Source organism: Acomys minous (assembly GCF_964271855.1).
Source record: "Acomys minous genome assembly, chromosome: 4".
Taxonomy (NCBI): domain Eukaryota; kingdom Metazoa; phylum Chordata; class Mammalia; order Rodentia; family Muridae; genus Acomys; species Acomys minous.
The window spans coordinates 48,391,751-48,463,839 of NC_140486.1; the positions used below are offsets into that span (position 1 = coordinate 48,391,751).

The window sequence follows — 72,089 nt, forward strand, 5'->3', positions numbered from 1 at the left end:
CTATGTGTGCTACTAATAGATTTACAGTTAGGAATACCTTTTCCCCAGTAATTGAAAGACATTGTCTTTGATTCCGTTATTGAGGTTTAAAAGTCAGTTTTTAGTTTTACTGGTGCTCTCTTAGGAGAAACACATCATTCTGTAGTTACTTTAATACTTTTCCTGTCCTGGACCTTGTGTTGAGCAACTTTCCTGTGATATGTGTAAGTGTGATTTATTTCTTAAAGACTCTGATCAGGTTTCTCTGAACATCCTGATCACTCAAAGACTCACCGCTGGTAGAAATCACCAGTCATTATCTCTTCAAATATTGTTTAACCTTTCCTACACCCCAAATCTCCTCTCTTATTATGTACACCTGCAGGCCAGAAGAGGGCACCAGATCTCATTATAGATGGTTGTGAGCCACCATGTGGCTGCTGGGAATAGAACTCAGGACTTCTGGATGAGCAGGCAGAGCTCTGAACCTCTGAGCCATCTCTCCAGCCCATGCAATACCTTTAAAAAAAATTGACAGATGACTAAAATCTACATTTCAAGAAGAACTTAGTTTACCAGTAATTGTCCTTTTAACTGACCCTTGGCTTTTGTGGTTGTGGGGTAATTTGGGTAAAGTAAAACTGCCTCATTTCCAGTAGAATGATAGTAATGATTTAAAAATAAATAGTAGAATATAAAGAGTGCTTTTCAATTGCTCATTTTCTACCACCAGTACACAGAGCTTTGATATAGCCTCATCTACTTACGTGTAATGAGTTATAAATCAATCAGCTCTCCAAGCTTATTGAACACAACAGAATACTGTAACTACAAACCGATAAATATGCTACTGCTCCAATGAGTTAACAAAAAAAAATCTCATTATTAATCATTGTAACTGAAGGATACACTGAACAACAAAGTGAAAAGATATAATACCCAAAATAGTTTCTGTTGACTGACAAACTCTACCTAAAACCACCAAGTAACACAAAGTTTTTTTTAAAAAAAGGAAATCTACAAATAAACATAATCAAACAGAATATGCAAACTTCAAAAGACAATTCCTTATTTGAAAGGTGGGAGAAGCTTCTGGAAAACATACACAGATGCATTACACTATGCTTGGACTTCTTCATATGAGAGGGGAAAAGATAAGTGTGATGCCTCCAATAATTCAGCATTTCTAAAAGAAAGACAGGACATAACTCCAACGGTGACACTAATTATTAAACCAGACTATGTCCAAGAAGTGGTTTAATGGTTTTATTTAGTAAATGGCATGAGAAAGCACACATTTTCTCTTTAGCTTTTGTCAAATAAGAATTCAAATTTTTAACCATAGTATTTACAGAACATGCAAAGCCAAGTAAGGAGAACCACTAGCATGCATGAGGCTCACAAAGTGTCACAACCTCTGTGTATGTTCATACTCACTTAACTTTTATGACTTGGATACTCAGGACACTTAACGGGACAGTGAAAACAGTATAATGCTGCTTTCTACTCACACAGAAAGATCCAGGTGACATAAGTAACTTAAAATAATCTACCTTTGAAAATATGAAACTACATGAAAAGGGCAGGTACCACAAATATATACACAAATGCAAGTTTTCTTGAGAGCAGTAAAATGTCTCGGAAGATCATTAAGAGATTTACTAATAGAAAATTTTGTACTATTTGGGTTAATTATTCCTATGGGAGTATTAATCACCAAGATATATTCATATACAGAGAAAAATATGAAATATGCTTAGTACAACTAAAAGCCTAGTACTGCTCATACCAATAAAAAAGAAATTATTAGCGTTATTAAGGATATATGGAGGTAAGGTTAGTGGAGAATTTAATAGAAACAAAATCATGCCTTGAAAAAAAACCAATTGTACAACACTGTGGGATTTACATACTTAGCTGAATACAAAGCTATCCCTGCAGTGGGCATTTTCCTTAAGTTCTCTTCCTGTGTCCTGAACCAACAGGTTGGGGATCATGGGTTTGAGGAATTTAAACTCACCAGTCCCAGAGTCTCCTGTCAGACACACCTCATACTGGTAGCTCTGAGACAGGGTCCCAGTGCCGCTGACATCCACCAGGTGGCCTGGAAAGTGTCCCTCAGGCACAGAGCAGACGCCCAACGAAGCCGCCCTTGCCCTCCTGCACAGCCTCACCCCCACGAACAGCAACACAGACAACAAAAAGAGTGAAGACACAGATGCCAAGGCAATGACCAGGTATAGCGTGAGTACATCCTCATTGTCCTGCGAGGGGTCGCGCGCCACCTCTGGCAGAGGCAGGTAGGGCTGAGAGAAGCCATCCACCACTTGAATGTACAGCGTGATGCTGGCAGAGCGCGGAGGCTCGCCATTGTCCTTGACCAGCAGCAGCAGCCTGTGCTTGGGAGCATCGCGCTCACTCAGCAGCCTGGTGGTGCGCACCTCGCCATTGTGCGCCCACACGCTGAACAGCCCAGGTTCCGTGGCCTTCAGCAGCTGGAACGACAGCCAGGCGTTCTGGCCAGAGTCACTGTCCACAGCCACAACCTTGGTGACCAGGTAGCCGGGCTCTGCTACCCTGGGCAGCAGCTCTGTGCAGGGCTGAGAGGCGTTCTGCAGTGGGTAGAGCACAAAGGGCGCATTGTCGTTGTCATCCAGCACCAGCACGCGCACCAGCGCCTGGCTGCTGAGCGCGGGCGAACCTTGGTCTGCAGCGCCCACGTGGAATTCGAAGGCCTGCAGGGCCTCATAGTCCAGCGCCCTGAGTACGAACAGCTGCCCATTGTCTGGATTGATGGACACAAGCGAGTCGAGGGCCAGTTGCGGGTCTTGGGGTGGCAGCAGCGAGTAGGTGATGTGGGCATTTGAGCCAGAGTCCGAGTCTGTGGCTCTGATGGTGCCAATGTGCAGGGCAGGGCTGTTGTTCTCGCGGACAGACAGAGTGTAGGAGGTTTGGGTGAAAGCGGGGATGTTGTCATTGATGTCAGAGACCTGTACTGTTATGTTGCGCTGGACTGTGAGCCTCGGTGTGCCCAGGTCGGTGACCGTGATGGTGATGTTGTACTCAGCTCTGCTTTCTCTGTCCAGAGGTCTCTCTGTCACCAGAGTGTAAATGTTCTTGTAAGAGAGTTTTAGAATGAATGGCAGATGGTCTGAAATAGAACAAAGCATCTTTCCATTCTCTCCGGAATCTCTATCTCGTATTCGGATGATAGCAACCACAGTTTCTGGAGCATTTTCTGGGACTGAGCTGGTCAGTGAAGATATGGTCAGCTCCGGGGCATTGTCGTTCACGTCCACCACCTCTATCATCACAGAGCCCTTCCCAGAAAGGCCACCTCCATCTATGGCCTCGATTTCGACGTTGTAAGATTTAGTTTTTTCGAAATCCAATTTCTTTTTCAATCGCATTTCTCCCATAGTTTCATTTAGTGAGAAAGTTTGTTGGATTTCATCTGAGGCTTGGAACAAGCCATAGGAAACCCTCCCATAGTTGCCAGCATCTGCATCCCGTGCTGAGACTGTCAGGATTGGGGTGTCTAGGGGGCTGCTCTCCAGGACCTGCACCTTATAGGGGCTGTTCACAAATTCAGGAGCATTGTCATTGATGTCCATGATCAGGATTCTAACCATGGCTGTCCCTGACCTAGGTGGAGACCCACCATCCAGAGCCGTGAGGGTTAAGCTCAGCTCTGCCTGCTCCTCTCTGTCCAGGGCTCTGTCCTGAACCAACTCAGGGTATTTCTTGCCTTTGCTATTATTTCGAGTAAGGACATGAAAATGAGAGTTGGGGCTAACAGTGTATAGTTGGAGCCCGTTGCTGCCCACATCCAAATCCTGGGCTAATTTTAATGAAAACCGTGTGCCTGGCTGGCTGTTTTCCAGTATTTTCAAGAGTATTTCCCTATCTGGGAATTCTGGCGAGTGGTCATTTATATCCTGGATCAATAATTCTCCTTGAAAAAATTGCACTGGCTTGTCTATGAACACCTGAAAATGCAGCACACAGGGGTCCACAGAGGCACACAGCTCTTCCCGATCTAGTTTCTCCCCCAGAAACAAATCTCCAGTCTCAGGATCCAGAATCAATTGCTGTCTGTCATAGTCAGACACCACCCTTGCTGACCTGGCAGCCAGCTCCTCAGGTCTAAGGCCCAGGTCCTTGCCCAGATGGGCTACAAAGGAGCCACGTTCTGTTTCTTCCAGGATAGAGTACCGAGCAGGCACCATTAGAACCTGACCCCAAAACAGCATAAAAAGAAAATGAATCACTTGCCTGTTTGGGTGATTTCTCTCCTGCCTCTCCATGGTGGACACCCGAGGGCTTACATCCAATTGTTTAGCAGCCTCTGAATGGCTTCAGTGCTGAATTCTGATGCCGTGTTTGGAGGAATCCTTACTCAGTTGCCCTTAATCTTTATTCGTTTAGCATACCGCGCCCTAACACCCATTTAGAGCCGGTACTCCAGGCGATCTTTCCTGTTTTTAATTCTGTCTCGCAAACACAAAGGACCAGGAAGCTGTCAAGCGGTTGTTCACAACCTTAGCCTGCAGCGCCACCCTGCGTCCATATTGAGGAATTGACAATGTTTTCAAGTAGGAAACCTTTTGAAAATTTCCAAATGAACATGTAGAAATGCTTGAACTTTTTATGTTTATAAGTGATGTGCCTGCTTTAAATCACATAATTGATAAAGTTATTTCATTGTGGGTATGTGCCATAAGAAATTTAGGACGAAAAAGGGAAGTTGACTCAGTTTTCCCACATCATCAACTGGTGGGAATTGACAGTACTTTTGTGTTTTTGCATAATATAAGTAAGCTAAAACCTTAATTTTTAATTCTTTTTTTTCCTCTGAAAAAAATTTTAGTAATGCAAAAAAAATTCACATAATCTCTACCACATTATCCCAAAGAAGACATCATTTTCCCTCCTAAGGATAGCTTCTATTTTTCTATAGTGGTGTGAAAATGGTATAATTGTTGAATAAAAAACTCTGAGGCTTACAGTGTGAAATCAAAATAAGCCTAGATAGTGACGATGTAAATTATGACAGGTCCTGGGGAGGGAATTAAAGGATTCTAAGAAATAAAGCAACTGAAGCTTGACATGCTCCCAGGAGTTAATAAACTCACTCAAACTCACGCCCCTAAACATTTAGGGTGAGTCTTTTCTCCTCAGTTAAATATCTCAGGACACCGCCAAAGGTTTGCCTCATTAATCATGTAGGTGGTTTTATTTTTACTCCAATCAAGTTGACTAATCAATATTAAATATGATTTGTTTGCATCAAATTTTGTTTCATTTGTTTGTATGATCTCTTTAGTTAACTTGAGAAGATCTAGCCTCACCTGGGACAAGCACCTCTGGACATGTCTTTAGGAGACTTTCTCCATCAGTTTAACAGAGGTAGAAAGGCCTGCCCACTGTGGGTAGGCCTAATCCTTTGACAAGGATCCTGGACTATATAAATATGAAAAAGTTTGTTGAACACAAACATGCATTGTTCTCTGCTTCCTGACTGAAAGTGCAATGTGACCAGTTACTTCACGCTCCAGGACTCCCTTGCCATGGTTGCCTATGCTCCTGAACTGTGAGCTGAAATGAATCCTTTACCCACTGAGTTGCTGCGGTCAGGGTATTTTATCACCATAACAGAAAAAGCAACTAAAACATTTACTTTGTGGTACTGTATTTAGGTGCATACATGCTTAGTTGTTATATTTCTCCTACTAGAGTCTCCCTTTTATATATAATGACTCTCTTTAACATTGTTTTAATAATCTGTAAAATTTTGTAATTGACTTTACTATTCCTCAAATCTCTTGTTTACTGTCTATATGGCACATCTTTTTTCAGCAACATGTCTTTGAGTAATTATGGATATAGGTTCATGCATCTCTAATTTGTAAAAAATGAAATTTGTATTACATGGCACAAATAAGAAGAAATGGCTATAGATACATAGAAGTAGAAATGTTAAAGCATTAATAACCTGAACTGTACAAGATTCACAAAGACTAATGTGTTAATCTTAATAACTAGAGAAAATACTGGGAGAGTAACCACCCAAAGAAAAGTCCTTTTTGTGATATTGGAAATTAAACCTGATGCCATGAGCATGCTAAAGGAAGAGAAAGTGATGTGCAACAGAGTCCCAGTCCCAATCTTTGTTGGTTGAATGAGAATGACCCCAATAGTTCCATGTATTTGAATGCTTGGCCCCCAGTTGTCAGGACAGTGTAAATGCTTAGGGGTGACCTTGTTGGAACTGGTGTGTCACTGGAGGAAGTGAGCTTTGAGGTTTCAAAAGTCCATGCCATTCCCAGTTAGCCTCTTGCTCTTGGATCACGGTGTAAGCTTTCAGGAGCATTTCCTACCATCAGACATATTTCCTGCCATGGCGATCATGGACTGTCACCCTCTGAAACTGTAAGCCTCCAGGGAACTCTTTCTTCTTGATAGAGTTCTTCTCTATACAACTTTTTCTTCTTGCCTTGGTGATGATGTTTAATCATAGCAGTAGAAAACTAAGACATATTTCATTCAAAATGACCATATTATTTGAAGTTGTGGCTCTTTCTAGATTTAGTTTTAAGTCGTAGTCGATTTAATCTTTCTTAATGACACTGTTCTCTAATTCCAATTTGTGTATATTTTTGAATTACAAATACAGAGGCGAAATATGGATCAAAAGTCATTATCCAGGCAAGATTTTGAGCAATCTTAAATCATGTCAAATTGCAGTCGGAATGAACATTGACAGAAAGCTTAAAAAATTCCTCCTACGTCACCATAAATGTTGGAAATTGTTATTAGTAGCCAATAGGGCTTAAAAGAACTTGTTCTTACCACAGTATTTTAGAAAATATGATCCCATGGGTTTTTACTACAGCAGCTCAGAATTTACAAAGCAAAGTGGCATCTAACTATACACCTCACCAAATAACATGAAAAAGAATGTTCAGTAGTTTAAAATGACACATGTTTAATTTATTCTTGTTGTTTGAATATGCTTTTAACAACCCTGAAGACTGAAATCGTAAAAGTAATCCAATGGATTTATCCACGATTTTGCCTCTTTTTTCCAATATAAAAAAATGAAATCTTTAACCAGGCATCGTGGCACATGCCTTTAATCCCAGCATTCAGGAGGCAGAGGCAGGCAGATTTCTGTGAGATTGAGGCTAGCCTGGTCTACAAAGTGAGTCCAGGACAGCCAGGACTACAAGAGAAACTCCATTTTCAAAAAAAAATGAAACTTGAACATTAATTACTGCTGGTGTGGTGGTGTATGCCTTTAATCTCCATACTCAGGATGCAGAAGTATGTGTATCTCTGTGAGTCTGAGGCCAGCTCAGGCTACACAGTGAATTCCAGGACAGCCCAGGGCTAGTAGAGACCCACTCCCTGTCTCAAAAGAATATTAATAGCCAGTGTCAATGAAGAGATGGGTTAAACCTGTTGCTCATAAAAGGATTTCAAGTTATTGTATTTCTTAAAGAAAACATATTTCATTTGTACTTAACACTTTACTTAATTATAGAGGAAACTGTTTAAGATTACTGTAATAAATGGACAAAGCAAACCTGCTTATGCAAAATGCAGTTTTGTTTTGTTGAGGGACAGAGACTCACATAACCCAGATGGAGCTCAAACTGGCCATGGGATGCAGGCACTCAATCCCAGGGTATCGTGTATGCTAAGCACCAACTGCTCTATCCATCCAGCACACACCCTGTAATTTGACTCATCCATAAAGAAAAATGAAACCACATCTTTGCAGGAAAATAGATGGAACAACAGCCACACCCAAAGAAGATAGTAGAACATTTTCACTTCTAGGTAATATTTAGTAGCATTATGAAAGTAAAAGGGAAGGCTGAAGATTAGGGATGCAGATTACCTGCATGTAAGCAAACATCACAATGAGCCTACCACATTGCATAGTTAGCATACCTCTGAAAAATAAAGAAGAAAATACTATCAATAAATTCTGAAATTTTGGGGGGCGGATTCTACACTGCTTACCAAATACACTACATTAAATTAAATGAAATTTTAAAACTGTTTCAGTCATGACTAACAGGCTGAGTAGGAGAAAACATACACTAAGATTGCACTAGTAAGACAGGAGACAGTGGAAGCACTAATCAATGACATAAAAAGTAAAGCCACATAGAAATATAAAAAGTAATATTGGGGAAATATTACTGATTACCAGAAAAATGCCAACATTCAAGAAACTACTATTTTATCTTTGTCTTAATCCTTCTCTTAAGTGTCTTAAATGTTTTCTGTAATTTTAACTATTCAACATGTAAGTGTCTGGAATCAGACTGTTGGGAATTATGGGCTTTAGGAACTTGAAATCTGCAGTCCCAGAGTCCCCGGTGAGACACACCTCATATTGGTAGCTCTGGGACAGGGTCCCCGCGCCGCTGACGTCCACCAGGTGGCCAGAAAAGTGTCCCTCAGGCATAGAGTAGACACCCAAAGAGGCCTCCTTCGTCCTCCTGCACAGCCTCACCCCAACAAACAGCAGCACAGACAAGAGGAAGAGTGAAGACACAGATGCCAAGGCGATGACCAGGTACAGTGTGAGCGCATCCTCATCACGTGTAGAGTCGCTAGCGACCTCTGGCAGAGGCAAGTAAGGTTGAGAGAAGCCATCCACCACCAGCACATGCAGCGTGACGCTCGCTGAGCGCGGAGGTTCGCCATTGTCCCTGACCACTAGCAGCAGCTTGTGCTTAGGGGCATCTCGCTCGTTCAGCAATCTGGTGGTGCGCACCTCGCCATTGTGAGCCCACACACTGAACAGCCCAGGCTCCGTAGCCTTGAGCAGCTGGAACGACAGCCAGGCATTCTGGCCAGAGTCACTGTCCACAGCCACCACCTTGGTGACCAGGTAGCCAGGCTCCGCGGCCCTCGGTAGCAGCTCTGTGCAGGGCACAGAGGCGTTCTGCAGCGGGTACAGCACAAAGGGCTCATTGTCATTATCGTCCAAGACTAGCACGCGCACCAGCGCCTGGCTGCTGAGAGCAGGAGAGCCTCGGTCTGCGGCGCCCACGCGGAACTCAAAGGCTTGCAGAGCCTCATAGTCTAGTGCCCTGAGCGCGAACAGCTGCCCATTGTCAGCATTGATGGAGATGAGCGAGGTTAGGGCCAGCTGCGGGTCTTGGAGTGGCATGAGCGAGTAGGTGATGTGGGCATTGGAGCCAGAGTCTGAGTCTGTGGCACTGATGGTGCCTATGTGCAGGGCAGGGCTGTTGTTCTCGCGGACAAACAGGGTGTAGGAGGTTTGAGTGAAGGCGGGGGCGTTGTCGTTGATGTCAGATACCTGCACTGTTATGGTGTGCTGGGTTGTGAGCCTGGGTGTGCCCATGTCGGAGAGTGTGATGGTGATGTTGTACTCAGCTCTGCTCTCTCTGTCCAGTGGCCCTTCTGTCACTAAAGTAAAATAGTTCTCAAATGTGGACTTTAAAAGAAATGGAAGTTCATTCTGAATAGAACACACCATCTTTCCATTGTCCCCTGAATCTAGATCAAAAACACTGAAAACAGCAACTACAGTCTCTGGGAAGTTTTCCGGGATGGGGCTTGTGACCATGGAGATGGTCAACTCTGGGGCGTTGTCATTCACATCCAACACTGGACGGCCACAGTACATTTGCCTGAAAGGCCCCCTCCATCTGTGGCTGCGATTTCCACATTGTAGTATTGAGTTACCTCAAAATCCAACTCTTTGATCAGACGGATTTCTCCTGTGACTTCGTCAATAACAAATGGTTGAGAAGCTCCACCACCTTGAAACAGAGAGTAGGCTACATTCCCGTATATCCCAGCATCTGAGTCCCTGGCAGAGACCCTGACAATTAAGGCATTGAGGGGACTGTTCTCGGGAATCTGCACTTCGTATAGGGACTGCATAAACTGGGGGGCGTTATCATTGATGTCCACGACTTCAATGTGAACTGCAGTGGTCCCAGACCTGGGAGGGGTCCCGCCATCCAGAGCAGTGAGGGTTAAAGTGAGCTCAGGCTGCTCCTCTCTGTCCAGGGTTCTGTCCAGCACCAGCTCAGGGTATTTCCTGCCATCTGCTCGACTGTGAGTAACAACGTGGAAATGGAGGTTGGGGCTGACTGTGTAGTTCTGCACAGCATTGCTCCCTATGTCAGGGTCCTGAGCTGCCTTCAGAGGAAACACAGTCCCTGGCTGGGCACTCTCAGGGATTTTTAGGAGCATTTCCCTGTGAGGGAACTCCGGAGAATGGTCGTTTATATCCGTGAGCTCTAGGTCAATTTGGAAGAACTGCACAGGGTTTTCCAGTATGATCTGGAAGTGCAGCACACAGGGTTCTGTCTCCCCGCACAGCACCTCGCGGTCTAGTTTTTCCTTCAGGAGCAAATTCCCTGCCTCTGCATCCAGCTGCAAGAGCTCTTTGTTCCCTCTGTGATGGATTCTTGCACCTCTAGTGGCCAGTTCCCCAACCCTGAGCCCCAGATCTTCTGCGAGGTTAGCCAGCAAGTAGCCACTCTCCGTTTCTTCTAGCAAGGAATATCTAACTGCCTCAGAGCCAGACTGCCACAGTAACAACAATATAGCAAGAAAAACGACTTGCCTTTGCTGTGGTGGTTTTGCTGGTGCTGTCTCCATTGTTCACACTGGATCCAGAAGGTTCAGTATCTTTTAATTTGTTAGAATCCACCCATGTGTTTTGATGAAATAACAGAACTAAATTTCACTCACTGACTTGCTGTTGGAGCTATGCCTTCTCTAGAAATCTTGCCGCTAGATCCATCCTGAATGTCAGCTTCTTTTCAGGAGCAGTGTAAATTCTGATGGCCAGTAATGGCTACCAGAGCATCTGCAGAGCCCATTATTCATACGCTTAGCCTGCAGCGCCACCAAGCGTCCTTATTCACTACTGCATGTACCTTTTTCATTGTGTTCCGTTTACTCTCCCCTTGTTTAAATCCATTTATTTCACTTTTTAATTTTGTTTTAACAGCTGGTGTTCAAAGCGTTAGAGACATGCCTAAAAAGAAATACTAAAAGTAACCATTTTGAAGCTCCATTTCCAAAGAACATACAAATGTTTCGAAGTTATTGTGACTGCTGCCTTAAATTCGACTACTAACTCTCCTGACTTTTAAAAAATTATAATATTAATTTTATGACTTCAAGCTATAAACTTACTCTGTAAGTAAAAACATATGAGGGTCTAACCAACAAACATTCAACATGGCCAACAACCATCAATAACAAATTCAATGCTGTTGGTCTGGTGTGGACACTTAGAACAAGTATATATGAATTACAACAAAAGCATGGATGTTCTCATCTGCTTGTTACAATAAATAGGGTGCAAAGAAGCTGTTTTTTGAAGTTGGTTCTCCAGCAGAAACAAAATGGAACAAGACTTTAAAGAAATTTGAAATAGCAAGAATTCTTGGTAAGTAATATGTGCACTATGCAAAGCTAGTGAACTGCCCTGGGTTTACACCTCTGCCTTAATCACTTTGTTTGTTTGTTTGTGTGTGTTTGTGTGTTGTTGTTGTTGCTGCTGTTGCTTGATTTTTTGAGACAGTGTTTGTCTGTGTAGCTTTGTGTATCCTGGACTCACTTTGTAGACCAGGCTGGCTTTGAACTCACAGAGACCCACTTGCCTCTGCCTCCCAGAGTGCTGGGATTGTAGGCATAAGCCCCTGCATCTGGCTTGTCTTGATCATTTGGTGAGATAAGTCCCAGGCTTATTCTTCTTTCAAAAGACTTGTTTGTTTGCTTGCTTACTTGTTTGCTTGCTTGCTTGAGACAGGATTTTTCTCTGTAGCCCCAGCTGTCCTAGCTAGAACTCACTATGGATAACAAGCTAGCCTCAAACTCAGAAATCTGCCTGTCTTTGATGCTGAGTGCTGGGGATAAAAGACATGCATCGCACACCCTGCTGAATCTCTTTTGATGGTAGAACTGGAACTGTTCATGAATCTGATTCTGAAGGGGAAAGTATCAGTACAAGTAATAGAACCATCTGGCCTCTAGAGCTCTCACTGCTCGGGAAGGGGAGAGTCCAGCTTTGATTGGGGGAAGTGGTTTGTTATGGGGATCACATCTGGGACATCAATGCTTCCATCTTCTAGTCCCATGTGTATTGATGCAGGCATAGTGACAGTTTGTCTGTGGATTCATCTACTTCATTACTTCAGCTTTTCACATTCTTCCAGTTTTCTTGTATCGTGGGTTCCCCCCTGCCCCACCCCAGTCCACCAGAAACTGAAATTCGTTCTGATGCCTTCTTGTGAATTTTACCTATTTCTTTTTCTGCTTGTTTCTTTGTAAAAAGCCATGACACTTGCTTTGAGGCATATTATGGTCTTCTCGATGTTTTTTAATTTTTTGAATTCTCTCAGCAGCTTATTTGTGATGTGAAGCATCATGTTCGGCTTGGCACATGTGTACGAATTCTTGGTGCCTCTAAACAAGTTGGTTATGCAAATAGACAATCCATACTAGTTTAGCCTTTCCTTTAAATCACAGTCCGAGAGTGAGTTATACAGAATTTGGCACAGCAGCTCCTTTGTGAGCAGAACTGCCAAGGTTTCTTTTCTTGTGATGAGCTTATGAAGGAGATGTTTGGGAATGCTGACCCTATAAACAGGACAAGTCACAGTAGTGTCAGCTTTCAGGGTAGATATAAAGGGAGACACAGGAAGGTTTGCATCTAAAGAACCATAGAACATCTTTCCTACAAAACACTCCTTTAGTCTCTGCAGAAGTGCTTGGCTTTGTTTGAGAGTTGAATTTCCTGTCATTTTATTTTTCCCAACAACTTTGATGGAGACCTCTGACAAGGAACTTCTCCATTAACCTGTTCCCTTGCTTGGCAGGGAGAGTTTCTGATAACTTCTGCAGCATGTAGTTTGACAACAGCTTCCTTGGAGGTGGAAGACACAGGAGTTATGGGTGGCCACTCTAAAACTGCCTAAGGTGAATCCATGCAAGACCCAAGCTTTTTAATAGTTCATCTAGAAGGTGACTATTTCTCAAGTCTGGTTCTGTGCCTGCCACGCAACAGGTTCTTTTCTTTCTATCTAATGAATTACACAAAAAGTATTTCTTTTGGTGCTGATCAGGATTGATTAATTCTTCATAGGAAAATTTCATTTTTGAAGGATGTATGTGTTGGTAATATAATTCTACTTTTTTAAACATGGTGAGAAGAGACTATTGTCAATGGAGTTAGCAACTAAAATAAGTCAGCTGGAGATAAATAGTGATTAGTTAAACCACCCAAACTGACAAATTATCCCTCCCCCACAAAGATATAAAAGCAAAATTGTATGATGTAGATCTTCAGAATAAGAAAAACCTTGTTTTTGTTTTTTGTTTTGGATGTAAAGAATGCATACATAACACTGTAAGAATGCCAAGGGTGTAGGCTGGTGGACAGTGTTCCAGGGCACCATACAGAAGAACACTGGAGAGTGTCCTGAAACAATGAACATGCTATTTATACTTTCCAGTGAACAGATGTTCATTAAGTCAGAAGAGAAAGTATTGTTCTTATAACACATGAAAATGGAAACGGAGCATACCAAAACCCATACCAATATGTATCAATCAAATCAAAAATTTTAAATAAATAAATATGCATCCTGCATATTCGTACATTTATAATTTTAGGATTGTATAATGATTGTGAGAAATTACATGTTTTCAGAACAAAAGAACCAGACACTGTTGCTGGATCAGACCTAACAGGATTCATCCCTCTCAGCATGCTGGACATGGACATCCTGCATCCTTCATGTTCCAGCACCAAGTGCTTCAGTTGCTGTTCCTCATCAGAAGAGGACAGCTTCTAGAAAGTTTCAGATCCCCATTGGCCTAGCATTTCAGACTGTTCCACACAGGACTTCTGTTAAGCCTGGAATCCCTCAACACTTAGAAACTGGACCACAAATATTATTCCTGGCTTGTTTAACCATTCTCCCCAATTTTAGTTGGGCCCCTACAAAGGTATTATTTCCCCAAATCAGCCAGAAGAAACCTTAAGAGAACAATGCCCCATTTCCCTTAAGGAGGGCTGGGTACGTTTTTTTTGTTTTTGTTTTTGTTTTTTGGGTTTTTTTGTTTGTTTGTTTTTGCTCTTTTTGGGCTACAGATTATTATTTTCAGTGGGAGTTGGTTATAAGTTATTGTTGGCCTTATTCTGAGAGAAAATGTGGTTGGACTCAGGGATCTCTTTTCCTTTATCTTTCTTTCTTAGGTTTGGAGATAGGGGTTGAAAAGAAAGAAGGGGGAATATAGAAATATACAGGGATGATAGGACAAAAAGTAGATTAGTGAATCTACTCCTCAACTTAAGGCCTTAGTTGTTACTCACAAAGAAAGTTATTTTTAATTCATTGGTATAGATTTTTATATATTGAGGCAAAATAAGTTTAATTTGGAAACATTTGTATAGAATTCAAATATAAGATTAGTCTTTACACACATTATAGATATTTCTGCTTTAATATGAGGTATTGTACCCATACAACTAAAATATAATACAAGGTTTTCTTCCAAAACTTTGATAGTGTTATTGCAGGCAGTTTTGGATAGTTAAGTAATACAAGCTAATTGTTAGTTGATCAAATCATGGTCATGTCAATTACTAGCCTATTTTTATCACAAGAATATACATCCTAGGTTTAACAGATAGATATGATTCTATAGATAGAAAAAGTAAAATAGTTAGATAAGGTCTTCAAAAATATCAGAGACTTACAGAACCTAGCATTTAAAGATGTTTCTATTATTTTAAATATACTACGACAATAAGACAACACCTAGGCTACCTCAAAGAGGATGATGAGCATCAACAAACCTCCTTGTGTAGATGGCTTCAAATGTGGCAAACAAGCTACTGGGCAAAAGGTCCTCATTTCTGCCACAGACAGAATTCTGCATAAAAATGCAGAGCAGAGTCGACCACCAATCTCTGCTTAGACAGGGTAAGCAAGTCCTTCATAATTCCTACCTCACAAATATGTCTGTCAGATGTACTGGGCCAGAAGGCTGCAAATGATGCCCCAACATTATAGAGAGTTTTGGGTGACTGATCAAACAGCTAACGGTCTTCATCTTTCTTTCTTTCTTTCTTTCTTCCTTCCTTCCTTCCTTCCTTCCTTTCTTTCTTTCTTTTTCATTTTGGAAGCTGCTAACCTGTACTTCCGGCTTACTCATGTAATTCTACTTTTAAAATAACTTACAAGACCTTAAAGACGTTGCCTTTAGTTTCATGCTTTATGCTTAAAAACTAGCTGTCCATTTTGAATTATCTCTTTTAAAATAATTTATCATATTCATGTGGTTGCTTTAAGATTTTTTTTCTATTTGACTTGAAATCAAGCAACCTTCCTGTGACACACCTGGCTTGTTTTGTCTTTTATTTATTCTGACTGAGTTTCACTAAGCTTCTTAAACAGTGAATGAAGTTTACCAATTTAGTAATTGTTTCTCATTATCTCTTTCTAATTTGCTCCTCAATTCTAGGATTACAGTTGTAAGCATGTTGGAGGACTTCATATATCCCAAATGTTACTAATGTTCTTTTTATATCTTAATTATATTTTCTTTGTGTTTCTATCTGAATGTTTCATCTGGAGTCATCTTACATCCACTTTTCCTGCGTTTCTTATAGCTATTGTATTAAACAACTTAGTTCTATATCATGTGTCTTTTTCACCTACAGAACCTACAGTTTAATATTTCTATTTGATGATAAAATTTCCTTGTGTCTATCTTGTATATTGTTTTAATGCATTAGCCATATGTTTAAAAAGCTATTTGGCACATTCATTTCTAATATCTGGGTCTTTTAGATGATTTTTTTCAAGACAGGGTTTCTCTGTGAAGCACTAGCTGTCCTGAACTCACTTTGTAGATCAGACTAGCCTTGAACTCACAGAGATCTGCCTGCCTCTGCCTACCCAAATGCTGAGATCACTGGCATGTGCCACCATGCCATGTGTTTTTATTCTTGTTTTTCTTGATAGAATTTAGGTGTGTGTGTGTGTGTGTGTGTGTGTGTGTGTGTGTGTGTGTTTTCTTTGATGTGTGCCTTGAAATTTCTACAGAATGTTGTGTAATTCATAAAAGCCATCTAGGGTCATGATGCTAATTCATGGTAAGGGTATGCTAACTCAAGGTTAGGGTGTTAGCTTGACACCACCCTAATGCAAGCAGGCACTATACTTGGTTAAGGTTCTTTGCAGGCCTACCCAACTCTGCAATATTCCCAGTCGTGAACTTTTGTTGTGTTCTCCATATCCCCTTTCCACTGGAGGCTCAAAACTCTATTTGCTCAGCAAGTAAAACTTCACTCTGATTTTGAAGAATTTTCTCCCTAGGTTCTTTACTCTTGGTGTCTGCCATGAGTTTAGCTCTAAGCTCGAATCTTCCAGTCTGTCAGAGTTTACTGTTTTACCTTGTCTCTCTCAAGAGCCCGTTGCTTGTTTTCAGACTTAGCAAATTTGTCTGGGGCAACACAGACTGTCAGTTGGGCTCTTATATCCAAGGTCCTTTCTTCTCAGAAATCTTAGCCCGTACAGTTCTTAGAATATCATGGTCTTTCTGTTATTTTAGAAGGATACTTTCTGAGTTTTTATTTTTGTTTTTTGTTTGTTTGGTTTTTTTTGAGACAGGATTACTCTGTGTACCCTTGGCTATCTGGGACTCCCTTTGTAGACAGAGCTGGCCTTGAACTCAGAGATCCACCTGCTTCTTCCTCTCAAGTGCTGGGATTAAAGGCATGCGTCACTATGCCAGGCTTAATTTCTGGCTTTTAACCTGTAATTATAATTGCTTTTTTTGGTGTCAGATAAACGATCTAATATAGAAGGCTAATTCTACATATGTATGTATAATTTCTAACCTTACACATAAAATATGTGTATTGTGTGACTTTTGATAGTGCTAAGCAGAACAGATCTTAAAGTGATATGAACTTGCTGCCTTTGGTAGAATTTCTGCCCTAGAACAGCACATGTTAAACTCATCCCGTGTCTAAAAACAACATCAGTGAATTGCGAGAGACACACATGTAATAGAAGCATCTGAGGAAAAAAAGAAACATGTTAGCATATGTGCAATTATCAAGAAACCTAACCTCTATTCTCCACATTTGTTCAGTAACAACAAAATGACCTTTTCCCTAAAGTATATAGTATATGTAGGTTATTTGGGTCATGTTTACTACTACACTGTAGTAACAGAAATTTAAATTACTGGTTTAATTACATAAGCCTGTGGTGGCTCCTAGCTGGCCGGGAATGTTCCATGATTTTGAATACACGAAAGGGAAACGAATGGAGTGTTCCTTGGCATATATTTTCCCACTTTTGTTTATATTATTATACAAAATGGACTTGGGTAGCTAAATTAAAGTGAACTTGATTTTTCATGATGCTCAAGCATAATTAAGTTTATTTTAATTACCATGTCAAGTATATTTTGTTTATATAGCTGATAGCAATTGGAAAGCTGTTAATCTTGTTTACCATATTTGTGCTTCATTCTTCTCTGAGTTTTATATCTTTCTTGGGGTACTTTTAAAGTTGGGTCAAGATTAAAAACTGTTTCAAGAACAAATCAAGCAGCCGGGCATGGCAGCACAGGCCCTTAATCCCAGCACTCGGGAGGCAGAGGCAGGTGGATCTCTGTGAGTTTGAGGCCAGCCTGGTCTACAAAGAGAGTCTAGGAGAGCCAAGGCTACACAGAGAAACCCTGTCTCAAAAAAAAATAAAGAAGAAGAAGAAGAAGAAGAAGAATTAGAAATCAAACTATCATTAACTTCTCTTTTTGTTGTATTCTTGGAGGTAAAAGTAATGTATATGTTCTAAAACTCTAGGAGTATAATATACTGGATTTTAAAATAAACATTAGATTATAAAGAAAGTTTTTAAATGGCTCATTTTTTTCTGGCAAAAAAATTCAATGGCATCTCATAGTCAGAACTAAATAAATCTACTTGGAAATCACACAATAACTTCACCAGTATTGTTGAACATTACAGCAAACAGTCACTATTCAAACAAATATAGTTTCAGCATATTCATGTTCAAAATCATATCTATTTCACACAAAGCTTTCCTTAATATAAAAACTAAGCTAATTTATAACTGAAGGCTACACTGGGGAACAGCAGTGAAATTAAACACCAAAAATAATTTTAAAGATTTAAAAAAATTCCTATTGCTATCAAGTATTACAAAGTAAACTATCTGAGACCAACCATCAACATTAAAGATGAGAGACAAAATTCAGAAGAAATTTCCTTTTCTGAATGGCACGGAAAACTAAGAGACTCCAAGAAAATTCAATCTGTTCATTATACTTGGACTTCTGTCCATATGGTAAAGGAGAAAGAGAAGGTTAACACCCTCAAGAGTCCTCAATAGACTTAGAAGAAATTGGTTCATAATTCAGTTTCTGATATTACTTTTTAAACCAGTGATTTAACAGACTGGCTTCACAAAAGAAGGAGAAGGAAGAAGAAGAAGAAGAGGAGGAGGAGGAGGAGGAGGAGGAGAGCAAGCATATGACATTTCTCTTTAATTTTATTGTATAATAATTACTTTAGAAGGTTAATCTTGGTATTTATGACATGCTTGTGGACAAATGCACATAACAATCTTTAGGATGCACAGTGTTCACAACAGGACATGGCACAGCTTCCATGCACCGAAGTTTTTAATGAAGTGTGTGTTTACATAAATTTAGGAGAAAGAAGTGCACTAGATTCTACAGCTATTCAAGTTGCTTAACTCAAAAAGGCCAAAGACTCATAAAGAATTCCAAACTATGCCTGAAAATCTACAAAGTTATATGGTAAAGCTATGCACCACAAATACACTCAACTTTTCCTTTAATGCATTGAAAAGTTCCAGAATATCATGAACATATTAGTTTCATTAACTGTTACAATAATCTCACAATTATATAGAGATGCCCAAATATAGAGAAAATGTATACATAATACCACAACTACAAAATACTAAGTAATTAGTGTTAATAAAAAGTAACAAGTTAAAGCTATTTGTGATACCATGGGTTGAATTACTGGTAAAGAAAACATTTAGCTAGTACAACTTCTTAAAAGATTACAATAAGAAGTTTACCTGAACTTTGAGTTGATGAACCATTTACAGTACTTAGCTGACTACAACGCTATTCCTGAAGTGGGGACTTTCCTTAACGTCTTTCTCAGCTTCTTCGAGAAACAGGTTTGGCATCACCGGACTTAGGAATTTGAAATCACCAGTCCTAGAGTCTCCAGTCAGACACACCTCATACTGGTAGCTCTGGGACAGAGTCCCCATACCGCTGACGTCCACCAGGTGGCCAGGAATATGTCCCTCGGGCACAGAGCAAACACCCAGAGAAGTTGTCCTGGCCCTCCTGCACAGCCTCACCCCGACAAACAGCAGCACAGACAAGAGGAAGAGAGAAGACACAGATGCCAAGGCGATGACCAGGTACAGAGTGAGCGCATCTTCACCACCTTGTGCGGTATCGCGCGCCACTTCAGGCAGAGGTAGGTAGGGCTGGGAGAAGCCATCCACCACCAGCACGTGCAGAGTGACGCTGGCAGAGCGCTGAGGCTCGCCATTGTCCTTGACCAGCAGCAGCAGCCTGTGCTTGGTTGCATCGCGCTCACTCAGCAGCCTGGTGGTGCGCACCTCGCCATTGTGAGCCCACACGCTGAACAGCCCGGGCTCGGTGGCCTTGAGCAACTGGAACGACAGCCAAGCGTTCTGGCCAGAGTCACGGTCTACAGCCACCACCTTGGTTACCAGATAGCCAGGCTCCGCAGCCCTGGGTAGCAGCTCAGTGCAGGGCGCAGAGGCGTTCTGCAGCGGGTACAGAAAGAAGGGCTCATTGTCATTGTCATCCAGGACCAACACGCGCACCAATGTCTGGCTGCTGAGCGTGGGCGAGCCTCCGTCTGTGGCTCCCACGCGGAACTCGAAGGCCTGCACGGCCTCATAGTCCAGAACCCTGAGCGCGAACAGCTGCCCGTTGTCGGTGTTGATGGAGATGAGGGAGCTGAGGGTCAGTTGCTGGTCGTGGGATGGCAGCAGCGAGTAGGTGATGTGGGCATTGGAGCCAGAGTCTGAGTCTGTGGCACTGATGGTGCCTATGTGCAGGGCGGGACTGTTGTTCTCGCGGACAAACAGGGTGTAGGAGGTTTGAGTGAAAACTGGAGCGTTATCGTTGATATCAGATACCTGCACTGTTATGGTGTGCTGGGTTGTGAGCCTGGGTGTGCCCAGGTCTGAGACAGTGATGGTAATGTTGTACTCAGCTTTGCTCTCTCTGTCCAGAGCTCCTTGAGACCCTATAGTATAGAAGTTCTCTACAGATGGTTTCAGGATGAATGGGAGATCGTTCTGGATGGAACATGTCACTCTTCCGTTATCTCCAGAGTCTAAATCAGAAACACTGAAAACAGCCACCACAGTCTCTGCCGAATTCTCAGGGATAAGACTGTTAACTGATGATAAAGCCAGTTGAGGTGGGTTGTCATTCACATCAACCACCTGAACTATGACGGTGCACTTTCCTGAAAGGCCTCCTCCATCCTTGGCCTCTATGTCAACCTCGTAAGTATTAATTGTTTCATAATCTAAACCCTTAATTAGTTGTATGTCACCAGTACTAGGATTTAGTTCAAACGTTTTGAGAATTTCTTCAGAAGCATGAAAAAATACATACGATATCGCGCCAAACGTTCCTGTGTCTAAATCAGAAGCTGAGAGCGTGATAATGACAGAGCCGATGGGGCTTTTCTCTAGAATGTGAACCTCGTAGAGTGACTGTGTAAATTCTGGAGCGTTGTCGTTTATGTCTAGGACCAGGATGTGGACCTGGGCCGTGCCAGACCGAGGTGGGGATCCTCCATCCAGGGCTGTGAGAGTTAAACTGAGCTCTGGCTGCTCCTCCCGGTCCAGAGCTCGGTCTAGCACTAGTTCTGGATACTTCCTTCCATCCCTACGACTCTGGGTGCGAACATGAAAATGGGAATTGGGAGAGACCGTGTAGTTCTGGAGTCCGTTTCTTCCCACATCCAAGTCCACAGCATTTCCCAAAGAAATGACTGTCCCGGGTGGGGAGCTTTCCAGGACTTTCAGTTGCATTGCGTTTTCAAAGAACTCGGGGGCGTGGTCATTTACATCTACGACCTCGACTTCATTTGTAATAAACTGCAAAGGGTTATGCAGCAGTATCTGAAAGTGCAGCACACAGGGCTCTGTGGAACCGCACAGCTCCTCCCGGTCCAATTTCTCAACCAAGAGCAAATCTCCAGTCTGACGACTTAGCTGAAAATACTGTGTGTTCCCTTTGGAAATAGCCTGAGCTCTCCTTTCAGCCAGCTCTTCTACACTGAGCCCCAGATCCCTCGCTAAATTGGCTATTAAGCAGCCCCTCTCTTTTTCCTCAGCCACAGAATAGCGCCTAGACCCGGATCCAGCCAGAGACCCACCTAGGAAAACAAAGAGAAGCAAGACTTGCCTTTGTCTAAGGAAGCTCTCCTCTCTGGCCGCCATCGTATTTCTGCAGTGTCTTTCCAAGAGCTTGTCACCAAGAGGAGCCTTATAGCTCTCTGTGAAAAGCAAAGTCTTTTGGAGACAGCCTAACAACAGAGGTTCAGATTTTCTTGCTTAAAAATCTGCCCAGGTCCACAAGCCCTGGTTTTATCGCATCGGATCGCTTTGTGAATCTCTCTGTACAGATAATTCTCCTTTTTAGTCAACAGCGCCACCATGTGTTCATTTCCAGTTTTAAATTCTTAGAAAAGACGTTAGTTTATTTACTGGTTTTGATTTGTGCCCTTTACTTCCCTTATCAACCTACCTGACCCAAATGAGGGAGTTTCTTGTGCCACATAAGTTAAACATAAACTAGGTAAATATAATGCACTAAATTGGGTTATCTGTCTCCAGTAAGAGTCCTCACGATTTGCATTACAAGCTCACACTACACATCCTAAGGGACTACCCTCACCCTTAATTTCTACCTACAAATTTTAAAAAGATTTTAAGTGATAACATGATTATCCTTCTTTTTTTTGGTTTCCTTATTTTCAAATTTTTGTAAAATGTGTGATTTACATTAATAGTTGGAGAAGCACTATGAAAAGTCAAAGTGGTAAAATACGATAGCTTATGTTAGATGGCTGAACATGCATAATTACTTCTATATTTTCACGTGGAGTACTAAAGACTGTTTCCTCTCCTTTCACAGAAATTAGCTTGTATTGATGTATTACTATAGATAGTTATTTAATTTGTCAAAGTTATGCCTATAATGGTAACAAGATCAGACCTATAAATTTTATACGGTTTCACATCTCGCAGGGTGAACAAATCTCAAACATGCTCAAACAGTGTGAAATGTGTGACACAGGGAGTGTGCTGAGTGCACTGAACTTCATGAGGGGTCGTTAGGAAAGTCCTCTCCAAGGTCTTGCCTTTCCTGTGGACTGGTAAGGATCAGAAGTGTATCAGGTGACGCAGGACATGTGAAGAGCCTGCAAGAGTAAAGTATCAGTAATTCACACAATAAAGGACAGTGTGCCAGATTTTAGTGTGTCAAAAGCTACAGGGACGAGGAAAGTAAAATGCAGGAAAAATTTAAGTACTTGTATTTTATTCCAAGGGCAAAGGGAAGCTATTGTTAGGTTGTAGGCAGACAAAAAAAAAAAAAGGCAATGAAGATATATGTTCAGTCTAGCTCTCCACATGAGAATCAGGAGTGCTGTGACCTGGCTTGTAATTGGGTTTATTCCTAATATTGGTGACACGGAAACTAACAGCCACACTATTTCTATAATGTTGTCTTATTGTACTTGATAACAACAGGAAGATAGTTGATGGTCATTGAGACATTTGCTGTCACAGGAGGTCACATAACTACAATCTCACATGTGATAAAATGGATAACTAGAAACTTTTGATACCAAGATAGTCTTTTCTGACACTCCTGATCTCAAAATGAGATTTCAAATTCTGGAAGTTTAATAGCATATCTCATTCAAATATACATAAAAGTATGTAAAAATTAATAGTAGGTTGAAATTTTAGGAATTAAAATTTCTGTACCGGATGTGTCCAAAATCCAATTGCAAGAAGTGAAGAATGTTGGGCGAGTAACTTGGGAAACACAGAAGCATATTTAAATATAAAATTAAATATCAGAAATTCTGCATTCATTAAGTCAGCAGACAGGAGAGGAGACTTGAATTAAGTATTAAGAGAGAAAATAAAAAGATATGTTGAAAACTAGATTGGTAACTTAATAACGTTCCAATAGTTCTGGTAAAAGTTTTATTCATTAGGTAGCTTGCCATATTTAATTATTAGTATGTCACAACTAACACAACTCTTCTTTCAAACAGTTAGTCAAAAAATATTAAGAACCTAAAACATTCTGGTGACTCTGTGAATCATTAAATAAATGGGAGCTACCCGTAAACATAACTCAAAAACTGAGATTTTTTTTTAATTGCTTGTGTGTTTGTTTAAGTCAGAGGACAATTTTGAGGAGTTGGTTTTCTACTTCTATCATGTGGGTCTTGGGATCAAACTCCAGTTGTCAGAATAGCTGGCCATCTCATTTGGCCCACCACAAACTTTCTTTTAAAACACTGAAAAGTTTTCAGTACTAAAGAGAGAAAATTATAACAAGTCAGTTCAGAAAATTAATAAAAATTATAATGGATCCACACACACTACCCATGGATTTATGTTCAGTTCCATCTTTAAAGTTCCAGAGAATTTGGGGAATGGAATGCCAGGCTACATACAAATTTTCTAAGTTGGCAAAAGATGGAAGCATATGCTCTGTATATAATTCAATTATAATAAAGCTCCCAGTAGGTTAATTAACTAGGAATGCTAGTGCAATGCCTACAATCCCAATACCCTGGATGTGGGAGGACCTGTCACAAATTCAGGACAATTTTTTTTAAAAAAAAGTACTGAGTTCAGCCAAAGAATTGAAGAATTTTGAAAGAAAACCTAATTATCATGCCCTTGAAAGTCATTTTTCATGTATTCTTTAGCTATCCTTTAGAATAGTGTATGATCTTGGCTGAATTTGTTTTGTATTTATAATTTGAACACTGTTAAATCCAACAATTAAGATTTCTACAGTCTTTAAGGAGTCATAAGTTTTGTATGCTGAAACTTTAAAATACATGTGTGGATAAATATTCACATCCATATAAAGAGTTTAGTGTCAGCTCACGAGATAAAAGCTATATTAATGAGAAAATAAGTGAACACAAATAGTCTGGGCTGCAAAATATTACAACTCGGGTAATGAGAGAAAACGTTTTTAGGCAGCACTTAAGAATAATCCAGAACTGGTGACATAAAATTTAAGCAATGATGCTCTAGCTCATTTCTGCAGGACAGAGAGCCGGTATGCATTTAATCCAGCACTCAGAAGGCAGAGACAGGTGGATCTCTGAGAGTTAAGAACCAGCCCAGTCAGCTAGGCATGGTGGTGCATGCCTTTAATCCCAGCACTCGGGAGGCAGAGGCAGGCGTATCTCTGTGAGTTCAAGGCCAGCCTGGTCTACAAAGCGAGTCCAGGACAGCAGCAGCCAAGGCTACACATAGAAACTCTGTCTCAAAAAACCACTACCACCAGCAACAACAACAAAAAACAAACCAAAAAACCCAGCCCAGTCTACATAATGAGTTCCAGAACAGCCGGAGCTACATAGTGAGGACACACAGACATGTGAATGTGCACACTGAAAAAAAAAGATTTATGAAAACCCAATTTTTACTTTTACATTATAAGTCAAAATAAAATTACAAGATTAATCAAAGTTGGAATACATGTGAAATTTAGATTCCTTATTCCACATACTTTACTTATTTAGAACTACAAGGAACATGCAAAGAATTAGAATAAGATAATTACTTTCAAAGAAGAGATACCTTCACTTGTCAAAGCAGTAAAATCAAACCTTTCACGTTTTAGCTGAGACTAGACTCCGTATTTCCTCTCCAATACTTAACTGAATTCAAAACTATTCCTGTAACTGGGGTTTGAATCATTCTCTCTTTCTGAACTCTGAAGAAGGAAGTTGGGGGTAACTGGCTTCAGGAATTTAAAATCTGGGGTCCCAGCATCTCCAGTCAAACACACCTCATACTGGTAGCTCTGAGACAGGGTCCCCGCCCCGCTGACATCTACCAGGTGTCCAGGAAAGTGGCCTTCGGGTATAGAGCAGCCACCCATCGAGGTCGCTCTGGTCCTCCTGCACACCCTCACCCCCACGAACAGCAGCACAGACAACAAAAAGAGTGAAGACACAGATGCCAAGGCAATGACCAGATACAGTGTGAGCACATCATCATCCTGTGTAGGGTCGGGCGCCACCTCTGGCAGAGGCAAGTAGGGTTGCGAGAAGCCATCCACCACCAGCACGTGCAGAGTGACGCTAGCAGAGCGTGGAGGCTCGCCATTGTCCTTGACCAGCAGCAGCAGCCTGTGCTTGGTTGCATCGCGCTCACTCAGCAGCCTGGTGGTGCGCACCTCGCCATTGTGAGCCCACACGCTGAACAGCCCGGGCTCGGTGGCTTTGAGCAACTGGAACGACAGCCAGGCGTTCTGGCCAGAGTCACGGTCTACAGCCACCACCTTGGTGACCAAGTAGCCAGGCTCTGCCACTCTGGGCAACAGCTCTGTGCAAGGCGCAGAGGCGTTCTGCAGAGGGTAGAGCACGAAGGGCTCATTGTCATTGTCGTCCAGCACCAGCACTCGGACCAGCGTGTGGCTGCTGAGGGAGGGCAAACCTTGATCTGTGGCGCCCACGTGGAACTCGAAGGCCTGCAGGACCTCGTAGTCCAGCGCTCTCAGCGCGAACAGCTGCCCGTTGTCAGCGTTGATAGAAACCAGTGAGGCGAGTGCCAGCTGCGGGTCCTGGGCCAGCAGCAACGAATAGGTGATTTGGGCGTTGGAGCCTGAATCTGCGTCGGTGGCTCTGATGGTGCCTATGTGCAGGGCGGGGCTGTTGTTCTCTTGGACGAACACGGTGTAGGAGGTTTGGGTGAAGGTCGGGGCGTTGTCATTGATATCTGATACCTGCACTGTTATAGTTTGCTGGGTTGTGAGCCTGGGTTTGCCCATGTCAGAGACAGTGATGGTGATGTTGTACTGTGATCTGGTCTCTCGGTCCAGGGCTGTGTTTGTCATAACAGTGTAAAAGTTCTCAACGGAAGGTTTTAGAATAAAAGGAAGATCCTCCTGGATGGAGCAAACCATTTTCCCATTGTCTCCAGAGTCAGGATCTGCAACACTGAACACAGCAACTACGGTTTCCGGGGCGTTTTCTGGGATGTGATTGGTAAGTGAGGACATAGTCAGTTCTGGAGGGTTGTCATTCAAATCCATTACTTCGACAAAGACCACAGTGCTTCCAGAAAGTCCCCCACCATCTGTAGCCTGAACATATACTGTATATGCCTGGGTAGATTCGAAATCCAGTGTCTTTGCTAAAAGGATTTCTCCGGATGTTGCGTTCATTCGAAATGTTTTCCGAGTGTCTTCTGAAGCTTGGGAAAAGCTGTACGCTATTTGTCCGTAGTCCCCAATGTCTAAATCCCTAGCAGAGACAGTAGCAAGCAGGGATCCAACAGGACTGTTCTCCGGGACCTGAACCTCATAGCGAGGCTTTGAAAATGTGGGAGCGTTGTCATTGATGTCCAAGACTTCAATAAGGACCTGGGCGGTGCCAGACCTGGGTGGGCTCCCACCATCCAGCGCCGTGAGGATTAACCTGATTTCAGACCGTTCCTCTCGATCCAGAACTTTGTCTAGAACCAGCAGTGGCAACACTGAGCCATCAGGACTGTCTTGTAGTTTAAGATGAAAATAGAAATTGGGGCTGATTGTGTACGTTTGGAGACTGTTGCTTCCTACATCTAAGTCTTGCGCACGTTCTATTAGGAAAGTGGTACCGGAAGCGGTAGTTTCTGAAATTTTCAAGATGATTTCTTTGTCCAGAAAAACGGGAGAATGATCGTTTATGTCCCTAATCTGTAGCTCAGCCTGTAAAATCTGCAAAGGGTTTTCCAGTAACACCTGGAAAGGTACCACACAGGGTTCGGCGGGGCCGCAAAGCTCCTCCCTGTCCAGTTTCTCCCTTAACAACAAATCCCCCGTTTGCCTCTTGAACTCTAAATTCAATTTTTTCCCTTTGGAAATGACTCGTGGTCCCCGCTCAGCGAGTTCCTTTACCTCCAGCCCCAGGTCTTTTAACAAATTTGCTACAAAAAGGCTGTTCTCCGCTTCCTCCTCCACGGAGTAGCGCCTAATTGTGGACCCAGCCTGAGCTATGCCCAGCAAAACAAAGAACAGCAGGACTTGCCTTTTTTTCACGACTCGCTCCATTTCCTCTCCAGCCTCCATCGCCTTCTGGTCTCCCTGGAAACTCGCCCCAGCTGTGGTTCACGTTGTCACCGACTCGCTCTGCAAATATCTTGCAGACAATGGGACAAGTCCACAACCCCCAGGCCTAAGACTTTCCGGAAGGGCTGCCTTAGACGGCCTCCTCTGCTCCCTCCTCCCTTTAGCGGTCTGGCTTCTGGAAGGTGGGCTGCTTGGCGGCTCCTTCTACTTCTGAGGCTGCAGCGCCACCCTGTGTTCTTATCAAGTATTGTTTTCTCCCAAGTATTAAAAATTCACTTTCCCGTTGATGCCTTCTACAAAGCAGATTTTCAACGTGTCTCACAGGATACCAACGTCTTGTATGTATTTCAAAGGCTTTTATTGCTTCTATAGTGGTATGTAAGGCGTGTAACAAGATACTTCGCTTTTTTTTCTTCCCAGATTCAAGAGGGTTTTGGGGGAGAAAAGCAACTTCAGGACTACTAGGTGATTAGGTTGCCGTAGAAAGATTTTAACTAAGAAGTTGCCAGTTTTTATTCAGAACCTGGACATGTCTGTATTTGGATTGTGGTTAGGTTACCACTATCACGTCTAATCAACTGAAAAGACTCAACAGAAAACCATGGAACTTAAGGAGACTACAGTACTGGGCTCAGAAATGTCCTCATTTACACTTCTTTGCATCGCTTCAGACACACAATTCCCTGAAATGTGATGTGCCTTGAGTCCATTGTCAGTACATTTCTTCTTGACAGTGTCCTTTTTTAAATTTTCCTTTTAAACAGATAAGATATAACTGCAATTAAATTGCTGTATCTATCAGTTATTGAATTTTTAATATTAAATGCATAGTAAATATTTAGAACTCCTTCATTATCTTTTTAAAGTCTTTAAGAGATGGTTTATTAAATCGGAATACAAAGTATATAAGTTGAAAGTTATTGCCATGTTTTAAAAGTTATCTTTTTTTAAATGTTCAGTAGAAAGAAAGGAATTGTCAAGCCACAAAAGGTATATTGTTTGCCCAAAAAGGGGGGCCCTCTGAAACATGCCTCACACCAGGTGTATATGTGCAGAACAAATTGGAATGTATGGTCTACTGAATATGAAAAACAGGGTGAAAAGTTGGGGGAGGTGAGGAGATGGAGTGGATCAGGGAGGAGTTAAGGGGAGGAGTGAGGGTGAATATGATTTTTTAAATGCACTGCATGAAATTCTTAAAGAATTAATAGAAACATTTTTAAAAGAAAGACAATATTGTTTTAACTATATAACATTCTGGAAAACGCAAAAAATTAAAAAAACTTCTCTGTTACCATGTAAGAGGAGAATTAGAATAAAAAGCTAAGACAGATTTTTTTTGGACAATGAAATTTTTCTTTATTATACTATAATGGTGGATACATGACATTATGCATTTGTGAAAAAAATAAACTCATACAACAAAACCAAGTGTTAACTTGGCATTTTAACGAACAATAATGTACCAGTATTTGTATACCAGTGTTACCAAACGTGCTACATTAAGGCAAGATATGAATAATGGAAGTGTGGTGGAAGAGAGAGGGTATATGGGAACTCTGGGTACTATCTGATTTTCTGTAAGAACTAAATTTGTTCTTAAAAACAAAGTTTATTACACTAATTATAAAGACTTTGCCTTAGGCATTCAGGTATATATGACAGAAAAGTAGAAGTCTAGGGGAATATAGGAGCAGAGGATAACAACAACAACAACAACAACAACAACAATAGAAGAAAAGGATTTGAATGGGGATATAAGAGAACATTCTCAAACTGCATTATATACATGCATTAAAATTGTCTCTCTGAAACCCACTACTGGGCCTGGCAGTGGTGGTGCACACCTTTAAGTCCAGCGCTTGGGAGCTAGAACGGATCTCTGTGAGTCGAGGCCAGCTCGACCCATGGTACGAGTTCCAGGGCAGCCAAGTACACCCTGTCTGAAGAAAGGAAGAAAGAAAGACAGACAGACAGAAAGAAAGAAAGAAAGAAAGAAAGAAAGAAAGAAAGAAAAGAAAAGAAAGAGATAAGAGAGAATGATGAGAAAGAAAGAAAAGAAAGAAATCCACTACCATGTCCAGTGACTACACATCAACTAAAACATTATAGAAAAAAGGTTTTCTTTGAGAAAATACTCATGCATAAAAAGCTAAAAGATATATATATATATATATACAATAAGCACAACTCTACCTTCAGTACAAACAAAATAACTGGATTTTTGTGACAGTTACATACACTTTGTCCTGGTTAGTTTTGTGTCGTTCCCCAGGGAAAAGCATGGGAAGGGAGCCAGGAGGCGGCACTCCACTTCCTCATGGTCTCCTCATCAGTCCCTGCTTCCAGGTGCCTGCCCTACTTGAGTTTCTGCCATGGCTTCAATCGTGGGCTGTGGTATAGAAATCTAAGTGAAATAAAATCTTTCTTCACCAAGTTACTTTTGGTCAGTATTTCATCACAGCAATAGAAAAGGCTAAGACATACATCATAATATTTCACCTCTACACACATTCAGCAGGCATCTCCTAAGTGAGAAGACATTGCCAGGTGTAACCATGATGCTACCTGCCTGGGAAAATGAATAAAAATCCTATATATTAAAATCCAGATCTTAGAACATGTTGTTTTCTTTCCATTATTCTTTTCCATTTTTCTTTAGCTATGGTAAGAATTCAAAGTCACTGTTGAATTTCATTTTAAAGATGCACTTATTTCCTCAGCCTTGTGCTATAGTAGTGTCTCAGATGCTCTCTTAGCCAAGTTCTATGATTGTTTTGATTATTGTATGTTTACTGTGTAATAGTCCTCCATTTATTTACATTAGTTTTTAATGAAGTTCCCAAGCCATTTGTCTTTTAAGATGTCTTCTGTCCTACATTTGTGTTATCATGGCACTGTTTAACTTGTTTCCTTAACCCCTGTATTTCCAGAAAACTGGAATGGATGACTTATTAATATAAAAATATCACAACATTTTAAAAAGCTCCAATTTTGTACAAAATGGCAAATAACAAGTTACCTTTCTTAACATTTAGAAAACAAATGCTTCTACTCTGCTGGCTGTTTTTGGGTTTTGTGATTGTTCACTTTGTATTATTGTAATAATTTAAAAAAAAACTTTTTAACTCATTTGATCTGAGCACCATACATAGTTAATCCAGGTGAGGAAAATCTTTAAAAACAATCACCTACATGGCTAGATTATTTGAACTTATACATGCAATCAGGCATATGACCATTTAGTTTTAATAGATTCTCTGAGCTGAAACAGTTATGAAGGTAACAGAAGAAATAGGAAATATGTAATGAAGACAAATACATAATCTAGTATTTCTCACAAGTAGAAAATACAAAAATAATTCCTAAAATTCAGAGGTAAAATACAAAAGAATACTAAATTTTGTTGTGTAAGGTTCTGTAAATTTTTTGTGTTGTATATTGTCTCACAATTCTCAGAGTCAGGTTTTATTTTAGTTTTAGTAATACTCATAAGTCTGGAAATAAAAGGAGAGTTTTTCTTTTTTCAGATATAAAAACAATAATAGAAATTTGTGTTTACAGATGGCATCCAGTGTTCAGTGCAATATTTCCACTGTGATATTCTAAATAGCCACAATCTAGACCTCTTTCAATATAAATATTTCTTCAGTCCTTCCTAGCACCCTTCAACCATCTTTGCTTATTCAGCTCTCTGTTGAATTATATAAGAAAGAATGACCTTATGAACCTCTAGTAACATTCACACAAATTGTTGAAGACATAAACAAGTAAATTTTCTTTCAAAATCTATTAATATAAACAGTTCATTCAAGCAAGAAAAATTTCAAAATAAAGGGTATTACTGTGGAGAAAATTAGTGCTTGGTTATTCTTTTCCCATGGTACATATAAAATCAGGGTTTTGGAAAAAAGCATTTATATTAGAAATCTCACACTTGTGCTGAATAGATGACTCAGTAGTTAAGAGCACTAGCTGTTTTTCCAGAGGACTGAGGTTAGATTCTCAGCACCCATATGGCCATCACAACCTCTCTAGCTGCAGTTCAGGGGGTTTGATGTCCTCCTCGCATGTGTCTTGCATGTGTATGCTGCAGACATACATTCAGGCAAAACACTTATTCACATAAAATAAAAATAACTAGAATATTTGTTAATTAAAATGTTCATGCATCTTCTTAAGGTGAACCACTATAGATTTATAATACAAGCTGTTGCAAACTCTTGACCAATTGTTCATTTGTCATGTGCTGTAGTTTAATTTGTGCAGGAGGGGGACCCACACTTATACTCATGTCTAGTGTTCTCCTCTCTCTCTCTCTCTCTCTCTCTCTCTCTCTCTCTCTCTCTCTCTCTGAATAGTTATATACACACATAGGTAGATAGATACATAGATGGATGCAGAAGGTAATTTGGTGAGAATGAAGACATAGTTATGTTTCATTTACATCTGGGAGAGACTCCAGATCTTTTTTACTGAAATGATAGTATGTTTATCTCAGAATAGTCTTTTTCTATAAAAAAAATTTTTAAGAGAATTGTTACTATGAAAACCATCATTATACTTACTAGGTTTGTTTTGTCACTTTGACACAAGCTAGGCCATTAGGAAAAAGGAACCTTGGTTTGTTTTGTCACTTTGACACAAGCTAGGGTCATTGGGAAGAAGGAACCTCAGTTGAAGAAATGTCTCCATCTTATTGTCCTGGAAGCAATTCTATGTAAGCATTGTCTTGATTGATGTTGGAGGGTCACGGTTAACCTAGCCTGCTGTAGGTGATGACACATCTAGGTAAGTGGCCTTGAGTAGTATTTTAAAAAAAAGCAAAGTGAGCAAACAAGGGACAGCAAGTCAGTAGGCAATGTTTCTCCATGGCCTATGGTTCAATTGCTGCCTCCAGGTTCCAGTTCTGAGATCCCTCCATGATGTATTGCAAGCAGTAAAACGAAGTAAGACTTTTCCTCCACAAGTTTCCCTTGGTTTTGCTGTCTCACACAATAAAAAGCAAACTAGAATAACAATGGCCAAGCGTTACTGATTACCATATGCTCCCATGATGATAACAATGGCCAAACGTTACTGATTATCATATGCTCCCATGATGATAACAATGGCCAAGCGTTACTGATTATCATATGCTCCCATAATGATAACAATGGCCAAGCGTTACTGATTACCATATGTTCCCATGATGATAACAATGGCCAAGCGTTACTGATTATCATATGCTCCCATGATGATATCCAGCCTCGCCTCAAGATCACAACAAGGGGGCCAGCTGACTATGGACCAAAATTTCTGAAGCCATGAGCTTAAAAGAATCCCTTCCTTCTGTGAGTTAGGCCAGGTATTTGGTCACAGTAATGAAAAGTCTGAGTAAATAAAGAGGAGGAAATGTCCTCATAGGCTCTTATAGGGAAGGCTTGGTCCTCCGTTGGTGGAATTGTGTGAGAGATGCTTCAATTTTTATTTGGTAGACCCTAACTGGATTTAGTAGGTCACCTGAGGGCATGTCTTCAGGAGCTATAATCTTGCCCCAGCTCTTTCCTGTTTCTCCATTTACTCCTTAGCCATAATGAGATGAGCAGTTGAGCTCTACTACAAACTCTCTCTTTTCTCTATCCAGAAGCAGTCCTTTGTGCCCCAGGGACAAGTGCCGCTTATCTCTCACCCTTGCCCCTTTTATCCCCTCTTCTGGCTTCCTTCCCATTGTCCCTCTTCTTCTATCTTCTGTCTTTGTCTCTTATCCCTGCCATCTGTTCCTCTGGGACAAATAAATCTCCTTTGTGTTGAGAACTTGGCCTTGGAGTGTCTTGAGCCAATTTTGGGGTCTTCTACAATCATTAAAAAAAAACTTCATCTATCTCACCAGTTAGGGAGAGAAGAAGGGAGGTTTCCATCTTCAACGTCTAAAAAGCAAGTAAATGTACTTTGGATATTTTCACACCCTACCCCTGCATGTACATCCAATTCAGCATCATTTTGTATCTTCTTACTCTAAATTGTTATTATCAAATTATTCCATTTATATTTATATCTCTTCACAACATCCTTATCCACAGTGGGGTTTTCTGCTAAGTGTGTGTGTGTGTGTGTGTGTGTGTGTGTGTGTGTGTGTGTGTGTGTGTGAAGGTGCTCTCAGAAGAAGACATCAGATCCCTTGGCGGTGTAGTTACAACCGGTTGTAATCTTTCCAATATAGGTGCTGGAAATGTAACTCTGTAATAGCAGGAAATGCTCTTAAGCATTGAAATATCTCTCCTGCTCCCACTCAGAATATTTTCATTTGATCACACACCAGTAGGAATCACCTTCTAAAAAATATCGAAGCAATACACCGTCACTCACCCTGCTGAAGTCACTACACGGACTCCTCGTTGATTTGCTTTTTTCTATTTTTGTTTGAGATGGGACCTCACTCATGATCTCCTTCAGCCCATTCTCTGCTTTGTCTATGGAATTCAGGGATTACAGGCATATACCACACCTAGCATGCCATGGCCCCTGTCTATCTTTCAAGATTCAATGTTTAACCATTTATCTTCTTCTAGTCACACTAAATGGCTTCTAGTCACACTAACCTCTTTAGTCTCCAGGGCTGTCTGATGTCCTTGAGATTCAGGTTTTATTTTGTTTTGTTTTTACATGACTTTTTTTTTTTAATGTTATCAGCTCCTGCTTTCCTTTCATTCCAGATTGACTAGTAGCTTTTAAGGTGGTCTTCCCACTAAAATGGTACATTATGTAGATATTAATGTATATACAATTGATATAGTGCCCTTCCCAGGAAAGCGTAAATAATTACTGTGATATTTTCCTAATTTGTATCCCAATCATTCAGTCTCAGAAAGTTTTAGAAGAAATGGCTAATTTTGTTTTACTTACAGAAATTTTGGTCACAGAGATCACATTGATATCTCTCCCCATACACTGAATTATTTCCAACTGCATTTTAAATCTGTAGCCCTTGCCCTTTGATCTCCCTACAGAAGTATCAGCATTTGCCAACATTCATTTGTTAGACAATTTTATTGAGAGCTTACTCCACATAAGAAACTGAGGCAGTGTCTGGAGAGAACAGATTACAAGCAAACCAAATAGTATCCTGGTGAAGTGTCATAGCAATTTTTCTAAATACTACAAGTAAATAATCAGAAGATCTTTGACTGTAAAAAATGACTTTGGGAAGCTGGAGAGATGACTTAATGATTAAGAATATAGAGGACCCTGTTTCACTTCCCAGCACCCACAGCTCAGTTCCCAACTGTTGGTCAATGTGGTTCCATGAGATTCAAGGCACTCTCTGGACTGTACAAGGACACCTATACCATGTGTTACACATAAACCCATGCAGGCACATGCACATAAACATAAATAAAATAAATCTTTGAAAACGGGTTTTTATCTAAACACAGTAGTTAGGAAAGACTTCTCAGAATAAATTATAAGAATGCACGGGCAAAATAAAGCCAGGTGTGGTGGTGCACATCTTTGATCCCAGAACTCAGGAGCAGAGGCTGGCAGATCACTGTGAGTTCAAGGCCAGCGTAGTCTACAGAGAGAGTCCAGGACAGAGGAAAAACTGTCTCAAAAAAACAAAAACAAAAACAATCAATCAAACAAACAAAACCAACTACCACCACCCCCAAAAGAAACAGTAGTTATCAGTATGCACTTATAGTAAGTTTTTTAAATACAGAACTCTTTTTACATAATATATAAACCATTCTCTCTCCTTTCTCCCTCCCTCCCTTCCCTCTTTTCTTCTGCCCCTCCCTCCCCTCTCTAGACAAGGGAATAGTACTTACGGCTCCACAGATGTAAAATTATTTTTATAGAAATATTTGTATGTATTTATTATGTATATATAAATAAATGTTAATTATTGCAATCATTTATTTCTTTAATTTGGAAACAAGTGTCTAGGGCTCTAGCACCCTAAGACGCAAGTAGCTCCGCAGAATGCTATTTTGGAAACAGCGTCTCACTTTGCAACTAACAGCAACAGGGGCATTGCACGACTAGATTGTGTTTCCGAGGGTAAATTTTTTCCTCCAAAATCACATGACTTGAAGCGAGACGTCACTCCTGTAAATAGGACTGCCCGACTCCTCCGCAGTCTACTAGCTTCACTTCCGCTTTTTCCGGGTAGGACGGATTTTACTGACGGCCCGGAAGTGTTCACCACAGCTACTTCCTGTCCTCTCGGCGACTATATCAGGTTGGAGACTTTACTTTTTACAGAGCATACGAACCAAGCAACCCGTTTACACCTAAATTAAACTGATCTTTTAATTGAACTGAAATTCTTTAGAGCAATTGCTGCTACAGAGCTGTTTTTGAAATGCACCGACTTTTACGTTCCGAGTTTCACAAGGAGTCGGGATTGTTTTTAAATCATCAAACCGGAACTTCAAGGGAATGGACCGAGAAAAGGAGTTTGTGAAGATTGTGAGATTTACCAACTTAAGGGTGGAAATTTGCCTTGTGGTTTCTGGCAAGTTCCCAGGATGGGATTTTTTTTTTTCAGTGCTTTCTAGCTTTGTTTTAAATTTGATGAAAAAGCATTGAAAAAACAAAACCAAACTAAAACTACATATATATCGCATGGAAATTAACCAGACTATAAAACTCAGTGAACTTCCATAGAGCTCTATACAGTTACAGTAGCAATTCAGATTGAACTGGGGGAAAAAAACAACTTTATATCCACTTTCATAGCTTAATAAACCTGTGTATGAGAGAGGAGAGAGAGAGAGAGAGAGAGAGAGAGAGAGAGAGTTATTTACTTTACATCCTGTTCATAGCCTCTTCCCTCCTCTCCTCCTAGTCTCACTCTCCCTCCCTTTCCTCCTCCCCTCTCCCCTATTCCGCAGAAAAGGGGAGATCACCTTCCCATCCAACCCAGGTCATTAAATCACACAAGGACTGAGTGCGTCCTCTTCCCCTGTGGCGTGGCAAGGCAGTTCTGCCAGGGGAAAGTGATCAAAAAGTTGGCATCAGAGTCCATATTAGAGGCATCCCCCATTCCCCTTACCAAAGGACCCACATGAAGCCTTGGCTGCCTATTGGCTCCATTTGTATACAGGGCTTAGGTCCAGTCATGAATGGTCCTGGTTAGTGCTTGAGTCTCAGAAAGCCCTGGTTACTTGGTTCTGCTGGTCTTCTTGTGGAGCTCCTGTCACTTCCAGGTCCTTTTCTCCTCCCCCCACTTTTCCACAGGACCCCCTGCGCATCACTCAATGTTTGGATGTGAGTCTCAGCATTTGTTTTGAACCTCTGCTGGGTAGAGCTCAGAGGACAACTCTGCTAAGCTCCTTTCTGTAAGCATAGCAGACTATTATTAATAATGTCAGGGGTTGGCACTCTCCCACGCGGTGGGTCATGGGTTGGGCTAGGCGTTGGTTGGAAGTTTGTTTTTTAAAGTCAGTGAGTTGAAGATTAATATGCATAAAGTGTTTGTGTGGGAACAGGAAGATAAGAGAGAGGGAATAACAATCAAGATGTAATGTGGGAAATAAGTAAATGGTGTTATTTGGTTTGTTGGTGTTTAATTTCTTGAGCTCTTTATATATTTTGGATATTAGCCATCTGTTGGATGTAGGGGTGATAAAGATATTTTCCCACTCTGTAGGCTACAGCTTTGTCCTTTGACAGTGTCCTTTGCTTTACAGAAGCTTTTCAGTTTCAGAAGGTTCCATTTATTAATTGTTTATCTTAGCACGTGAGCTGCTGCTGTTCTATTTAGGAAGTTGTCTCCTGTACCATAGTATTTAAGGCTCTTCCCCACTTTCTAAATAGCATATTTAGTGTATGCAGTTTTATGTTGATGTATTTGGTCCACTTGGACTTGAGTTTTGTGTGGAGTGATAGATATGAATCTATTTGCATTCTTCCACATTCGGACATCCAATAGATCAGCACCATTTACTGAAGATGATTTCTTTATTCCATTGTATACTTTGGCTTCCTTTTTCAAAAATCAATGGTCCATAGGTATGTGTGTTTAATTCTGGGTCCTCAATCCAATTCTATTCATCAAGCTGTCTGTCTTTTTTACCAATACTATGTGAGTAGTATTACTATTGCTCTGGTAGTACAACTTGAAATCAGTGATGGTGATACCTCCAGAAGTTATTTTATTGTACAGGTTGTTTTAGATATCCTGGACTTTTTGTTTTTCCATATGAATTTGGTACTTGCTCAATGTCTGTAAAGAATTGTGTTGAAATTTTGAGGAGAATTGCATTGAATCTGTAGATTGCTTTTGGTAAGATGGCCAGTTTTCCTATGTTAATACTATAGATCTAAGAGCATGGGAGATCTTTCCATATTCTGATATCTTCTTCAATTTCTTTTTTTTTTTATCTTTTTTTTTTATCTTCTTCAATTTCTTTCTTCAAAGACTTGAAGTTCTTGTCATACAGGTCTTGGTTAGTGTTACACCAAGATACTTTATATTTTAAATACCTCAAGATATTTTATATTTAAATATATAAATATTATACTGATATAATATTTCTGGCTATTGTGAAGGGTGTTGTTTCCCTAATTTCTTCTTCAGCCTGTTTATCATTTGTATAAAGGAGTGATACTGATTTTTTAGTTAATTTTGTAACAAGCCAATTTTCTGAAGGTACTTAAGAGTCCTGTAGGAGTTCATTGGTAGAATTTTGGGGGTCACTTATATATGCTAACATATAATCTGCAGACAGTGATACTTTGACTTCTTTCTTTACAATTTGTATCCCTTTGATATACTTTAGTTGCCTTATTGCTCTAACTAAAACTTCAAGTTCTATATTGAATAGATATGGAGAGAGTGGGCAGCCTTGTCCCCAGTTTTAGTGTGACAGCTCTAAGTTTTTCTCCATTTTATTTGATGTTGGCTATTGGCTTGCTGTATATAGCCATTATTGTGTTTATGTATGTGTCTTGTATCCCTGATCTCTCTCTAAGACTTTTTATCATGAAGGAGTGTTGGATTTTGTCAAAGTCATTTTCATCAACCAATAAGATGATAATGTAGGGTTTTTTTCTTTCAGTTCATTTATATGGTGGATTACTTTAATAGATTTTTTCCTATGTTAAACTATCCTTGCATCTGTGGGATGAAGCCTACTTTACCATGGTGGACAGTGTTTTTATATTTGGTTTGTCAGTGTTTATTGTTTTTTGCATCAATGTTCATAAGAGTTATTGATTTCACTGTGGTAAATTTACACTATGGAATACTACCCAGCTATTAAAAACAAGGAAATCCTAAATTTTTCAGGCAAATGTATGGAACTAGAAATTATCATCCCAAGTGAGTTAACCAAAACCCCGAAAGATACACATGGTATATAATTAGACACTAGTCCAATATGGATGTCCCCTGAAAATCTTCACTTAGCAGGAGACTGGTATAGATGTTAGGACTTCCTATTAGGACTCCAAGTGAGAAAGGTATGGAAGAATGGGGAATTAGAAGAATCCAGAAGGTCCTAGAAACCTAAAAAAGGTCATCAAGGCTGGCAGATCTGGAACCAGGGGTCTGCTCAAACTATTACACCAACCAAGCACAATGCATGCAGTAAACCTAGAACCCCTATTCAGATCTAGCCAATTGACAGCACATTCTCCACAGTTGTGTGGAGAGCAGAGATTGACTCTGGCATGAACCCTATTTGACCACTTCTCCTTGGTTGGGGGGAGGCCTGGTGGCACTCTGAGGAAGGGTAAGCAGGCTACCAGGATGAGACCTGATAGTCTGTGATCATATGGTGGAGGAGGAGGTCCCTTTCTGTCAGAGACCTAGAGGAGGGGAACAGGGTGAAAGAGGGAGGGACTGAGAATGGAAAGATACAAGTGAGGGGATAACAATTTAGATGTAATCTGAATAAATTACTTTTAAAAAATTAAAAAATAAAATTAAAAATAACGAAAAGGTTACTGAATTCAGCCCTGAGTTTGATTATTTCCTGCCATCTACTATTTTTAGGTGCGTTTGTTTCTTTCTGTTCTAGAGCTTTCAGGTGTGTTGTTATATTACTAGTATGTCATCTCTCCATTTCTTTATGAAGAGATTTAGTGCTATAACTTTCCTCAATCAATGTTTCATTGTGTCCCATAAGTTTGGTTGTGTTGTGTCTTCATTTTAATTTATTTCTTTTAATCTTTAATTTCTGTTTATTTCTTCCCTAACCCAGTGGTCATTGAGTAGAGAGTTGTTCAGTGTCCATGAGTTTGTAGGCTTTCTGTTGTTGTTGAAGTCCATTTTTAATCCATGGTGGTCTGATAAGATACAAGGGTTTATTTCAGTTTTCTTGTATCTGTTGAGGCCTGCTTTGTCACTGAATGAGAAGATTCCATGAGGTACTGAGAAGAAAGTATACTCTTTTGTGTTTGGGTGAAATATTGTATAGAAATCTGCTAGGTCCATTTGATTCATAACATTGATTAGTTTCATTATTCCTCTGTTTAGATTCTGTCTGTATGACCTGTCCATCAGTGAGAGTAGGGTATTGGAGTCTCCTACTATTAAATGTGTGGTTGATATGTGGTTTAAGCTTAAATAATGTTTCTCTTATGAATGTGAGTGCCCTTGCATCTTGGGCATAGATATTCACACTTGAGATGCCATCTTGGTGAATGTTTCCTTTCATGAGTATGAAGTGTACCTCCCTATCTCTTTTTGATTAAGTTTGGTTTAAAGTTTATTTTATTAGATACTAGAATGGCTACTCCAGCTTGCTTCTTGGGTCTGTTTGCTTGAACACTCTTTTTCCAGCCCTTTACTCTGAGGTCATGTCTATCTTTGTTTTTGAGGTGTGTTTATTGTATGCTGCAGAACAATGGATCCTGTTTTGAATCCATTCTGTTAGCATATGCCTTTTTATTGGGACATTTAGTCCATTGGTGTTGAGAGATACTGACCAATGGTTTTTAATTCCTGTTATTTTGATGGTGGTGGTGGTAGTGTGTGTGTGTGTGTGTGTGTGTGTGTGTGTGTGTGTGTGTGTGTGTGTGCATTACACGCACATGTGCATGCTTCCCTTCTTCTGTCTTCTCCAGGATTCCCTCATTCCCTCAGTTTATGTTTTCTTTATTGCTTCTATCTCCATTTACAGGTCTTGAACAATTTTATTAATTTCCTTCACCTGTTTGACTGATTTTCCTGTATTTCTTTAAGGGATTTATTTATTTCCTCTTTAAAGGCCTCTATCATCTTTATAAGATTGGACATAAGGTCATTTCCTTGTACTTCAGCTGTATTAATATATCCAGAGCTTGTGGATGTAAGATAGCTAGGCTTGTTGATTGTGTTCTTATGCTGGTCTTTAGCCATCTTGTTGTCTCTGGTGTTGGCAGACCTCTGTTGATGCAAGCAGAGTTTTGGGAAGGAAAAATAAAGCACAGAGGATCAGGTGTAATTTACCATTTCAGGGAAGTGCTTTAGGGGGACTGGTGAGTGGGGAATTGGAGATGGGGGCATCTCACTTGACAGCACCCAGTAACAGTAGAGCTCTGGGAATGTAGGCAGATCTGTGGGCTGGGAAATGGATAGCATAAGGGACAAAGTGGAGGTCACCACTGCTGGGCTTACCCAGAGGGGACCGGGTTTAGACAATTCTCATTTTTCTGGGGCACTAAAGTACATCAGTAGATTAATTTTTATCATTTTGGCTGTATTGTTTGTTTTCATTTTATTTTGTTTGTTCGTTTTTTTGTGCTGTATTTTGATTATTTTGAGACAGGGTCTTATTATGTAGCCTTTGGCTTTCCTGAAACTCATTATGTAGACCAAAATAACATCAAGATCACAAAGATCCACACATCTCTGCCTCTTGGTCTATGGAGTAGTTAACTCTGTTTCTTTGCTAATTTTTAGCTTGGATAACCTCTATCAAGATGAAAGTAAGTACTGAAATCACCATTATATTAGGGTTTATGTGGCCTTTTATACAGTTTATACATATTAGTGTTTATTTTATGAACTTAGAAGCCCCAAATTTGGTACATATGTTTGCAATTATTATATCTTTATGATGAATTGGGTTCTTATTAATATATGGTGGCCTTCTTTATCTCTTTTGACCAGTTTGGTTGAAAGTCTACTGTACTGGATGTCACAATAGCCACACTGGCTTCCTTTTAGTTTTCATTTACTCGATAGATTGTTTTCAATTCTTATACCTTCCTTGTGAATGCCTTTAACAAGAAGGTATACTTTTTAGTCACAACAGAAATTTGGGTCTATTTTTTGTTAGTGGAATCCATTTACAGTTAAACTTATTATTGGGAAATGTTTACAAACTCTTGTAATTCTGGGGTCATTTTTGTTTTGTTTTGCTTGGTTGGACTGTTTTTTGTTGGTTTTTAAAACTCATTTCTTATTAAATATTTTTTATTTTTTACATATACATTTATATTATTACACATATATAAAATAAACCACATACAGCAAGAAGAACCACAGAACAATCAGGAATTATATTCATGTTACATTCATAGTGTTTTGGCTGTTTGTATTTGGCAACTTTGAAGAAAATATTTTCCTATCTTGGTGAGTCTAAAATTCAGGATGTAACTCAATATCTATCATATCTCATCTCTATCAACTAAAACCATCTGTCTAGACCTAAAAACATCATAACCCCTAAACAACTAAGCTTAATTGTAAAACTAAACTATTTATGTTATTGATTATTCTTTACTTTCTCCTTTATTGGTATTAAAGGTTTGTTGGTTCTGTGCAGAACATAATGAGTTTCCTACTACTTCTCTTTTTTAGTTTTATCTCTCACTGAGTTTATTCATGAATTTATGACTGGAGAATTCAATGGGATTGTAGGTTTCTTTTGTTAAGCCATCCAATACAAACACTTTTCTGTTTGTTCAAGTAGTTTTATTTCACTTAGAAGGTTTGCAGTTTTTCTCCAAAATGGTTCTGTGAGTATTTTGTTTATTATACTCCATAGATTTTGTTACTGTGGAATATATTGCTTTATATAGTTTTATTTGCTTGGATATTACTGTTGATCCTAATGAATTTCTTCAGAATGATCCTTTTGTCCTCAAATATCATTGTTCTTATCTTTCCCACGCCATATACTGCTTAAGGCTTTTTTTCCACGACTTATAATGATTATTATAGGGAACAACTAACACTTCTAAAAAGAATTATAGAATATGGAAAACCAACATTGGTACTATCCTAGAAGCTTTCTCCTACTGGCCAGCTTTCATAGTGATGGAAGGTTTTGTATGGTGAGGAGGACAAGTTTTATAAGCCAGTCTTACTCCATGAGAGCTTCAGATTCAGCCTCAAGCTGACCAGACCTGAGTTTCAGTTTCCCAGAAAATTAATCTGCAATTCTTGAAAAAAACAACAAATCTTGGACAACCAATAAATCTGCCCTGACATCTGGCCTGAGGCAAAAACAACGGCTTAATGACTCATGTCTTAATGACTTAATGACTTAATGGAACTCATGCCTAGTACTATAAGCCTAGCCAAGAACTGTGGCTCGGGATTTCGTAGGCCACTCTTATTTTTGCTAAATAGACATACACCAAACTGGCTTCCAAATATTTATCTTTTCACTCATGGCATAGTGCAAGTCCCAGCCTTCATCAGTAGGGCTTTTTGTGAACTTAATAGAAGTTAATGTAAAGATTCACAATTGCTCAAAGAGAAGAGAATAGTGATAGTGAATGATTAGCCTTAAGTGCAACATTATAGAATAGCTTCTACATTACAGCAGATATGGTTTCCTGCACAAGATAAGACCAGTAAAAAATTCTAGTATGGATGGGGAGGGCCTTATGAGGTCCCACCTCCTATTTGAGGAGCTATTCCCAGTTAATGACTAATGGGGGTGAAAAGTCCATTTTCTTCAAGGGTGTGGCTTTCTAGTAGGTAGCCAGTGTTCTAGTAAATGACCCGGGCATATGTGGACAATAGTAGCTGGACTTAGGAGGTTAACATTTTTGTTTTTATTTTTTTATTTTTTAAATAAAGTTTCTCTGTGTATCCCTGGCTGTCTGAAAATTTACTTTGTAGACCAAGTGAGCCTTGAGATCTGCCTCCCTCTGTCTCCTGATTTCTAGAATTAAAGTTGTGCACCACTATACCTGGCTCTAAATGAGTTATTTTTTAAAAGAGGACATGAATTCTTCCTCAATCTCTTTGTTCAGAGATTTAAATTTTCGTTGTCTTTAACCTCCTTGGCTAGGTCTATTCTTTTATTTGTTTGTTTGTTTGTTTGTTTGTTTATTAGGGTTTTTTCTGTGTAGAGTTTTTCTGTGTAGCTTTGACTGCCTGGACTTTCTTTGTAGACCAGGCTGGCCTTGAAATCACAGAGATCTACCTGCCTCTGCCTCCTGGAGTGCTGGGGTTAAACATGTGCCACCATGACCAAATGGCTAGGTCTATTCTTAAGTATTTATTTTCTTTGAGGCTATAGTGAACATGAATGTACCAGTGACCTTTTTCAGCCTGCTTGTTGGTGGAGTATAAAAAGGCTAAGTGGTTTTGTAAGTCAACTTTGTAGACTGCTATTTTGAGGTAACTGTTGGTCATTCCCAGAAGTTTAGAATTTTGGGGACTTCATATGTAGTATCATATTATATGCAAATAGAAACACTGTGACTTCTTTTTCTATTTGTGTCATTTTACTTTCTCTTTCGTCTTATTGTTCGAGCTAGTGCGTCAAGCACTGTATTTAAAAGGAGTGTGATAATGGACAGCTCTGTCTCATTCCTGGTTTTAATGGGATTGCTTTGAGTTTTTTCTCCACTTAAGATAATGTGTTGGTTGTAGTGTGTTGACCAGGCTGGGGGCTAAAGCTAGAGTTTTTGTGTGTCAGGTAAGTACTTTACCACTGGACTCTGTCCCCAGCTTCTTCTCTTAAGTATTTTATGATTGTGTATTTTCAAGGTCATTATGTCTCATTGTTCTATATTATTTTTAATAGTTATCTTTAAATAGTATTGATTATTATTTAAATTATTATTTTGTATTTTATTGGGTTAATTAAAGGGTATAAGTTTCCCCATTCATTTGCATTAGAGTTTTCTTTATAACCGTTGAGAATCTATTTTAAGCTTCGTATTTCTTGGCCTTGGATTTTTATTCATAAAACACTTGACAAACAAGGTTTGTTTCTAGCTTCTTATATCAATCACTGTTTTTTAAAAATCAGATTTTTTAATTTTCCATAATTGTTATCTTTAAACTTCCCTTCCTGGCTTTTACAAAGCAGGCAGGATTTTCTTTTTCTGACTACAAAGTCATGCATTCTATTTTTATTTCTCTGGTCACTACTGCAAAATTGTTAACACTCAACTTCACATTCATTTTCTTTCCCCACTTCTTAAATCATCTGTGCATCACCTGCGGAGTATTTTTCCTGGGTCTAAGATCCTTGAGGCGGTGAAGCTGCTTTCAGAACTGCTCCAGTAAAAGGCAGGTCATTAATACTTCAAGAGAATTTTCTTCCATTTTTCTTTTTGTGAACAAAGGTAGGAGAGCTATTATGCATCTAGAAATATCCACATTATAAATTTGACTATTTGCCAGCAAACTTTGAACTTTCCTGGGTTCTGGGTTTAATTGCTCACTGTTTTTGTTCATCTGTTCTAGGAACCAATTCTATATTTTGCAGTGGCCCTAATGAGAAATCTGTTCTCAGCTTGACTTTTATGTAAGAAGGAACCAAACTGAAGCCATTTTGAATAGGTGTCAAATATAAAGTTTAAGTTCCTAAAACTTCCCCCAGGCAACTGACATCTTGCTTGACAAAAAGAGACATGTACAAGGTAACTGACATCCTGATTGGCAAGTCACCCTGCCACAGCTGAATGACCCAGCCAATGTGACTAGGATAAGTGTGCCACAAAGACAGGTCCCTAAGGAAGTCCCCTCTCCCTAAATGCTGATTTGTGGGATAAGTTGGCACAAATTTTTGTGGTTTTGAAGGTTGAAAACTCTGTTACATTCTGGCTCAGGGTCCCAGTTCAGCTCCTGAGTCTGTTCTGCAGCCCTGGTCAATCAGTAGTAGACTGAATACAATAAATTTGTGTCATCTGCTTAAATACTTACTAAGATGAACATTCAAAGATGCAGCCAACTCCTGAGTCTGTGCTGTTGTGCCTGACTGGCCAGTTTCTGCTGCCTAAAACAAATACAACTCTTGCTTTCCTGGACTCTTGTGCATGCTTGGGCTGTTTTGGATTTTCAGGCCCTAACATTTACCTCTCCTCACTTTTTGTATTTTTCTTCTCCTTTAAAAATACAGTCTCATTCTTTTATTCCCTGAATATCTTATATTTTATTATATATCTTCTTTTTTCTCCTTATAAATTCTAGCAGATTTTCTAAAACAATCTTTTAAAAAATTATTTTTCAAACTTTCTCTTCTTTATTATGTTTTACTTTTAATTTTATGTGCTTTCTCTTTTTTCTTTTCAATTTTAATTTATGTGCACTGGCATTTTGCTTGCATGTGTGTCTGTGTGAGGGGTGTCAAGTCCCCTGGAACTGAAGTTACAAACAGATGTGAGCTGCCATATGGTACTGGGAATTGAAGCCAGATCCTCTGGAAGAACGGCCAGTGCACAACCACTAAGCCATCTCTCCAGCCCCCAAAACAATCTTTTGATTAAGTATCTCCTTAGTGCTTTCTATCATCTCATTATCATTTATATTAGGTAATAATAGTCTTAAGGTTAATATTTCAGCTGGGTGGTGATGGCACACGCCTTTAATCCCAGCAGTTGTGAGGCAGAAGCAGGTGGATCTCTGAGGTTGAGGCCAATGTGGCCTACAGAGCAAGTTTCAGAACAGCCAGGGATACACAGAGAAACCCTGTCTCAAAAATAAACAGACAAAAGCAAAAACAAACAAAACCCCTCCAAACTACTAAAAGAGAAAAGACTAATATTCCACTTAAACATATATGCTATTTATATTTTATGAAACTTATTTTTTTCCTTAGGTTCATTATTTTTTTGTTCAGTCAACAATTATGATAGTTCAAAAAAGAACTATAATTGTTTTTATGTAGGCATGCTTTCTAATGTTACTGTGAGTCAGTTTTATCAGCTCTTCCTTCTGATAAAGATACATAGGGAAGAGATGCCTGTCTTTGGAGTTTAGATATGATTGATAAGTGGAAAAAGGATATGCTTTAAGATGGAAGGATGTAACCAAGTACAAGAGAATCCCAGTTTATTGTTCCTCATAACTCCTTCATCAACAAATTCTTTAGGGCTGGAGAAATGGTTCAGTAGGTAAAAGCACTTGATAAACAAACATGAGGACCTGAGTTTGGATCTGAGCACCCAGGTAAAAGCTGGCTATGGCTATGTGCTCCTGTAACCCCAGTGCTGTGGGCCAGGGGGACAAGAGGGTCACCAAAGCTTGCTGGCAGCCAGCCTGGCTCTGTGTTCAGAGAAAGACCCTGTCTCGAGGGAATAAGGCAGAAAGTCATAGAGTATACCCAACATGTATACAACGTGTGTGTGCATGCACACACACACACACACACACACACACACACACACACACACACACACACACACACCATAGCACCTCTTCTGGTTTGGACCTCAATCCTCATATATCTTTTCCAAGGAAGACACCATATGAAGGGTTACTGTAAATTGCAACCTGCCAGCTATAGAGTTTGAGAGAAGAGTGGGAACAAGCGCCCAAGTCTAGTCAGTTAACAATTATTTAATGTGTATCTTTACCTGCAATGTAAACTCTTGACACTTGTTTCCAGAACACAGGTATTCGTTGTCCAAAAGCAAAGGCAGGTAGTTTGTTTTTAATTCTCCTTCCAAGACAGCAGCCACCACCAAGCCTTGGGATGCCAGTCTGAGATAGGCCTCATCTTTTTTTTTTGGATTTTCTTAGGGGCATTGCTATTATTTCATAGGTTGTATAATGTTTGATACATGGTTCTTTTGGACTAATATTGAAGTCAGGAATCTGCATAACCCACACTAACTTGCCACATTGACAAGAGCCAGATTTGATATTAACTTTCCTCCTACAGTTCCTATTTCTAGAACTTCTGTTTGGCCTATACTGAGTTTATAGCTATAATATAATGGCTATTTTGTGGTGTTAAGTTTTTAGGTAGCTTTTTACATAACAACAGATATCTGTAATATCCTTTGACTATTCCTCCACAAAATTTACCTTGTTCTGTGGTGGTATTGAGTTTCTCAGTTAGTACCACTTTACTAATTTGTTTTTCAGTAGGTCTCAGCCTAATTGTATGACCTTTGCTAAAGTTTTATTACAATGAATATGTTTCACTCCTAAAAGTTTTACTTGTTGTATTTTACCCATATATTTTATTTTATTCTGAATTTTTGTTTCAAAATACTATTTATTCATCTCTGCATTAAACTATCTTACTTTGAAGGATACTTTGAAAGCCTATGATTTTTTCTTTATTCTTCTTACTTCTATTTATATGTTAGGCTACCTGGATATGGCCAAGAATTAGGTCTTACAGTAATAATTGAGACTTCTGCCCAATTGGAAATGGTACAGACGGTTTTGTTGAGTTTGCTGGCCTCAGAGTGCCGTGTCTTTGTTTTCTAGTCTATAAATGCAACATGCTAATGAGTAACTTCAGAAGTCTTTTAGCAGTCGTTTTTCAAGTTCCTATCACAGTGGTAGATACGCTCTAGATTGTGACCCTAAGCGGTAACTACAACTTTTATTCTCCATCTTTCACAGAGAACATTTGATTTAAATAGCAACCATCTTAATAGCAGCCGATGCCAGCTTTCCACCCTAAAGCTCAGAAACCCAAGGGTTTCATCACTGTCCACCATCTTGAGCCTTCGTTACATTTTTAATGTTTCTGTTCTAAGCATGTGGCAGAAGCATATGTTCACCCTCTTGACAAGGGAATGTTTGTTTTGTCACTTCTTAACATTATTTCTATGTTATATCAACATAACTAATATCTGTATGGTGTTTTTAGAAAGCAATACACAGACTGGGAGATTAAATCAAACCTTTGATTGAAGAGTATACAAGTTAGTCACATGCTTTAAAGATATTGAGTTCTACAATGGATATTTATATGGAAAGTTATATGCAGATAAGGTTGTGTCTTGGAGTGAGACAAATTTCATTCTTATAGAAAAAAACAAAAACAAAAAACCCACATAGACATAAAGAAGTAGTTTATTTATTTATTTATTTATTTATTTATTTTTAAAAACATTACACAAAACCAGATTGACCAATTCATATATGTATGTATATATGTATATATTTCATTCCAGCATATACATCTATTTAATTTATGTTTATATTATATAGCGTATGAATATATAAATACATATGCATAATACAATTTGAGCTTTTATGTTTGATATCTATTTTTACACCTATAATTAAAACTTTAAGTAATATCAATGTAATTTCCTTTATAGTTAAGCTGCACTTCACAAATAAGTCTTTACAACATAAAAGAAATTAATGTTTGATTAAGAGAATCAAGTATGTAGGGTTAAAAATGCTAATTTTTGTCAAAAAAATGTTCTATGTGGATAATTCCATTGTTAACCTGAACTGGTTTGCCAAACAACAAAATAAATAATGATGTCATTATATCATGAGTTATTAAAGTAAGTATCCATAACAAAATAATTATGTAGAAGTTACAAGTATTTCTTATCAAGAACTTAAAGAATTGGGGAAACAGAAAGTAATGGCTATTGGAATACCATGATATTGCCTCTGCAAATACCCAGCATGGGATACTAAAGATGGTTGAGCTGAAGTATGACATGTGTATAATTCCAAACTATCCTCCTCTAAGTATTAGTTACAAATGAAAAAAGAGTAGTTTTAAATGGAGCTTCATTAACATGATAAAAATCAACATCTCCTTGACACCACTGAACTCTGCATATTACATAGTAACAAGTGTAGTAATTTTGGGGGCTTGTGTTCTAACAGTAAAAGTACTGTAGCAAGTGTTATGATGTTTACATCATGTGCTTGCTGATACCCCAATTCCCTAGAGAGTGTACAGCACCATTTCTGTGGCATTCTTCCCAGATGATGCATAACCCCAATCTAATCATGAGAAGTGAAAACAATATCAAGTGAAGAGGATTCTTCCTAACTGGAACCCTTCAAAAATGTCAAGATGTGAAAGACAAGGCAAATCTAAGGAGCCACCACATGTATTAGGGACAAAAGACACATAAAGACACAAAATACAGCATGGGATGCTGTGTGAGATGTTTTTTCTGTGACTTAAAGCTTCCATTATAAATGTAGATTTGTAGATGCTAAATTAAAGAGGTAAAAGAAGCAGTTGGCCTACACCAGCTAGAAAATCTCAGTTTCTAAAGTATGTATCATAGCCTTTTTACACATGACACGCTTCAAAGTTTTTGAGTTATAACTAAAATACATGTGATGTTTCTGATATTACTCAATAGTTTGTAAAGAGGAAGTGTTCTAATTAGTTACATTGTCTATCTTACTTTCTGATGTAGACTTGGACTTAATCTCAATTGTTGTACAAAGTCCTGTCCAAATATAGATAGCTTACAACCTGAGTTGATAAAGAAAGGTTCTTAGATTTTAATTTGCCAGGTACAGCTGGCATTCTCATGAGAAGTTGAAGCCAATTTTTTTAAGGAATAGATCATCATTTAATCCTGCAGGTCTTAAACCGGAAGTCAGTAACATTTTCACTGGCATGAAGCATAAATAAGGAAATCAGTATCTGCAAACCCATCTTCTGTTTCACTATTTCCAATAGCCAATTTAAAACATTACCTTAAATACCTATCAAAGGATGAATTAGATAAAGAAAATTTGGCATAAATCTACAATGAAACTTTATTCAGCCAACAAGAGGAAAAAAATATGTCATTTGTAGTAAAGTAGATAGAACTGGACCATCATATTAAATAAAAAAGCTAGTCCCACAAAGATGAGTTATCATGCGTTTTCTCTTACATGTGGAACTTGGTGGGGAAGACATGAGTATAAATAGGATTGTGGAAGGAAAAGTGGGGAGGAGGGGGTGGCAAAGGGTAACACAGAGTGGTGAAGATGATTCAAGTACATTACATGCATGCAGAGATATAACAAGGTCCTGTTAATTTGAGCAATTAATGGACATTAGTCTTTAAAAGGGGGAGATTATCTGAGGAGGACCAGTCACTCAATTCCAAACAATCCCAGACTTCTTATGGACCAAACTAATAACTTTTTATTTTATGATGGTATATAAAGCATTATCAAAAAGTATTTATAAATTCTTCATTAAGCCATATTTTAACTCAAAAAATAGGTTCTTTTATGGGATTGTTTTATCATTTTATAGTAAACTATCATTTACCTTGTGAAATAATCATGATATAGAATAAAAAGTTTTATTTCATTTAATGCAGAATAAAGTTGACAAATTTAGGTCTACTTTCTATTGTGTCTGCTCACATGTTTATATAAATGTCAACAGCTTTGGGAAATATACTGAACAATCTTCTGATTTGTGCAAGAAATGAACAGTATTATAACTCAACTCATGAAAAATATTTAGTATTAATAAAAGAATCCATTAGTTGTATTTGACCCGGCCTGCCGGGGTTCAACTAATGCTTGGGAGGAGAATGCTCCTGTATAGGAACAGAACACAAGACACAAAGAAATAGGGGCAAGTCTGAATTCTGATCAAACCCCGTTTATTGAAAAATTTCACAGAGTTTTTATAGACACAGCGGCATGGATACTTGCGTAAGCAAGGGTTGCTATGGATACCTAACTCTGGAATGCTCCAGCAGGTGTCTACCTTTACAGCTGCTATAATTGCAGAAGAGAGAGAAATTCCAGAGAGAAAGGGAAGTTGTGAAAGATCTGGTTAGTCAGGAAAAAGTTCCAGTAACTGCTGCTTGCAGGCAGCTGGCCTTTAATCTGATCTTACCAGTAGTCTTACTGGAAAAGCTAGTTTATAGCCAGAAAGGAGTAGCTCAGGGGTCTTAGAATGACCATCCCCCACAATAAACCACAACAGGTGTCTAAATGTCGAACCACGACAGGGTCAGCTGGTTTCTGGTAAACGACAGACTGCTGGAGAAATAGGAACCTAGGCTCTGACAAGATGGCTGAACATTGGCCATATAGCCTGTCTCTTACATGAAAAGCTTCATCTGTCCTCAAAATATTAAATAATATATTAAAGGTGCCCAGAAATCATAACAACTCTACCTCGAGCATTTTAAATGTACCATTAAGGTTTAGTATATTTCTGCCCACCAAATAGGACCCAGATGGTATCACTAAGTATCAGTCATAAATCTAAGAATGAAGATTATATCAGTAAATAGGATATGGCTTATTAAGTATTTTGATAAATATTCCTCTACTCTTACAATTCCAGATACAAATATTTTTCCTCATCAGGGCTTGGTGGTGCACGCTTTTAATCCTATTTCTGAGGCTGAGGTATGTGGATATGTGAGTTTGGGGAAAGCCTGGTCTACATAGTGAGTCCTGAACATCTAGGGCTATACAGAGAAACTCTTGTCTCCAAAGACAAACAAAACCCCTGACAAATATTGTGTTTCTCGTATAAAAGGAACTCAGGCATACTTCAGTGAGTCTAAATTAATACATGTGTGTTAGAATGGGACGTCACACAACTACAGCCTCATTAAAGCAAACTGGCTTTTATGATATAATTAGTAATATCATTAGTGTCTACAAACTACAATAATGCTTCAGAGTCAGTTTTGCTTTGGCTTCAGAATAAGAGCACTTAGAAAGACTTTTGAAGATTAAAATGGTTTTAAAGGTGATCTAGCTTGTTTTCCAATTCATTTTATGATGATTTATTAAAAATAGACCCTTTCCAACATTTATGGTGCCACAGTGATCATTCAGAACACTCAGGGAGACGGGTGGGGATGCTTGCCGCCAAATCAAATACTACTGGAAAGTGTATCTTTCTGTTAGGGCCGTTTAACTTCTTTCTTTTGGTGCCTTATTTTACAGTTGCTCTACAAACCACAGAATAGTTTAAAAGCATAGAACTCCTAAAGCATTTAACACACAATGATTTAAAGTAAGTATTCTATAGCTAATTAACAGAAGCATTCTATGTATAGCCTAACCCCACCTTCACTCCCTATATTCAATAACTACTCTTTGATAAAGCAAGTATATCTACTTATGAAAGAGAGTTGAGATTTGCCTAAGACCCCAAAGAAGCTATATCTAACAATTCCAGAGAATAGTTATTTACTGAACTCTAGCTTTATATCTGCTCTTATATAGAGAAATAAATTAAATCTTTTTCTTATTTTAATCCTCATCTTTTCTGTCACCATGAGTAAGAATCACCACTTTCACTGGGCATTTTCATGATTAGAATTTATGGTGTACAAGTTGATTCAGAGATGATCTCCATTAGTCAGGTACAAGATACAAAAATTTCTGAATAATAAACTATAGCCCTGCTTTCCTTTTTTCCTTTGGAGACAGGGTCTCATTATGTAGTTCTGGCTGTCCTAGAACTCACAGAGATCGACCTGACTCTACCTCCTAAGTGCTGGAATTAGAGGAATGCACCATCACTCTCAGGCAAACCCAATTCTTAATCAGAATCGAGAGCTATTCTCTGCGCATGAATAACTTTCCACTGGAAAATGATTTGAAGGTAAAAATAACCAGCTTTCTCTATGTAATTATGTATTTCTCGGGCCAGGACCAGTGAGCTGCCATGAAAAACACGAAAATGGCTCACTCATTTCTTGCCTAGCACACAAGAGAGAGAAAAGCACAATTTACACACAGTAACATTTCTTTACATTCAACTGCATATGTAATCTAGGGATCTGGATATTTCTTTTATACTAAGCTGAGACCCGGTCTGAGTTTCCTATTTTCAGCAAACTAGACGCTCCTGTTTTCATCAGAGTTGCAGTCTACTGTTTCAGTCAGATGGTCGTTCTTTGAAGATGGACTCTATCACCATGTTTCTCTTCTCTCGTGAGGGATGTTAGCCAGGGTTACATATAGTCATCACCTATCCGGGAATGGCTCTCTGAACCCCGAGACCGATTTCTATTAGGATCTGGAGGCAAACTAGAGTCATCCTCTGCTTTCACCTCTCCATTGCCATGGGGGAATGGGAAATTGGGCATAAATCGCTTAAGGAAACGGAACTCGCTGTTACTGGTCCCAGTGGCTGAGCACATTTCATATGGACAAGGCTGGGATAAGGACCCATTGCCTCTTCCTTGCACCAAATTGTTAGGGAAATTACAGTCATCATAGAAGTGCTCTTGAATTGTGAATTTGTCTCTGTGTTTAATCTTCTGGTAGAGGTGTATAACAAAGATCACAGCGACAGACAAAAGGAAAAGGAAAGAAAGCACAGCCAGAGAAATGACCAAATATTTTGTGGTTGGGTTTACCTTTTTTGAATGCTTGGATGGATCCTGGAACTGCAAGTAAGGCTCCGAAAAGCCGTCTACCAGCAGGATGTTGAGTGAGGCAGTAGTGGAGAGAGCTGGTTGTCCATGATCCTGGACAAGAATGACCAGTCTCTGCATCATAGGGTCTCTCTCAGATATCTGCCTCAGTGTACGTATCTCCCCGTTTTGTCTTTGAACAGAAAATAACCCAAGGTCAGTGGCTTTAAGAAGATGGTATGAGAGCCAAGAGTTCTGTCCCGAGTCACCATCAACAGCCACCACTTTGGTCACCAGGTAACCCGCCTCTGCAGACCTGGGCACCAGGTCATTGCAGGGCAAAGTGCCATTCTGCAGTGGGTACAAGATCATTGGGCGATTGTCATTATCATCCAGGACAACCACTCTGACAGTAACTTGGCTACTCAGTGACAGAAAACCCCCATCAGTTGCCTTTACCACAAACTGGAAATCTTGAATGGCCTCGTAATCCATGGTTCTTAGCGCATAGAGCTTTCCATTGTCTGAATTTATGGATATGTAAGCAAAGACTGACAGATCTCCGCTCTTTGGAGGCAGCAGGGAATATGTCACTTGGGCGTTCTCACCCAAATCTAGATCCTCAGCGTGGACTTTGCCAATAAAAACTGCAGGGCTGTTGTTTTCACGAACAGTCAAGAGGTAGGAATCCTCCTGAAAGACTGGAGGGTTGTCGTTTATGTCAGATATTAACACTTCGATCACAGTCTCTGTGGACAGGTTGGGTGGTCCCGTGTCCATGGCAATGAGGGTGATATTATAGTGGGAGACATCTTCCCTATCCAAGCTCCTGTCAGTGACCAGTGAGTAGGAATTCCTGAATGTGTGTTTGACTACAAAGGGCAAGTCTTCCTCTTCTTTGAGGAAGCAGGTGATTCTTCCTCCAACTCGTACATCCCGGTCTCGAACAGTGAAGAGGGCCACTACAGTCTGGAGAGGAGAGTCCTCAGGAAGAGGGCTGGACACCGAAGAGATTGTCACCTCCGGAGGATTATCATTTACATCCACCACTTCTACCAAGACTTTGCTGTGGGCAGAGAGGCCTCCTCCGTCTGTAGCTTGAATGTCAATATCATATGTTTCTATAGTTTCAAAATCTAGGGGCCCGCGGAGTCGAACCTCTCCAGTTTGGGAGTCTACAAGAAACGTCCGGAGAACTGCTTCTGGATTTTCAGCTAAAGAGTAAGTTATCTGCTTGTTAGTGCCCTCATCCAGGTCCGTGGCAGTCACCACTACCACCAAAGAGCCATTGTCGCTGTTCTCTGGCACCTGAGCTCGGTACACCAAGCGAGAGAACTGGGGCACATGGTCATTGACATCCAGGACCACCACTCGAATGTTGGCTGTGCCAGACTTGGGAGGGGACCCCCCATCCACCGCTGTAATGGTCAAGTTGACTTCAGGCTGAGCCTCTCTGTCCAGGGGATTATCTAGCACAAGTTCCGCATATTTGGGACCATGGCTTCGGAAGCGCGTGTGCAGATGGAAATAGGCGTTTGCGCTTAGGGTGTAGTTTTGGAGACCATTAAGTCCCACATCCAAATCTTGGGCGCTCTGCAGTGGAAAGCGTGAGCCCAAAGGGGTGCTCTCAGGAATCTTTAAAAGAGGCTCCTTGTTCAGAAAAACTGGGGCATTGTCATTGATATCAAATACCCTGACTTCCACACGGAAGGACTGAAGCGGCTCTGCCAGAACAATTTCAAAGTGCAGCACGCATGGGTCAGCTTTGCCACAGAGCGCCTCGCGATCTAATTTCTCCTTGACGAACAAATCTCCCGTCTTGCGGTGGAGCCGGAAATGCAACTTGTTGCCCTCAGCAACCAGCCTCGCCCCACGCTCTGCCAGCTTCCCCAGCTCTAGCCCCAGGTCCTTAGCCACGTTAGCCACAAAGGAGCCGCTCTCCATCTCCTCCGCCACTGAATAGCGGATGGTGGCTGCACCTCCCACAGACACACACCAGAGAAGGAGAAGAGAGCTCACCTGCCTGATCTGCAAAGGCTTCCTGGGCGCAGCTCCCATGATGCCTCACCAGTGCACTCCCCTCAGCTGCCGCCAGCTCTGTGGGGGGTATGCTGGCTCCGCGCTTTTGCCAACAGGTTTCACAAACACCAGCTTCTCCTATTACTAGCCTCTAATCTCTGCGCCACCAAAGGCTGGCTCCTCTAGCCAGGTAAGCTGTTTTGCGCTTGAAAGAAAATCTGTGCCGGGTAACTTAATTCCCCAGGCCATTGAACATATTAATAGGTATGTGCTCATTCCTGAGAGTTGAGCAGAGGTTGGAAGTTTGTTGCTACAGCAACTGTGGACTCCTTGGTAATTCCCTTTCAAGAAAAAAGTCCCTGGGAATTGAGAAGCCAGTGCGGATATGTGCTCATACTGAGGTCACTACCTTTTGGCTGAAGCCACTGCAGCAATGAACAAACAGCAGGAATTAAAGCTACATTTCCACAGTCCACCTAGAGACCAAGGAAAAAGGAGAATGGATCCTGCACTGTCCTCTGAAGCCCAAATGAAATACGTGGGGCGAATGAGATGGAAAGGGCAGGTGGTAGGACTGAAGGAAAAAAGTGAGCGAGCAGGCAGATATTCTCCAGGAACCCGGGGTCCTGTAGGAACACACGTTCCTTTACTTGGTCCAGAGGAAGCACCCAACTTCTTGTCTCTTATAATTATTGGTCAGGCAATAATATTGCGCAGGCATGGTTTCTATGAACTGACACTGCAGTAAGTGATTTGTGTGTGTTATCCAATGTAGTCTTGCCCATGAGAAAGGCAATTTTCTGTCTTAAAAGATAAGGAAACTGGCAGGATTTTGTCATACCGCCAGTTGCCCTACCTGGTAAAACAGAAATATCTATTGTACACTGTAGTTTTGCCTGACCCAAAATCTATGCACTTAGTCAACATATTGCTCTGTTTCTTGACTCATATAATGGACAAATCAAGCAAAGATTGATTTAGAACTTTAGATTTCAAAACAGGGAGATGACCTCTGATCCTCCTACAATGTTTTAGACAGATGAGACTGAAGTCCTGAGCTCTGGGGTTGGAGTTCAGTGGTGCAGCCTTACCTAGCATGCACAAGGCCCCAGGTTCAATCCCCCGTACTGCAAACAAACAATCAGAAAGACAAAAAGCTTTGAAATGGTGAAATATAAAATTAAACATGCTTTCTAATGACTCTCGTAAGCATTCACTTTTCCATTTGTGCTTAGCATTTTAAAACCTAGAACCTAAAAAATAAATAAATAAAAAATAAAACCTAGACTCTATACTACAATTTATGTCATTTAAGAGAAGCTCAAGCCATATTTCTTAGTGGGGACAAAGTGAACGCCAGCAGAAATCATACAAAATATTCAGCTGAGCATGGTGGAGCATGACTGTAATTCTAGCTACTGGGAGGTAGAGGCAAGAGGATCAGGACTACAAAGCCACCATTGGCTGCTGTATATAATGATTTCAAGGTCATAATGGAGTACATCAAAGCCTGTCTCAAAAAATAAAAAAATATATATACACAATGTTGATATCTTGGCATCATTAACAGTCCCTCCCATCTTTATCGGGTACCTTAACACCTGATGCAAATGTACACCCGTAAATCCTATGTCCTCTCCTTAAAACCATAAAGTATATGCTAGGTAGTCCTCTGACTCTACTTTCTTTACTATTAATCAGAATGTTAAATTAGCGGTGCTTACTCATTTCCATCAAGAATTCGCTGTTTACTTCTGTACCACATTTTTTAATTGGGTTATTGGTTTGTTGGTGTTTAATTTCTTGAATTCTTGGATATCAGCTTTCTGTTGGATGCAGGGTTGGTGAAGATCTTTTCTCATTCTCTAGGCTGCAATTTGTCCTACTGAAGGTGTCCTTTTCCTTACAGAAGCTTTTCAGTTTCATGAGGTCCCATTTATTGATTGTTGATCTTACTGCTTTGTTGTGGAAGTTTTGGATTATATGTAAACATGTTTTTGTTGTAATCCCAGGTGTGAGATATGAAGGCTGATACAGTTTTCCACAGCTGATACTTGCCTCCTAAGAAGGCACATGATCTTTGACAGCTGTGACCTACCTCATGTGGGGGTGTGGTCTCTGTAAAGATAAAAGCCAGACCCAGAGAGAGACTGAGGGCCCCAAGAAAGAAGAAGGCTGCTGGTGCTTACCCCCTACTGGTCCTGGTTTCTCTTGATGCAGTTTGAGGAGAAGAAATTGGAGATATCCTGAAATGAGGATTGGACTGTCCCCAAGGAACACATCAAACCTAAACAGCAGGAAGTGACTAAGGAAAACTACACCCCTATCCCCAATAACCTTTCCCCCCTACCTGATTTTGGGGTGTTGGAAGGGATTGGGCTGACAAGGGGAGAAAGAGATATAAGGAACTCAAAATAAAATAGTTGTTTAAAAATATTCCTACACTGCTTAAGCTGTTGGTGTTCTGTTCAGGAACTTGCCTCCTGTACCAATGCACTCAAAACTATTCTTCACTTTATCTTCTATTAGATTTAGTTTATTCTGTTTTATGTTGGTGTCTTTGATCTACTGGGACTTGAATTATGTGCAGAGTGATAGATATGAATCTATTTGGACTGTTCTACATACAGACATCAAGTTAGACCAGCACCATTTGTTGAAGATGCTTTCTTTCTTCCACTGTATAGTTTGGGCTTCTTTGTCAAAAATCAAGTCTCCATAGGTGTATGGGTTTACTTCTGTGTCCTCAGTTCAATTCCATTGACCAAGCTATTTTTATGTCATGTGAGTAGTATTACTATTGATTTATAGTACAACTTTAAATCAGGGATGATGATACCTCCAGAAGTTCCTTTATTGTACAGGTTTGTTTTTAGCAATCCTGGGGTTTTTTTGTTTGTTTGTTTGTTTGTTTTTCTATACAAAGTTGAGAGTTTCTCTTTCAAAGTCTGTAAAGAATTGTGTTGGAACTTTGATAGAAACTGTATTGAATTTCTGTATTACTTTTGGTAAGATGGCCATTTTTACTACATTAATCCTACCAATCCATAAACATGGGAGATCTTTCCATCTTCTGATATCTTCTTCAATTTCTTTCTTCAAAGACTTGAAGATCTTGTCATATAGGTCTTTCATTTGCTTGGTTAGAGTTACACCAGGAAATTTTATATTGTTTATGGCAATTATAAAGGGTGTTGTTTCCCTAGTTTCTTTCTCATCCCATTCATCATTTGTATAAAGCATGGATACTGATTTTTTTTAGTTAATTTTGTATTCATCCATTTTTCTGAAGGTGTTTATGAGCTGTAGGAGTTCTCTAGTAGAATCTGGGGGTCACTTATGTATACTATCATATCATCTTCAAATAGAAATACTTTGACTTCATTCTTTCTGATTTGTATACCCTTGATCTCCTTTAGTTGTCTTATTGTTCTATCTAGAACTTCAAGTACTATATTGAATAAATATGGAGAGAGTGGGGCAGCCTTTTCTTGTCCCTGATTTTAGTGGAATTACTTTAAGTTTCCCTTCATGCAATCAGATGTTGGCTATTGTTTTGTTGTATATTGCCTTTATTGTGTTAAGGTATGTGCCTTGTACCCCTAATCTCTCTAAGACTTTTAACAGGAAGGGGTGTTGGATTTTGCCAATGGCCTTTTCAGCATCTAATGAGTTATTCAGGTAATTTTTTCTTTCTGTTTTATTTACATTGATAAATTTTCATATATTAAACCATCCCTGCATTCCTGGAATAAAGACTACTTGGTGGATGATGTTATTTGACTTAGTTTGAGAATACTTTACTGAGTATTTTTGCATCAATGTTCATAAGGGAAATTGGTCTGGAGTTCCCTTTTGGTTGAGTCTTTGTATAGGTTAGGTATCAGGGTGACTGTAGCCTCATAGAATGAGTTTTGCATTGTTCTTTCTGTTTCTATTTTGTGGACTAGTTTGAGGAGTATTGGTATTAGCTTTTCTTTTAAAGTCTGGTAGAATTTTGCATTAAATCCATCTGGCCCTGGGATTTTTATGTTGGGACACTATTAATGACTATTTCCTTGGGAGTTAGAGGGTTATTTAAATAGTTTACCTTATCTTGATTTAACTTTGGTAAGTGGTATCTATCAAGAAAATCATCCATTTTATGTACATTTTCCAATTTTGTGGAGTACAGGCTTTTGAAATAAGACCTAAAGATTCTTAGGATTTCCTCTGTCTGGTAGTTATATCCCTCTTTTCATTTATGATTTTGATCATTTGGATAGTGCCTTTCTGCCTTTTGGTTAGTTTGGCTTAGAGTTTGTCTATCATGCTGATTTTCTCAAAGAACCATTATCAGTGGTAGTTTTTAAAATGTGTTGCAGTTTCTCTCTTAATCTGGCTAGCACTCAAATAATTGAGACTGAACTATAATATTTTTTGTTTAATAATCTTCACAGCCCAACAACTGAGCAATATAAGTCTATATTAACCCTCTAAGCTATATTAACCCTCCTAGCATAAATCTCTGAGAAACTTGTATTTTATGGTATTCTCTGCTCCAGATGCTTTCTCCTCATGTGTCTTAGACCTCTGATGTGGCTGAATCTCAACTTCCATCCCTCTCTTTATCTTCTCCTGGATGGCAAGATGTCCAGCCCTCTTCTCTCCCCTGTTCAGTGATTGGCTGTTAAGCAGTTTTATTAACATATCAGGAAACAATTGGGGAGCAAAGTTTAGACAGGAGATTCTCAGAGCAAGGTTTGCAACAAAATGAGGGACACAAAAATCAGCATTTGAATCTTTCTATGGTGCACAGTAACAGTATGCCTACAAACCAGCTCTTGGTTTTGTTGATTTTTTTTATTGTTCTCTTTGTTTCTAATTTATTGATTTCAGCCCCGAGTTTGATTATTTCATGCTGTCTATTCCTCTTTGGTGTGTTTGCTTCTTTTTGTTCTAGAGCTTTCAGGTATGCTTTTAAATTGCTAGTATGAGATTACTCTAATTGCGTTATGAAGAAACTTAGTGTTATAAGCTTTCCTCTTAGCACTACTTTCATTGTGCCCCATAAGCCTGGGTATATGGTGCCTTCATTTTCATTGAATTCTATGTAGTCTTTAATTTCTTTATTTCTTCCATAACACAGTGGTCATTGTGTAGAACACTATTCAGTTTCCATGAGTTTGTAGGATGTATGTTGTTTCTGTTATTGTTGAAGTTCAGCTTTAATGCATGATTGTCTGAAAAGATACAAGGAGTATTTCAATTTTGTAACATCTGTTGAGGCTTGCTTTATGACTGACTGTATTGTCAGTTTTGGAGATGGTTCTGTGAGGTGCTGAGAAGAAGGTATATTCTTTTGTGTTTGGGTGAAATGTTCTGTAGATATCTGTTAGGTCTATTTGATTAGAATGTGTGTGTGATGAATAATCTTAGACTTGAATTCTATACCAATGTATCAAAATTACACTTATTTTGAATCAATATACAAAATTCTATACCAATGAATTAAAAATAACCTCATTTGTGAATAACAATTAAGGCCTTGAGTTGAGGAGTAGATTCAATAATCTATCTTTTGTTCTAACATTCCTCTATATTTCTATATCCCCCTTTCTTTCTTTACAGCTCCTATCTCCTTACCTATGAAAGAAAGATAAAGGAAAAGAGAGACACCCCTGAGTCCAACCTACTTTTTTTTCTGTAGAAGACCAAGAATAACATATAACCAACTCCCAATGAAAAAAAAGCATCTGTAGCCCAAGAGAGCAAAAGGAAATCTACCCAACTCCCCTTAGAGGAAATGGGACACCATTCTCTTAAGGTTTCTTCAGGCTGATTTAGGGCAAATAATACCTTTGAAGGGGCCCATATAAAATTGGGGAAATTTTTTTAAAATACATTTTTATTAATTTATACATATTACATCTCAGTTGTTAGCCCATCCCATGTATCCTCCCATTCCTCCCTTCCTCCCACTTCCCCCCTACTCCCCTCCTCTCCCCTAAGTCTGTGTCTGAGGGGGACCTCCTCCCCCTGAATATGCTCATACGGTATCAAGTCTCTCCTTGGTGACCTCTTATCTTTCCTCTGAGTGCCACCAGGCATCTCCGTCCAAGGGACATGTTCAAATATGGGGCACCAGAGTTTGTGTGAAAGTTAGATCTCCTTCTCCACTCAACAGTGGAGAATGTCCATCGGCTAGTCCAGGTAGGGGTTCAAGGTTTTTACTGCCTATTTTTTCCTTGGCTGTTGCCACAGTTTGCGGAGGGCCCCAGGGCCCAGACTCGCCTGTAGTTTTCCAGGACCCACTGGGTCCTTCCATTTCCTCTTTCTCCCAGGCTTCTCACACCTAAAGTTTCAATAGGATGTCCTCCCCTCTTACCCACTATTCTGGTAGGTACAGTTTTTCATGGGGACGTACACCTTGGACTAGTGTCTCGATATAAGTGAGTATATACCATTTAGCTCTTTTTGCTTCTGTGTGAACTCACTCATTATGACAATTTCTAGTTCAATCCATTTGTCCACAAATTTTGGAAATTCCTTGTTTTTAATAGCTGAGTAGTATTCCATAGTGTAAATTTACCACAGTTTCTTTATCCATTCTTCTATAGAGGGACACGTAGGTTGTTTCCAAGTTCTGGCTATTATGAATAAGGCAGCTATGAACATGGTTGAGCATATGTCCCTGTTGTGTAGTAGTACATCCTCTGGGTATATTCCAAGGAGTGGAATAGCTGGGTCTTGAGGAAGCCCGATTCCCATTTTTCTGAGAAAGCACCAGATAGCTTTCCAAAGTGGTTGTACTAGTTTGCATTCCCACCAGCAATGCAGGAGTGTTCCTCTCTCTCCACACCCTCGCCAGCATGAGGTGTCAGTTGAGTTATTGATCTTAGCCATTCTGATGGGTGTAAGATGGAATCTCAGTGTCATTTTGATTTGCATTTCTCTGATGACTAAGTAGGTCGAGCATTTCTTTAAGTGTTTCTCAGCCATTTGATATTCCTCTGTTGAGAATTCTCTGTTTAGATCTGCGCCCCATTTCTCTATTGGGTTATTTGGTTTGGTGGTGTTTAATTTCTTAAGTTCTTTATATATTTTGGATATTAGACCTTTGTCAGATGAAGAGTCGGTGAAGATCTTTTCCCAGTCTGTAGGCTGTCGCTTTGTTCTCTTGACAGTGTCACCTGCCTTACAGAAGCTTCTAAAGCAAACCAGGGATGGCATTTGTGGTCCAGTTTCTAAATATTGAGAATTTCAAGGCTTAATAGGAGTCCTGTGTGGGACAATCTGAAATGCTGGACCAATTGGGATCAGATGTTTTCTACAACACTGTCCTGGAAGATGTCCTGTTCTGATGGGTAACAGCAACTGAGGCACCTAGGGCTGGAATATGAAGGATGCAAAATGTCAGCATCCAGCACGCTGAGAGGAATGAATCCTGTCAGGTCCGATCTAGCATCAGTGCCCAGTTTTTTTGTTCTGAAAACATAATTTCTCACAAGCATTACACAGTTCTAAAATTATAATTGTATGAGGTGTGCAGGATGCACAGAACAGTTAAGAATGGTTCTTTGCTTTTTGTATGAGCAAAAGTAAGACATCTGCAAATATTCATTCATGCCATACAAAGAAAGGCATCTAATAATAAGTCACAGGGAATCTGAGACCAACAGGAAGACTTGTCTATGCATAGACATTTGTATCTCAGCCAGTCTCAGAGCTATTCCCATGTAATGGGATTAGCAATGTAAGTTACATGCTTGTTCTGTAGTTTGAATTCTTTACATCCTGATTGTAGGCCCCTCCCTCATCACCTCCTGATCCCAACCTTCCATCATCCCCTTTCCCTCCCTCCCCTAGGTGTTAGAAAGGGGAGCCTTATCCAATGCCATCTGTACTACCTGTAACCTCTTCCTCTGTGGCCTGGCAAGACTATCCTGCCAGGAGGAAAGTGATCAACAGTAGGAGACCTGAGTCCTTGCCAGAAGTAGTCTCTACTTCCCATATTGTGGGACCCACAGGAAGACTGTGCTGTCTATCTACTACATTTGAGCAGGAGATCTAGGTCCATATCCTACATGGACCTTGGTTGGTGCATCAGTCTCTGTACTATAATGAGGTTATCCTAAATTAAGTGGCTAACATCTGCTTATGAGAGTATATGCCATGTGTGTCTTTCTGGGTTTGAGTTATGTCACTCAGGATAATTGTCTCTAGTTCCATCTATTTGCCTGCAAATTTCAAGATTTCTTTGTTTTTGATAGCTGAATGGTATTCCATTGTGTAAATGAACCATAGTTTCTTCATTCTTCAGTGGAGGACATCTAGGTTTTTTCAAGATTCTGAATATTACAAACAAGGATGCTTATGAACATAGTTGAGCAGATATCCCTGTTGTATGGTGGACCATCTTTAGGGTATATGCTCAGGAGTGGTATGGATGGATCTTGAGGTAGGCTTATTCCTGATTTGCCGAGATAGCACTAGATTGATTTCCAAAGTGGTTGTAAAAGTTTGCACTCCTACCTTCAATGGAGAAGTGTTTCCCCTTTCTCCACATTCTCTCCAGCACGCGCTGTCACTTGAATTCTTTATCTTAGCCATTCCTATGGGTGTAAGATGGAATCTCAGAGCTGTTTTGATTTTCATTTCCCTGATGACTAGGGATGTTGAACATTTCTTCAGCTGTTTCTCGGCCATTCAATATTCCTCTATTGAGAATTTTCTGTTTAGCTCAGTACCCATTTTTAATTGGGATATTTGGCTTGGTGGTGTTTAATTTCCTTATTTATTTATGTATTTTGGATATTAGCCCTTTGTCAGATGTAGGGTTGATAAAGATCTTTTTCCAGTCTGTAGGCTGTGTTTTTGTTCTCTTGACTGTTTCCTTTGCCATGCAGAAGCTTTTCAGTTTCATGAGGTCCCGTTTATTAATTATTGATCTTAGAGCCTGAGCCATTGGTGTTCTATTCAGGAAGTTATCTCCTGTGCCAATGAGTTCAAGGCTCTTCCCCTTTTTTCTTCTAACAGAGTAAGGTGTCTGGTTTTAAGTTGAGATCTTTAATCCACTTGGACTTTAGTTTTGTGCATGGTGATAAATATCAATCTATTTGCATTTTTCTACATGTAGCCATCCAGTTAGACCAGCACCATTTTTTTGAATATGCTATAGTTTTTCCACTATATGGATTTGGCTTCTTTGTCAAAAATCAAATCCCCATAGATGTGTGGGTTCACTTCTGAGTCTTCTATTTTGTTTCACTGGTCAACCAGTCTATTTCCACGCCCATACAATGCTGGTTTTTTTATTACTGTTGCTCTGTAGTACAACTTGAGATTAGGATGGAGATTCTTCCAGAAGATCTTTTATTGTATAGGATTGTTTTTAGCTATTCTGGGTTTTTTGTTTTTCCATATGAAGTTGAGAATTAAGCTTTCAAGGCCTATAAAGAATTGTCTTAGAACTTTTATGGGAATTGCATTGAATCTATAAATTGCCTTGGGTAAGATGGACATTTTTACTATGTTGATTCTCTTGATCCACGAATATGAGAGGTCTTTCAATCTTCTGATATCTTCTTCTATTTCTTTATTTAGAGATTTGAAGTTTTTTCATATAAGTCTTTCACTTGCTTGATTGTACATCAAGATACTTTATATCATTTGTGGCTATTGTGAAGAGTATAGTTCCCTTAATTTCTTTCTCAGCCCATTTGTCATTTCTATACAGGAGGGCTGCTGATTTTTTTAGTTAATTTTCTGTCCAGCCACTTTGCTGAAGGTGTTTATCAGATGCAAAAGTTCCTTGGTAGAATTTTTAGAGTCATTTTTGTATACTATTATGTCATCTGCAAATAGTGATATTTTGACTTCTTCCTTTCCTATTTGCATCCTCTTGATCTCCTTTAGTTGTCTTATCACTCTAGCTAGAACTTCAAGTACTATATTGAAGAGCTATGGAGAGAGTGGGCAGCCTTGCCTTGTCGCTAATTTCAATGGAATTAATTTAGGTTTCTCTCTATTTAGTTTGATGTTGGCTACAGGCTTGCTGTGTATTGCCTTTATTATGTTGAGGTATGTGCCTTGTATTCCTGCTCTCTTCAAGACATTAAACATGAATAGGTATTGGATTTTGTCAAATGCTTTTTTGGAATCTAAGGAGATGATCATGTGGGTTTTTTTTCCCTTTTGGTTTACTTATATGATGAATTACGTTGATGGATTTTCATATATTGAACAACCCCTGCATGCCTGGTATGAAGCCTACTTGGTCATGGTAAATGATATTTTTGATGTATTCTTAGATTGGGCTTTTGAGCATTTTATTGAGTATTTTTGCATCAATGCTCATAAGAGAAATTGGTCTGAAATTCTCTTTCTTTGTAGACTCTTTCTGTCCTTTAGGTATCAAGATGATTGTGGCCTCATAGAATGAGTTTAGTAATGTTCCTTCTGTTTCTATTTTGTGAAATAATTTTAAGAAAATTGGTATTAGCTCATCTTCGAAGGTCTGGTAGAATTCTTCACTGAATCCATCAGGCCCTAGACTTGGGGGGGGGGGGGGGTTGGGAGACTTTTGATGACTGCCTCAGTTTCTTTAGGAGATATAGGCCTATTTAATTTGTTTACATGATCTTGATTCAATTTTGGTAGATGGTATCTATCAAGAAAATTGTCCATTTTGTTTAGGTTTTTTAATTTTGTGGCATAATGGCCTAATGATTCTTTAGATTTCCTCATTTTCTGTTGTTATATCTCTCTTTTCATTTCTGATTTTGTTGAGTTGATAACTTTGCCTTTTAGTTAGTTTGGCTAAGGGTTTTCTATCTTGTTGATTTTCTAAAAACAAACAAACAAACAAACAAACAAACAGCTCTTGGTTTTGTTGATTCTTTGAATTGTTCTGTTTCTATTTTGTTGATTTCAGCCCTGAGTTTGATGATTTCCAATCATCTACTCCTCTTTGGTGTGTCTGCTTCTTTTTGTTCTAGAGCTTTCGGGGGTTTTTTGTTGTTGTTGTTAAGTTGGAAATATGAGATCTCTCCAATTTCTTTATAAAGGCAATTAGTGCTATGAATTTTCCTCTTAGCACTGTTTTCATTGTGTCCCATAAGTTTGGATATGTTTTGCCTTCGGATTCATTGAATTTTAGAAAGTGTTTTATTTCTTTTTTATTTCATTCCTTACCCAGATATCATTGTTTAGGGAGTTGTTCAGTTTCCATGAGTTTGTAGGCTTTCTATTGTCTTTGTTGTTAATGAGATCCAGCTTTAATCCATGGTGGTCTGATAGGATGCAAGGAATTATTTCAATCTTTTTGTATCTGTTGAGGTTTGCTGTGTGACAAAGTATATGGTCAATTTTGGAGAAGGTTCCATGAGGTGCTGAGAAGATGGTGAATTCTTTCATGTTTGGGTGAAAAGTTTTGTATATATTAGTTAGATCCATTTGGTTCATAATGTTTAGTAGTTTCATTGTTTGTCCATTTAGTTTTCACTGTGATGATCCATCTATTGATAAGAGTGGGGTGTTGAAGTGTCCCACTACTAAAGTGTGGGGTTAAATGTGATATTTCAGCTTTAGTAATGTTTCTTTTATGCTGTTGGTGCTCCTATATTTGGGGCATAGATGTTCAGAATTGAGACTTAATCACGGTGTGATTTTCCTTTGATGAGTATGGAGTGTCCTTCCCCATCTCTTTTGATTAGTTTTGGTTGAAAGACTATTTTATTAGATAGTAGAATGGCTACTCCAGCCTGTTTCTTGGGTCTGTTTTCTTGGAATACCTTTTTCCAGCCCTTTACTCTAAGGTAATGTTTATCTTTATTGCTGAAGTGTGTTTCTTGTATGCAGCAGATTGATGGGTCCTGTTTTCACATTCATTCTGTTAGCCTGTGTCTCTTCATTGGGTTGTTGAGGCCATTCATGTTGAGTGGTATTAATGACTAGTGGTTAATGGTTCCTTTAATTTTGATGTTGATAGTAGTAGAGTGTGTGTGTGTGTGTGTGTGTGTGTGTGTGTGTGTGTGTGTGTTTCCTTTCTTTTTTGTGGATGTGGGGTTATTCATTTCCTTTGTTTCCTGTGTAAAGTTGTCTTCCTTGGGTTGGAGTTTTCCTTCTAGTATCTTCTGTAGAGCTGGATTTGTGGTTAGGTACTGTTTGAACTTGGTTTTGTCATGGAATATCTTGTTTTCTCCATCTGTGGTGATTGAAAGCTTTGCAGGGTATAGTAGTCTGAGTTGTCATCTGTGGTCTCTTAGTGTCTGCATGGCTTCTGTACAGGCCCTTCTGGCTTTCATAGTCTCTGTTGAGAAGTCAGGTATAATTCTGGTAGGTTTGCCTTTATATGTGACTTGGTCTTTTTTTTTTTCTTGCAATTTTTAACATTCTTCCTTTTTTGTGTGTGTTTAGTGTTTCAATTATTATGTGGCAGGAGGATTTTCTTTTCTGGTCCTTTCTATTTGGAGTTCTGTAGACTTCTTGAATATTTATGGGTGTTTCTTTCTTTAGGTTAGGGAAGTTTCTTCTATGATTTTATTGAAATATTTTCTAGTCCTTGCAGTTGGGAGTCTTCTCCCTATGATTCTTAGCTTTGGTCTTTTCATAGTGTCCTGGATTTCTTGAATATTCTGTATCAGGGCTTTTTTTTTAATATTTTTTTAAGATTTATTTTTTATTATGTATACAGTGTTCTGCCTACATGTGTGTCTGCCAGCCAGAAGGGGCCACCAGATCTCATTATAGATGGTTATGAACTACCATGTGGTTGCTGGGATTTGAACTCAGAACCTCTGGAAGAGTAGACAGTGCTCTTAACCTCTGAGCCATCTCTCCAGCCCCTGTATCAGGGCTTTTTAACATTTAACATTTTCTTTCACTGCTGCATCCATTTCTTCAGTCATATTTTCTATCTGATATTCTTTGTTCCATCTCTTGAATTCTGTTGGTCATGCTTGTGTCTATAAATCTTGTTCTCTTCTCTCTGGTTTCCATTTCCTGAATTGCCTCAGATTGTGATTTCTTCATAGCTTGGATCTCCATTTTTAGGTCTTAAAACCTTTTATTCATTTCTTTCTCCTCTTTGAATGTAGTTTCTTCAAGTGATTTGTTCAATTCTTTCTTTGCATATTTCAATTCTAGCGTTGGGGATTTATTTTCCTCCATTAAGGCCTCTATCATTTTCATAACCTCAGATTTGAATTCCTTCTCTTGTGTGTCAGCATAGTATCTCCAGGGTTTGTGATGGTGGTGGGCCTGCCAGTTTCTGGTGGTATCAAATGGTCCTGGGGATCGTTGCTCATGTTCTTACACTGACCTCTTCCCAATGTGGGGTCTCTGGTTGGAGTGTATGCCCAGTGCCTCCGTGGACCTTTCTGTGGATTTTCTGGATGAACTGAAGTCAGATCCACTAGTGTTTCCTACTGTGGTGTCTGCTAGGTGCTAGAACCCACAGACACTGGGGATTTTTCATTCTCTAACTATCTCTGTGCCCTACCTAGGGTGTTCAAGAGTTGCCAGCCAGCCAGACATGTGGAGTCACATGGATGCGCAGTGGCTGCTTAGGAACCCAGGAGCTCTCTCCATGGCTTTTTTTTGGGTGACCTGAAATCAGATCTGCTTGTGATACCAACTGTGGTGTCTGCTCAGTGCTAGAACCCACAGACAGTGGCGGGTCTCACTAGCAGTCTCATAGAACTGGCAGTCTCAAGCTAGTTCTATGTCCTAGGAAGTTCAAGAGCTGCCCACCAGCCAGGCATGTGGCGTTAGCCTTTGGAGACTGTGCATCCATTTCTGTGGGGACACGAGACTTTGTGGTTTTGCCAGGTGGTCAGAGGCTGGACCCAACTGTGCTCCACAAAATTTGGACCCCTCCCACCTGTATTGTGTGTGTGTGTGTGTGTGTGTGTGTGTGTGTGTGTGTGTGTGTGTGTGTGTCCTTCAAAAGGTTATACTGTAGGCAAACCTGTAAGACATTTCTTAATTACTAATTGATGGAGGAGGGACCAGCGCATTGTTGGTAGTGCTGACCTTGAGCTAGTGGTCCTGAGTGCTATAAGAAAACAAGCTGAGAAAGCATAAGAAGCAAGCCAGTAAGCAGTACTCCTCTGCCATCAGCTCCTGCCAGCAGCCTGCAGTCCTGCTTGAGATCCTGTCTTGACTTCTTCCTTCAGTGATGTACTACTATGTGAAATTGTAATTCAAATAATCATTTTCCCTCCTCAAGTTGCTTTGGTCATGGTGTTTCATTACAGCAATCATAACCCCAAAGTAAGACAATGCTATTTTTGAAAAAAAAAAGAGCCCTTAAGCATAACAGAAAAACATAGTAATTTGTGCCATTGACTTAAGGTCAGGAAGGCACAACATCTTTCCTCGTCCATCATAAGGTGATAGATGACACTCCTATAGCAAAGAACAGGTTAAAAAGTGAAAATTTAACAAATTCTTTCACCCCCAAATGTATATGACATGGAAGCCATCGGAAATTAAGTCCCAAGATCAGGGGAATTTTTTTTTTAATGCTTTGGCTTATTGAGAGAGGACAGACATCTGGAAATGTGGCTGGACAAAAAAAAAGATATTATCTAATGATAATAACAGAAAAAGATGAACCCAACAAGCCTTGTCCAGATTTTCCTTTGCCTGTGTAGTAGTTACTCCTTCTGGGGCTAAGGTTGACACTTATTAAATGAAGGCTTTATGCCCTGTTTGCTAGTAGGACAGAGGGGTTTTTTTTTTTTTTTTTTTTGGCTTCCTCTTATACTGAAAGCCTGTAATAATACTTGTAGATTTTATCATGTGCTCTAGGGAAGGAAATTCCTAGACTCTATGACCCACTTCAGAGAGCAGAATTTTCATTTCTGTAGCTTGGTTGGAGGAATAAAGAGGGTAGAGACTGAAAGGAAGGAGAAAGTCAGAGAGGTTGTATACCTAAGGTTTTCCAATCTCCTCCTTCAGTTTGAAGTATCCAGCATGCAGCATACTTTAGGGTGTTGTTTTCTGAGCTCCAGCACCAGGTAAACACTGTTTTATTCTTAATGTGTTCTGCAAAACACTATTCCCTCCTTATGAAATTAGTTCAGAGTTAAATTTATTCTAATATTTAAGGTAAATGTATTAACTTATTTTCACTTATACACCTCAGAGCCATAGATTCAAATGTTCCTAAAAGTGTTGAGAATTTTGTCATATGTTTAACACCTTTAAAAAAAAACACATTGACTTCAATACTGGAGACTTCTCTCCCATGTGTTGTTTCTTTTGTTGTGTCCATTTTTGTATTTAATAATATTTGCTTTTATGCTAATTTAAATAAACGTTAATGTCTAGGACACCCTTTGATTTTTGCTTATAGATTACTGCTTAAAACTATAAAAATCTGTTTAAGGAACAGATGTACTTAACAATATTGAAGTCACACCTGCAGTTTTAAACTTCACTACTATATTAGAATTCTATTGTTCTTTTGTGTTCTTTCATGTATTTAATGTTTTGTGGGGGATATTTTTCCCATTGTGTCAGGAGCTGCACGTTTTGCGGACATATTTTTGGGAGCCAGACTTACTGCAGCTGCTCTTGGTCTCCCATCTGTTGCTTTATATAACAATGCCTCTTATTGTGTCACATGTGCTTGTGAATATGATGTTTCCTTGCCCCGTGGTAATATAAGAAGCTATAATATAGACCAATGCCATTAATAGAGAAGAGTTCCATTACACCTTGATTTTAAGTCAATGGCTTTGATGTCTTTATTCATGTGTTGCCTTCCTATTGGTACAGACTATACTGGCTTTCCAGGAAAGCTATGTTTGGAAACCTCCCAATTTGCTCAAATAACGACTAAAACAACAGTTCTTTTCCTTAAAATACTCCAACGAACTTCTTAATTGAGGACAATGCAATTAATTCTAAGTTCAGTGTGTGAGTTTTGATTAAGGTTAATATTTGTGAAAGTAAAATGTGTTTTACCCTTGAAGCAGAAGTGATAACTTTATTAAAGCTTAGATGTAAAACCTCTGATAATATAAAATAATAACTGTGTTAGCTGACAAAGATAAGTATGCCTCTTAGATGAGTTTAATTTTTACTTTGTGAGTGATAAATTTGTTTGAAATTGATATTCATTTTGATCTCAGTTTTCCAGGACTGATCTTTACACTCTAACCCAT

General features: G+C 39.5%; 2 protein-coding genes across 2 annotated transcripts; both read right to left on the reverse strand.

The window, feature by feature from the left end:
* Window positions 1–345: 345 nt before the first annotated feature.
* Window positions 346–10,824, reverse strand: LOC311596254 (uncharacterized protein). The gene is given in 3 exon segments (XM_084779523.1): window positions 346–4,327; window positions 8,290–9,636; window positions 9,639–10,824. Coding segments are annotated over 3 exon segments (4,782 nt in total). The 5' UTR covers window positions 10,639–10,824; the 3' UTR covers window positions 346–1,892.
* Window positions 10,825–18,575: 7,751 nt separating this feature from the next.
* On the reverse strand, window positions 18,576–56,642 carry LOC311596255 (uncharacterized protein). The gene is made up of 3 exons (XM_084779524.1): window positions 53,526–56,642; window positions 25,065–27,491; window positions 18,576–21,691 (listed from the first exon to the last, which is right to left on the reverse strand). Exons 1-3 carry the CDS (start codon window positions 55,969–55,971, stop codon window positions 19,182–19,184), a joined length of 7,383 nt encoding a protein of 2,460 aa, XP_084635650.1. The 5' UTR covers window positions 55,972–56,642; the 3' UTR covers window positions 18,576–19,181.
* Window positions 56,643–72,089: the final 15,447 nt, after the last annotated feature.

Coding starts and splice junctions, on each gene's coding strand:
- LOC311596255 (XM_084779524.1), bottom strand. CDS start 55,971: ATGGGAGCTGCGCCCAGGAAGCCTTTGCAGATCAGGCAGGTGAGCTCT. Junction 27,492..53,525: donor AGAGAGCCATTCCCGGATAG/GTGATGACTATA, acceptor CGTGAACCACAG/CTGGGGCGAGTTTCCAGGGA. Junction 21,692..25,064: donor CAGGAATAGTTTTGAATTCA/GTTAAGTATTGG, acceptor CAGATTTTTAAG/CAAGAAAATCTGAACCTCTG.